Genomic DNA, 70,522 nt, shown 5'->3' with positions numbered 1-70,522 from the left:
TTTGTGGTATGCATCGGATCTCTGTCCAGAAGTCCACCAAGCTGGGGCAGGACCAAAAAATGTGGAGCAACGTGCCCTCTTCTTCTCCACACCTCCAGCATATGTTCAAGGAAGAGGGGAAACATTTATGCAGCTTTGATGGTGTCAAATACCACCTGGTGAGAAGTTTAAAATTTGTCTCCTGTATCTTCGTGCACAGCAAGGTTTTGAGAGCCAAAGTGATAATGCGTTGTCTCTGTGCTGGGGAAAACGAGCAATTAAGGTCCTTTTCCCAGTTGGACAGACAGGTTAAGTGTGGGTGATCTGTTTGAGAGAGAATGTGGACCAAAGGGCCTTCGCTCCTGCATAGAGTCTCAAACTCCGTCTGAGGGCGGGCGAAAGTTTGAGTATTGGGGATGGAATGGAGAAAATGATGTTGTTGCGCCGCTCTCCAAAAAGGCAGTTGGAAAAGCCCTGTCGCATCTGTTAGGGTTGAGAAAGAAGGCCATTTTCCATCAATGACGAATTTAGACGCATGGTCTAGGTTGGAATTTCTAAGTGGGTCCCCGGTTCAAAGTTTGGATGGCCACGTATAGGGAATAGGAGGGAAGTCAAAGACGTGAGTGTGTTTTGGGTAGCGATCAGGTGACTGACTTTCAATGAAGCCCCTATAGTGGGATGTGACGTCAATTCTGTGGGTAAATCCTTATAGCACCACATGTCGCTTCTTAGCGGAATTCGGGAGTGAGATTGTCCTAGTTGCACCCAGAGCTTAGAAAGTTTGTTTCCATTCCAGTCCAATACACGCCTCAGATGGGAGGCCAGGTAGTAGCGTCGCAAGTCAGGGAGAACCAACCCTCCCTGTTGTTTAGACAATGTCAGCTGTGACCACTTAAGTCTGGGATTTTTGTGGGCCCAGTTAAATTGAGTGAGCAGGGATTGAGCTTGCTTAAAAAACGGGACTGGAATCTGGATCGGGAGAGCTTGGAAAAGATAGGTAAATTTAGGCAGTATGTTCATTTTAATGAGATTGCATCTCCTGAACCAGTAATGGAGGCCAGAATGCCACCCGTGAAGCAAACTGCAGATCTTAGTGACAAGGGGTGGGGGGAAGTTCAACTTAAACGTACGCGCGATGTCCGGTGGAATGTAAGTACCTAAGTACTTAAGGGCTGTATGGGTCCATTTAAATCGAAAATTGGACTGCAAGTCTAGTAACGTTTGCGGGGGGACTTCGACCCCCATGGCCTCTGATTTCAAGACGTATCCCGTATATCTGGAATTCCCGAAGGAGATTTGGCAAGGAAACTCTGAGATTCGTCAACGAGAACAGCATGTCATCCACGTAGGCAGATATCTTGCACTCAATAGTACCCATTTGGAGTCCCGTTATGTCTGAGTTTTGTCGAATTGTGGAGAGAAAGGGTTCCAATGACAGTGCGAATAATAGGGGCGACAGGGGGCAACCCTGTCTGGTCCCATTCCCGATGTCAAGGGGAGATGAGAGCACCCCATTCGCTTTGAGTTGAGCTGAAGGGCGTGAGTATATCTTACTTATCCATGCCAGCATCCGTTCACTCAGACCTATATGGCGAAGGACCGAGAACATGAATGTCCATTTGACCCGATTAAAAGCCTTCTCGGCATCAGTACTCACAAAAAGACAAGGGGTCCCAGATGACTTTGCTTTATGGACCAGGGTAAGCACCTTAATGGTGTTGCCCCTATCTTCCCTGGTGGGAATAAAACCTAACTGGTCAATATGTATAAGGGACTGCAAGTGCTGTGCCAATCACGTGGCGAGAATTTTAGAGAATAGTTTTAGGACCGAACTTAGGAGGGAAATGGGTCTGTAGCTCCCTCATAGGCCCGGGTCTTTGCCCTCCTTAGGTATCAATGAGATGTGGGCTCTAAGGGTATCCTCAGGAAAATCCCCATTCGAGCTCAGAGTATTCAATAAAGTCACCAAGCGCGGGCTGAGAATAGGGAGGAAGGTCTTATAGTATTGTGCGGTATATCCGTCAGGGCCCGGAGCCTTACCCACCTTAGGAGGTCCCACGGCCATCTGGACTTCTTCCAGTGTGATCGGGTCCTCCAAGTACTCCCGTGATTCCGATGAGAGGGTTGGTAGACCAGAACCGGTTACATATCTGTCTATATTATCCTGTCCGGACCCCGAATCGGGCAGGTTGTAGAGATCAGAGTAACATTTTTCAAAGACTTTGGCTATTTGGGTTGGGGTAGAGGCCCTCTGGCCATTCTCATCTATCAACTGTGGTATGTAAGAGGCAGATTTCAACTCATTTACCGACCTGGCTAAGATTTTTCCGCATTTGTCCCCTGACTCCTACGTCAGTTTACGACAAAACTGGAGTGCCGCTTTCGCTTTATAATGGAGTAGGTCAGTAATCTGGGTACGGAGTGTCCCCAATTCAATCTCTAAAGCCCCGTACACACGAGAGGACTTATGTCCGACAGACTTCCAAAGGAGTTCCGCCGGAGTTCCGACGGAGTTCTGACAGACTTTTTGGCCGAACGGACTTGGCCACACACGATCACACTAAACTCCGACGGATTCGAACGTGATGACGTACGACCCGACTCGAATAAGGAAGTTCATAGCCAGTAGCCAATAGCTGCCCTAGCGTCGGTTTTAGTCCGTCGGAGTAGCATACACACGAGCGGAGTTTTCGAAGGGGACCGGGTCCGGCGGAGTTCCGTCGGGAAAATTTGAAGCATGCTTCATTTCTAAAGTCCGTCAGACTTTTGCGAAGCTAAAGTCCGTTGCAGCCCACACACGATCGGATAGTCTGACGGACTCGGTCTGACGGACTTTGGATGTTGAAAAGTCCGCTCGTGTGTACGGGGCATAAGGTCCGTGAGGGGGCATGTTTATGTTTCGCTTCCACAGAGGCAAGTTCACAAAACAGATTAGCAAGCTGTTCCTTCCGTGTTCGTTTGATGCGCCCCCGTGCCTGATAAGTACCCTGCGGAGTACTGACTTGTGAGCCTCCCAAATTATCCCCAAGTCGCAGTACTGCGTTTAGTTTTCTTGGAAATAAAGGTCCAATTCCCTGGTCACACAGACCTTAGTGAAGGATCTTGACCGTAGAAAGGGGAGGCTAGAATTTTTAAAATGTGTTTCTTGTATAAAGGCCACATCAGTACAGGAAGTCTTCAGTCCTCACAGGAGGATCCACCATTTTTCAGAGGAGTTCAGTCCCTTAACGTTTAGAGAGGTGACCTTGACTGAGTCTGCCATCGCTCCTAGGGGAGGGGAAGGGGGACGTCAGAGAAAAGCAAAGAAAGTTGAACCAAGGTAGGTATTGGGTAGGTAATGGATGGCGGGAACTAAGGGGGAGAAAGGAAGGAAAGGTAAGGGGAAAAAGAGGTCGGGCACCTCAACCCCAGGGGGAGAGGGAAATTAAGGGTTGTCCGCACTCAACAGTACAGGAATTGTATACTAAAACAGCACAATTATGCTATAGCATTTACCAGATGTACACTGGGTTTAAAGCGCCGTCCTACTTGAGTTGGTGGGTAGACAGGTCGGAGAGGGAGCCCCCGGATTCCAGTCCCCCCCAGTCCCGGCAGTGGTAAATGTCCCGTCTGATACCAGTATGCAAATAAAAGACAATCAGTAAAATCATAGAACCAAAAAACAATAGTATAATCAAAACAGAGGTAGAGCATATAACTGTCAGCGCTGAGGGGTCTCCTTAGCTCGCCCTAAATGTAGGCATGCATGTGGGAGCCCGTCACAACAGAAAAGGCATCACAGAATGGGATCCAACACCCCCGTCCCATACCCCAAAAGTACATGCAGCCCCCGAACAAATGCATTTCTCCCTTTGGCAGATTGTCCTCTCCTTACCCCCTCTCCTCCGTCCACACCCCGGGGGAAAAGGGGGAGGGAAGGGGGGAAAAGAGGGGGGGAGGGGGGATTGAAGGGGGGAGGGAAGGGAAGGAGGTAAGGGAGGGAAGGGGGGAGGGAAGGGGGCAGCAAGGGAGAGGGGAAAAACATGCGGAAAGGTCAAGTCCTTTAGCGCACCCACACCAGCAACCACCCGGACCCCATAAGTTTCAACTCCTCCCCTCCATGGTCACCACATCAAGATGAAAGATGAGCAGCCCTGGTCGGTGCATGGAGAATCCGGCAGGCAAGGGGCTGGGGCCACCATCCCTCCATCCAACGGGAGACTTCACTCGAGCAGCAGTCCTGGGGCCCGCCAATTAGCATCTCTCCTGCATCGCCATCGGGGGCTGTGTAGAGCAACCAGAGGGAGGCTGGGACCGCCCAAACAGTAAGGGGTAAATCCTCCAGGGGGGTCCAGAGTCAAACTGGAGGGAAGCAGTGTCTCGTACCAATAGGCGCAATAAATAAGTCATCCAGGGTGTCCCCGAAAGCTGCAGAAGGCAATGTCGGCAAAGAGTAGGTGGGGGCCAGAGCGGGGGACGAGGGGCACAACCAGGGGGAGGGGACACATATGCAGAAATGTCAAGCCCTTCCAGTACAGCGCACTAGGTATCACTCAGACCCCCCAAAGTGCAACTCCCCCCTCTAAGGTCAAGACTCCAGAAGGGAAGATGAGCCGCCCTGGTCTGTACATGAAAGAACCTGCTGCCAAGGGGTTGGGGCCATCATCCCTTCCTCCAATGGGAGATGCCACCAGCATGACAGCCCCGTGTCCTGTCAAGTGGTGCCCCTCCGACAATGTCGTCGGGGTATATGTGGAGCATCCAGGGGGAGGCAGGGACCACCCAAACAGTGAGGGGTAAAGCCTCCAATGGGGACCGGTGTCAGACAGGAGGATAGCAGTGTATTGTACAAGTTGGTTAATTAGACAAGTCATCCAGTGTGTTCCTGTGAGCAGCGGAAGGAAAGGTCGGTAAGGATTATGAATGGGTGGGGGCCAGGGAGTGCATAAAACTGCCACCAGATGACCGGGGCAGAGAGGGCAAAGGGATGAAAGTCAGATCTGGTAGGTGGGGGGGGTGAGGAGTGTCATTCATATTACTCACGTTGGCCATCCCTTGAAGCTGAGCGCTCTGCATACCCAGGATGTTCTTCTGTATAATCTAGTATATCTGTATACATTAGCCTGTCTTTTGTACACATTAGCCTCTCTGTATCAACTAGCCGGTCCTCTGTATACACTAGTCCGTCCCTAGCTTGTCTTTTATACACCTAGTCTCTCGGTATACCCCGCCTTTCTGTATACATCTTTATACACTAGCCTCTCTGTGTACCCTAGCCTCTCTGTATAATCTTGCCTCTCATTATACCCCAGCCTGTATTCTGTTTACCCAATTTTGTCTTTTATATAATGTCTACTTTATATATGTCTACTGTATAACTTAGCTTCTCATTATACCCCGGCCTCACTGTCAGCTTGTCTCTGTACACTAGCCTCTCTGTTTTCCCTAGTCTCTCTGTATAAAATAGCCTCTCTGTATACACTAGTCTGTCCGTATACTCTAGCAAGTCTGCATACACTAGCCTCTTTGTGTAAAACAGCCTCTCCCTCTGTATTACCTCGCCTCCATCTCTGCATATCCAGTACGTTCTTCTGTATAATCTAGCCTGTCTTTTGTACACATTAGCCTCTCTGTATAAACTAGCTGGTCTTCTGTATACACTATTCCGTCTGTATACACTAGCAAGCCTGTGTAACCCAGTCTCTCTCTCCCTAGAAAACACCAACCCTGGCCCTGACAGAGGAGGAGGGTTAAATAGTCCCTCAGACTCCTCCCACAAATATGGGCTGGCCTGCGGCCAGCCTTCCCACTTGTAATCGGAGTCTTCAAGTGGGAAATGCGATATTACTTAAGACCCAAGGCCTGGATGGTCAGTATGCTTGAAAAGAGGGCAAAAAGACACAAGTATAGGTGGAAAAGGAAAGGTAAATATCCCATCCATAAAATGACGTATGCCCAAACGCCAACTGTAAGTAACCGGTAAGTTACCGCTGTGAGAGTAGAATCCACCGACTCTTGACCTGAAGATGAGAAGGAACCCCCTAAGAGTCTGCAAGCTACGCAAACCCAAATTAATGTCCCGTGAAGGATAGGATGAGCCTGATGCCCAAGGTAACCCAGACATGAGAATGAACTTCTTGTGAATGAGAGGATACGTGGGGAAAAGGGAGCAAGGGCTGACCCGAAGAACCCCTGCAAGAAGATGGCTGAGCAGACTGAAAAAACCCAACACAAGACCGCCTGGGGTATACAGTGAGGCTATTATAATTGGAATGAGGCTGGGGTAATAAGATTGGCTTGGGTATATGGCGAGGTACACCCTAGAAAAGAAACAGAAATCAGAAAAGTCAAACAAGGTAATACAGATATGATAATGTTATTCCCCTGAGCCTAGTGTATACAGAAGAATGGCTAGTGTATACAGAGGGGCTAGTGTGTACAGATGACAAGCTATTGTTTACAGATAGGCTTGTGTATACAGAAGAGAGTCTGGGGAATTCAGTGAGGCTAGTGTATGCAGAGAGGCTGGGACACCGAGACTATTGTAAAAAGAAGGCAGGCTAGTGTATATAGGTTACGGGCACGTGTATACAGAAGACAGAGAGGCTAGTCTATATGGAGGGACTGGTGTACACAGAAAGATTAATGTATACAGAAAGGCTAGCGTGTACAGAAGACAGGACTTTATTTTTTGCTAATGCAACTACTTCTAAATCATGTAAAGAATTACAGTGCTTTTTTCATATTTTGGTGCTGTTAAAAGGTCAATGGTGTGTTGTCAGTGGTGATATCAATGTGACAGTTAATGTGGAGAACTACATATATACAAAATAGAGCAAAAAAGTGCTAAGTTTATTTTGTTAAGTCATTGACTGATAGACGTTAAGTAATTGGCCGTTATTGGTTTGGCAGTACATAGTTTATTTTGATGTAAGATAGTTTTATTCTCTACCTATAGCCGAGTTTTAGACGACTTTAATTATTAGCATTAGTCACATTAATCATATTTATTTTTGCAGAGTGTAAGTATTGTAGTGAGATGATATTGCTTTTGAAAGATTTGTATTATTATACATAGCATTGTTAGTAGACCAATAGGACAATTTACATGGCTTAATATTGCAGAGCGTAATTTAACAGGAAAGAAATCCAAAGCGTTAGTTGCAATAGCTTCATAAAACTGAGAAATCGTTGCATTACTCTAAATGTAAAAGTTGTTCCGGTAGCACTGAGAAGACTGATATTAGATGAGTGATCTACCCATTCCGTTTACTATTGCAGAGAGATACCGGTTAAATGTTAATATCTTAATATTTGTGGCTGCGTGTAAGGTAGAAATAAGATGGTTTTGTGTGAGTTGGTTTATCAGGATTTAGAGATCGTAGTCTGATTATTCTAATAATAAATATAGCAAAATAACTCAGATTAATATTGAGACAGTATATACGGGTCGAGTTTAGGTGGCAATACACGAAATAAGAGCAACGACGAGTGTAGGTTTTTATCAATCAGGTTCACTACGTGTCTTTAATCATGCAGTGAATATACCCCAAATATAGCAAAGGATGAGAAAGGAAAATAACTGGCAGAGGATGACATGGCAAAAAGACAAACTGCAATAGAAATGTGAATGTGAATTAGAGATGAAATTTCAATCCCCATAAGTAACCATTAATAAAGGTAACACGGCTACGTACAGCAAAGTTTGAGCTAAGCAGCTAAATATTCCGTTATATTGCAGAGCTTAAGTATTGCAGTTGAAAAGAGATCGGAAGCGTTTGTTGCAGTAGCTTCAAAATGACTGAGAAATTATTTCATTACTCTAAATGCAAAAGTTATCCCGGTAGCACTGAGAGGACTGATATTAGATGAGTTATCGTTGCAGTACAAATTCAGTTTCCTATAGCAGAGAGATACCAGCTAAATGTAAGAAGTGCAATTAAACTGTTCACATCGGTAGCATTGCATTACTCTTAATGTGTGAAGCGTGTAAAGAAGCAAAAGATGGTTTTGTATTATCCTAAAAGTAGCAGTATACGTAATAAAGGTGAGTAGGTTACCGGGATTTAGTCATAGCAAACCCTATAATCTAATTTAGCAAAATTAGAAAGGATAATATTGAGACAGTATATACAGGTCGAGTTTAAGTGGAAATACACAAAATATCTAGCTAACCTTTACATTGTTCAATAGAGCCTTGCAAAGTAATACCAAGGCAGAATATCGGACTAGCAATTAGATGAGATGATTGCTGTAATCATAAAATATCAGCAACTTGTCTTTAAGGATGAGAAAGTATAATAACTGGAAAAGTATGACATTTCAAAGAGACAATTTGCATTAGAGATGTGAGATAGACATGAAATATCAATCCCCATTGGTTACTTACATGTAACCATTAATACAGTTAACGCGGCTACATACAGCAAAGTGTGAGCTAAGCAGCTAAAGGGTATACATTATTTAAGAGTAAATTGACGTAGCTTGTAAATTCCAACGTGTAAATCGTTCCATTAATTTTGTTACGCACGAAGACGGCTTACACTGACTTTTTTCCGTTTCCACTGGTTATCCGCATAATGTATCAGTAACCCTGAACATTAATAGTGATAGACAGTTTACAATAGGATGTATGCTTGATGTGAATGTAAAATAGTTGCATTATGTGTTATTAATGTAATCAAACTTTATTGCTATCCTTTGCTACTGCAACCAATTCTCAATCAAGTAAACCGTCCCACTGCTTTTCTCGCATTTTGCTGCTGTTAAAAAATGTGTTACCAGTGTTATGTGTTACAAATGGTTATCAGTGTGACAATTAATGTGGAGAAGAAGTAATACATAAAATAAAGTCAGAAAGAGAATCCTATTGCATAGAGGTAGAGAGATGGTTGCATTATTCTTAATGTGCCGGCTGTAAAAGGTTTTAAAAAGATGGTTTTGTGTGAATTTTGCTTTATCGTAAAATTAGCTGTAGACATAATAACTATGGTTACGTTTACAATGATTTAGAGATAGTAATCTCTATAATATAATAATAATAAGTATATTGAGGCAGTATATATAGGTCGAGATAAAGTGAATACACAAAAGGGATCAAGGGATAGTTGCAAAGTAATATCCTCATTAGGGCAGAAAGTCGGAATAGCAATGAGATCAGATGATTGCAACATAACACGAAATATGAGCACGGCTAAAATACAGAAAAACAGTACATTATTTAAGAGTACAGTAGAATATAGTATAAATTATTTAAGATTAAATTGACTTAGCTTGAAAAAATCTAAGTTTAAATCGTTGAGTAAATCGTTGAGTAAATCGTAAATTTATCAGCTAAGTTAACTCTGAGATTATGACTAATTTGACAATTCCATTACGCGGTCCAATTCCACTGGTATAATCATAATGTAATATCAGTAATTGCTATCAGTAAATGTTAAAATTTTAGACGGTTTACATTAGGATGTGGAATTGATATGGATTTAAAAGCGGTACATTAATTTTCTGAAGCATATGGCAGAAAGACGACTTACACTGCTTTTCTCACATTTTGCTGCGGTAAAAAGAAATGTTTTGTCACTGTGTTTTAACTGTGACTTATTTGCTTATGTCATGACAGCTTGATACTGGTTGAGCAATAAAACAGTTTTATTAAGATGTAAGACTAGTTTTATTCTCTACATATATGCTTTTCAGAGAGTTGTATAATATAGGCGACCAATAAGACATTTAAATGGCTTAATATTGAAGGGAGGAAGTATCGCTGTTCAACGGTAAGAGATTGAAAAATTAGCTTGATAGTCTAATTTTAAATGTTATGCCGGTACCACTGAGAAAGCTTATATTCGACTAGTTGATCTTTGCCTTACACAATCCTATTATTATTATTAAGATTCTAATGCAGAGAGATACTCAGTTAATGTCAAAGATACTCGGTTAATGTCAGAAAAGCAATAAACCTGTTTACATCGTTAGCGAGCGATAGTTACATTACTAATAATATGTGCAGCATGTCTGGTAGCAAATGGATGGTTTTGTGAACATTTTGCATTACCGTACAATTAGCGGTAGACCTCATCGAAGTGAATAGATTTAACTGGTTTTGAGATAGTACTCTCTATTTCTCATAATAAATAAAGCAAAATAAGTCAGGATGGTGTGTCGTCAGTGGTGATATCAAAGTGACAGTTGATGTGGAGAATTACAAAAATGCAAAATAGAGCAAAAGAGTGCAAAGTTTATTTTGTTAAGTCATTGACTGATAAGTCATTTTTTAAGTTATTGGCCGTTATTGTTTTGGCAGTACATGGTTTATTTTGATGTATGATAGTTTTATTGCATGCTTGATGTGGGTGATTAAAATCGTGTAGTGAGTATAATCTATATTTAGCATACGAATGAAAAGGCATAACGTGGCTATGAGACAAACTCCATTAGAGATGCGAGCTAGATGAAATGATGAAATGTGTCTGTATATCCACGATTGTCTTCTGTTATCACTTAGCCTACCCTCTAAATTCACTAGCCTCTCTATATACACGAGCATGTTTTCTGTTTCTGTATACATTACTCTGTCTTCTTTATACCCTGGCCTGTCTTTTATATACACTCTGTTATACACTAGTTTCTCTGTATACACTAGCCGGTCTTCTGCATACAATAGCCTGTCTTCAGTATACACTAGCCTATTTTCTGAATACACTAGCCCGTCTTCTGTATGCCCTAGCCTGTCTTCTGTATACATTAGTCTCTCTGTATAAACTAGCATCTCTCTATACCCCAAACTGTCCTCTGTAAACACTTGTCTCTCTTTATAGCCTGTCTAGCCTTTCTTCTGTACACACTAGCTTCTCTATATACCCTAAACAGGCTTCTATATAAAATAGCTTCACTGTATGCACTAGCCTCTCTGTATAATCTTGCATCTCTGTAAACCCTGTGTAAACTAGCCAGTCTTATGTATACACTCGCCGAATGTATACACCAGACTCTCTGAATACACTAAACTCTCTGTATACCACATCCTGTCTTCTGTATACACTAGACTGTAAAAATTAGCTAGGATACACCAGCCTGTCTTCTGTATACACTGTCAGCTTTGATGTATACCCAAGCCTGTCTTCTGTATATGCACTGTCCTTTCTGTATACACTCGACTCTCTCTATACACTAATCTCTCTATATCCACTAACATCTTTGTATATACTAGCCTCTCTTTAAACTAGCCTCTCTGTGTACCCCAGCCTCACTGTTTACTCGAGCATCTCTGTATACTCAAGCCTATCTTCATGCACGAGTCTGTATTCTGTATTCACTAGCGTTTCTTCTGTATGCTGTAGTCTTCTTTATATACCAGCTTCTCTGTACACCCTTGCATCTCTGTAAACACTGTGTAAACTAGCCAGTCTTATTTATACACTCGCCGACTTTATACACTAGACTGTCTGAATACCTAGCCTATGTTCTGAATACACTAGCCCGTCTTCTGTCTTCTGTATGCCCTCTCTGTATAAACTAGCATTTCTCTATACCCCAAACTGTCCTCTGTAAACACTTGTCTCTCGTTATAGCCTGTCTAGCCTTTGTTCTGTACACACTAGCTTCTCTGTATACACTAAGCAGGCTTCTATATAAAATAGCTTCACTGTATGCACTAGCCTCTCTGTATAATCTAGCCTCTCTTTATACCCTAGATAGTGTTCTGCATACACTAGCCTCTCCGTAGAAGCCAGCCTTTAATCTGTATTCACTAGACTTTCTTCTGCATGCTGTAGTCTTCTATATATACTAGCTTCTCTGTACACCCTTGCATCTCTATACACCAGACTCTCTGAATACACTAAACCCTCTGTATACCACAGCCTGTGTTCTGTATACACTAGACTGTAAAAACTAGCTAGAATACACCAGCCTGTCTTCTGTACCCACTAGATTCTCTGTATACACCACCCAGTCTTCTGTATACACTGTCAGCTTGGATGTATACCCAAGCCTGTCTTCTGTATACACTAGTCTCTCTATATGCACTGTCCTATCTGTATACACTCGACTCTCTCTATACACTAACATCTTTGTATATACTAGCCTCTCTTTAAACTAGCCTCTCTGTGTACCCCAGCCTCACTGTTTACTCTAGCATCTCTGTATACTCAAGCCTATCTGCATACACGAGTCTGTATTCTGTATACACTAGCCTCTCTTTAAACTAGCCTCTCTGTATACCCCAGAATAACTGTATACTCTAGCCTCTCTGTATACACTAGCATTTCTGTATACATCACCCTATCTGTATTCACTAGCCTCTCTGTATACCCCAGCCTGCCTCTCTATATACACTAGCTTTCTTCTGAATATAATAGTCTCAGTCTCTCTCTATAACCAAGCCTGTTTTCTGTATACATTAGCATGTGTCCTGTATACACTAGCCTGTCTTCTTTATTCTCTAGCCTACCTTCTATATACACTGCCATTTATGAGGTAAACAAAGATTCTAGTGTACATAAACGACAGGCTAGAGTATAAAGAGAGGATAGGGTATACAGAAGAAAGCCTAGTGTATACAGAACACAGGCTAGTACCCTGAGCCTGGGTGAGAGAGGATGAGGAGCATTAGGAGGGCTTGGTCTTTCACATCCGACAAAGTGTTCGGCATGATGTGGCTCAACACGTCCAGCTGCCGAAAATAAAGACAAGCGTGGGAGGCACACAACACCCACTGTAACAGTGCTAGGTTCCTGCATTACAGAAACAGAACACCAGCAATAAGAGGTATCTTCAGGTGTATACTGTGCAGGAGGCACACAACACCCACTCTAACTTCTGCACTGCAGATGCCTGTATTGCAAAAATTGAACACCAGTAATAAAGGGTAGCTTCAGGTGTGTACTGTGCAGGAGGCACATAACACCCACTGTAACAGTGCTAGGTTCCCAAGCAGTAAAGACACTGTCCCTGCCTATCGTCCTCTATCCCTGACCGCCGCAACACACTATACAAGGCGGCCGCGCTGGCGGCCTTATATAGTGTGGGGTGTGTACTAAACCCCCCTTGAGATATAATTGGCCACAGGAATACTGCCTGTGGTCAATTGTGGCTCTCCTCTCAGAGGATGTCACATCTGTTCTCATTATATAGAACTTATTATGCTCCTCGTAAACTTTTTCAATTTGGCCGAACGGCCGCACGCAAGTTGCCCCCCGGTGCGGGAACATGGTGGGAGACATGATGCACATGTTTTGGAGATGCCCGAAGTTGATCTGCTACTGGACGGAGGTGACAGGAACCATTGATCGGGTGTTTGGAACCTCCACAAGGATGGAGGCGAAGTATTGTCTCCTGGGATTAGTTGATTGAGTTGGAAACCCGGGAAGCAGCCAGATGGCAGTTCTGAGATGCCTATTTCAGGCAAGGAAACTGATTGCCCAACCCTGCTTAGCCTCCAATGTTGGCAATGACTTGTTTTTTTTAGCTTGTTTCCCAAGATGACCATGTTGGCGTTTGTCAAGATGGTTGAGAGTGCCCAAAGAGATCGCCTATGGCCCCATCACCTTGAAAGTGCCCGATCTTGTCTGATCTCGGAGGTTAAGCATTGTCGGCCCTGATTAGTAACTGGATGGAAGACCGACTGGGAATACCAGGTGCCGTATGCTTATTTCTTGATCATACATCACGGGACACAGGATCAGTACATAATGGGTTATATAGGCACCTCTGGTGATTGGACACTGGTTAACCCCCAATTAAGGAGAATTCCTTCCCTATATAACCCCTCCCATATGGGAGGCACCTCATTTTTTCCTTCGCCAGTGGTGGTTGGTCACGTAAAACATGTGCTATGAAGAAAGTTCTGTGCAGGTCCCTGCGGGGGCCTAAGGGCTACAACAAACAGGATCCATATCTCAGGCCGATATTTTGACTCCCAAGATGATATGGTACCCGGGACTCGTCATCTGAAGAAACGAGGTTTTGCCTGTAAGTCCTCTCCTATTGGAAGACTGGGCTCTGGGAAAAACAGACTTACTGTACTATTTACATAGTGGCACGAAAGTTTCTGGCAGAGTCTTTTACAAGGTCCAGGTAGGAGGTTCTTCTGAGAAGGAACCCCAAAAAAACCTGAAGGTTGGCACAACTCTGCCCGCCGTGATGGGTGAAGGCTGGAATCTGTCTGTTTTCAGCAATTCCTGCGGCAAGGACAGGTAAGGGAAGTTAATCCTGTATAAATTATATTATGGATTTCTTCATTGAGTAGTTGTATGTCTTACCTGGTTTTCACAACTAGGGGGAGTAAGAGCAGCCTGATGCATACTTACATGCCTTTCAGATACACACGCTCAGTGAAGCCTGGTTCTCCCAGATGACTCATGTCTCCACTGCAATCTCTGCCACAATGAAGGTAATACAGGGGTCCCACGTAGTCTGGGGGTCCCAGACAGCTCCGATGGCAATTCCCTTCCCCCCTGGATACCGGCAGTCCTCGTGCATGCGCGCCAAGCACGCTCCCATGCTAATGGAGGAGGCGGGAGTGTGTTTGCAAGCCGCGTTGTTCGGTGTGCACGGCGCTGTACTGCGCAGGCGCCAGGCGGCAGTTTTACAGCCCAGAGCGTCAGGGGGCTGTAAGTGGAGACACGGGAGCTGTGGGCAGTAAGCATCCCACGGGATTGGATCCAGGCAAACCTAAGACACCTACTCAGCATCAGGTTGTGCAGTTTAAGCATATATATTTATTGTGAGACTTTAAGCACAACAGTGATTGCACTTTGTACTAGTACCTCTGCTTTGTAGCTTAGGACTATGTCTCCTCGTAAGAGGGTCTCAGGGGGAGATAACAAGGACACTGGTAAGTCACCGCCTACGTCTAGGGGTTTTAAAATGCCTGTAGGTTACCATCCCCCCCTGCAAGACTGAAGTCAGCCTCACAGGATGAGTCAGTGCCCCTGTCAGGATTTGCAGCCTCTCCTAATATTTCAGCCCCGGTATACATCATTGAGGACTCCCTTAGGGCTACATTGGAGGGTTTTGAAGGGAGAATCATTAATTTTATTTCAGCTTCCCTGAAAGATAGCAGGAAAAGGGGTAGATCCCCTCCCTCTGCTGAGATTCCTCTTTCAGATGACACTTCTGACAATGAGGAGAGATCCCTATCTTGGGACAGGGATCTTGAGCAGTCGGATGAATCAGAGGAAGAGGAGAGAGTCCCCTCCTCCCTGGCACTCAGAAAACAGGTGCAGTATTATACTGAATTGGTGCATACCACATTCAGAATGCCTGCTGCTGAGATCGCTACGTCCTCTGTTTCTTCCCTGGGAGTCAGGAAAATCCCACAACCTGCCTTTTCCTTTCCAATTAATCCCTTAATGGATAAATTGTTGTATGAGGATTGGGGACATCCTGATAAACTGTTTGCTCCTCCTAAAAGGTTTTCTATGCTTTAGCCTTTGGAGGAAAGTTTCACCAAGAAATGGGGGGTCCCATCTGTTGATGCGGCTGTTTCTTGCATGAATAGAAACTTGACCTGTCCTTTGGATAATGCTCAGGTATTTAAAGATCCAACTGATAAGAAGCTGGAAACATTATTAAAAGCCTCCTTTTCCATGACTGGCACTGTAGTGAAACTTACAGTCGCAGCTGTGGGGTTGTGTCAGTTCCTCAAGGAACAGGTTAAGCAGATGCTTGGCCTCCTTCCCAATGAGGAAGTGGAGAATTATGCAGAAATACCTCAAATTCTGTGTTTCATGATTGATGCGATTTTGGATTCTGTCCAACAAGCATTTCGTTTGTCTCTCCTGTTGGTACACATGCGAAGGGCCCTATGGCTAAAGAATTGGGCAGCTGAGCTCTCATGCAAGAAGCATTTGATTGGGTTCCCGTTTAAAGGGGAACGTTTATTTGGAGAAGAATTAGAAAAATTCGTCCAAAAAATTTCAGGGGGTAAATCTACTCTCCTTCCAGTCAAAAGGAGCAAACGTCCATCATTTAGGCGTGCTCTCTCTCCCGGAGCATCAAGCTCTAAGCAGTGGCGACGGCCTTCTCAACCCCCCTCTACAGGAAAGGCTCAAGGTCGGGCCCAGGGGCAGAAGAAATCCTGGGGGCAAAAGCCTGCCAAGCAGAGCCTGAAAGCTTCCTTGTGAAGGGGTGCCCCCGCTCGGCCAAGTGGGGGGAAGGCTCTTGCAGTTTGCAGAAGCCTGGCGGGAAGAGATCCGGGATGAGTGGGTGGTCTCTTCGGTATCTCTGGGCTACAAGCTGGAGTTTCAGGAGATTCCACCTTCTTGCTTTCTAAGGTCAAGGATCCCCAGGGACCCAGTAAAGCAAAGACCGCTATTTCTGGCCTTAGATCACTTACTATCCCAGGGGGTGATAGTAGAAGTGGACCCAAAAGAACAGGGTTCAGGGTTTTACTCGAATCTCTTCACCGTTCCAAAGCCAAATGGTAGTGTCAGACCTATCCTGGATCTGAAGGATCTGAACCGTTTTTTACGCATCCGGTCCATCTGAATACAGTCAATTCGCACTGTGGTCTCCTCCCTGCAAGGGGGAGAGTTTACGGCATCAATAGACATCAAGGATGCATATCTCCATCTGCCAATTTTTCCCGCACACCAAAAGAATCTAAGGTTTGCGGTAGAGCGGCGCCATTTTCAATTTGTGGCCTTGCCGTTCAGGCTAGCTACGGCCCCTCGAGTACAAATATTCTGGACCCTCTCTTGGCAAACCTAAGAGCTCAGGGTATAGCCGTCATGGCTTATCTAGACGATTTGCTTCTCATAGAGAAAACAGTAGCGCTCCTGAACCACAGTGTTACCAGAACGCTAGAACAGCTGGAACGCCTAGGTTGGATTATAAACCTAGAAAAGTCGTCCCTACAGCCTGCTACCAGGTTGGAATACCTGGGTATGGTTATCGACACTGCTCAGGGCAAGGTGTTTCTACCAAGGCCAAAAGCCTTGGCCATTGGGGATCTGGTGCGCCTAATTCTGGGCAGAAGATCTTCCCCCATTCGGTTGTGCATGAGACTCTTAGGGAAAATGGTCGCCTCCTTCGAGGCCGCTCCATTCGCCCAGTTCCACTCAAGGCCTCTGCAAAATTCATCCTTGCGGCTTGGAACAGGAAGCCCCAGTCCTTGGATCTTCCTATGCCTCTATCCCCAGGGAAACGCAAGAGTCTCGTCTAATGAGTCTAAGAGTCTCGTTACAAACCGAGAATTTGCTGAAAGGCAAAACTTTTCTTCCTCTTCCATGGAAGATTATTATGACAAATGGCAGCCTGACAGGCTGGGGAGCAGTGTTGGAAGAGATGTGCTCGCAGTGGAAATGGTCTGTGATCGAGAAGCTATTGCCCATAAATGTCTTGGAGATCCGGGCAGTTTATATGGCTCTCATAAACTGGTCTTTCAGACTACGGGGTCTCCCTGTTCGGGTTCAGTCCGACAATGCCACAGCAGTGGCCTATATCAATCACCAGGGTGGTACCAGGAGTCTGGTTGCGCAAAAAGAGGTGAATCGCATACTTGTCTCGGCAGAAAGGCATGGAACATGCCTTTTTGCAGTCTTCATTCCAGGAGTGGAAAATTGGCAGGCAGATTTTCTGCGCCGCCAGCAGTTGTGCCTAGGAGAATGGGCTCTGCACCCCGACGTGTTTTGGAACATATGTCGCAGGTGGGGTACTCCAGACGTAGATCTGTTTGCGTCCAGGTTCAACAGAAAACTGGACAATTTCGTGTCAAGGACAAGAGATACACTCGCTCAGGGGTCGGATGCTCTGACAGTTCCCTGGGATCAGTACAATTTGATTTATGCCTTCCCCCCTGTGCCCGCTTCTGTCGCGGTTCCTGGGAAGAGTCTAGAGGGAAACAAAGTCACTTCTTTTGGTAGCCCCGGCTTGGCCCAGGCGACCGTGGTACGCAGAGATCATGAAGTTGGCAGTAGGCAGGCCGTGGATCCTCCCTCTCTGGCCAGATCTGCTCTCACAGGGTCCAATTTACCATCCTGCTTTACACAGTCTGAATTTGACGGTTTGGCTGCAGAGACCCACATTCTGAGAGACCGTGGGCTTTCGGGGCCATTCCTTTCTACTCTGGTCAATGCCAGAAAGCCGGCCTCCAGGCTTATTTACTACAAAATCTGGAGGGCATATGTTTCCTGTTGTGAACTCAGGGAATGTCATCCTAGAAAGTATGTCATTAGCAGGATCTTGGCCTTCCTCCAGTCAGGCCTAGAAATGAATTTGGCCGTAAGCACTATCAAGGTGCATATTTCGGCCTTGTCAGTGTTTTTTCAGAAACCACTTGCATCACATTCCCTGGTGCGGGCTTTCATCCAGGGGGCTATGCGGATAAGGCCGCCAGTCAAACCTCCGGTATGCCCATGGGATCTGAATTTGGTTCTCTCAGCTTTGCAGGGGCAACCTTTTGAACCTTTGCATCAGGCTTTGTTAGTTCTTTTGACTAAAAAATTGGTTTTCTTGGTAGCCATATCCATGGCTAGAAGAGTGTCAGAAATAGCAGCTCTCTCCAGTAAAGAACCGTATCTAATTATTCATAAGGACCTGGTGGTAATGCGTCCCAACAGGTCCTTTCTGCCTAAGGTGGTTTCAGGATTCCATTTGAATCAAGATGTAAGCCTACCATCCTTTTTTCCGGACCCACAGTCCGCAGAAGAAGAATCTTTGCACACTTTGGATGTGGTAAGGGCAATCAGTATCTATCTTCAGGCAATTGCTCAGATAAGGAAAACTGGTTGCTTATTTATTTTGCCGAAAGGCCCTAGGAAGGGCCAGGCGGCATCAAAATCCACTCTCTCAAATCCCATTGTACGATGCAAAATGGAAACCGTGGTCTATCTTTAGACTCCTACATTAACTGTGCTGGTCTCTCCTCTCTCTTTACTTTGCTATCCTGTTATTTCCTCTTCTTTTCTTTATCTTTGGGTGCTCCCCCCCTCTTTTTTCTTTTTTTCCTCCTTTTGTCTCTTTCAGTTCTTCAGAAATATTCTGTTCTTTTTGAACCATGTGGTATCTTTTATCTCATATGTTAATACTCATGTTATCCATGCGGATTTCACAGTTCCTTTTTTGTTTGTATTGCCATATTCACTCAATTTTGATCATATGTTATGCTCACTATGTTATCTGCGTCTTTTGTTCTGTATGTTTAGACATGCTCTACCACTGTGTATTTCTGATTCTGTTTATTATTTCCTAATAAATACTTTTGAAAACAAAAAAAAAAATCCACTCTCTCAAGGTGGATTAGACAGATTATTTCTCAGGCCTATAGTGTTAAAGGGAAGATCCCTCCTTTTCAAGTGAGAGCGCAATCAACTAGGGCTGTAAGTGCTTCTTGGGCAGTGCATCACCAGGCCTCCCTGGCTCAGATCTGTAAGGCTGCAACTTGGTCATCAGTCCACACATTCACCAGATTCTATCAGGTGGATGTCAGAGGGCAAGAGGATATCGCCTTTGGGCGCAGTGTACTGCAGGCTGCAGTTTAGGTCCTCCGGTCCTTGGCGGTCTATATATTATGATCTGTGTCTCCCTCCCCTCAATCTGAGCATCTTTTCTTGAGAGTACATCACGGGACACAGGGCTCCCACCCCTCTTGGGTTTTACATGGTTTCCTATTGCTTTGCTACAAAACTGAGGTGCCCCCCATATGGGAGGGGTTATATAGGGGAGGAATTGTCCTTAATTTGGGGTTAACCAGTGTCCAATCACCAGAGGTGCCTATATAACCCACTATGTAATGAAGCTCCTGTGTCCCATGATGTACTCTCAAGAAAAGGATTTTACAGGTAAGCTGTATATAAAAATCCTATTTTTTATGTTGTTGGCGTTGACCTGTTTTCTTTCGCTTGTTTCCCAAGATGACCATCTTGGCGTTTGTCAAGAGGGTGAGAGTGCCCAAAGAAAGTGCCTACGGCCAAATCACCCTGAAAGTGCCCGATCTTGTCTGATCTCGGGGGCTAAGCATTGTCGGGCCTGATTAGTAACTGGAAGGGAGACTGACTGGGAATACCAGGTGCCGTAGGCTTCTTTTTATGTTGTTGGCGTTGACATGTTTTTTTTTCCGCTTGTTTCCCAAGGTGACCATCTTGGCATTTGTCAAGAGGGCTGAGAGAGCCCAAAGAAATCTCCTATGGCCACATCACCCTGAAAGTGCCCGATCTTATCTGATCTCAGAGGCTAAGCAGGGTCCGTCCTGGATAGTACCTAATTACAGGTGCCGTAGGAATCTTTTTATATTGTTGGCTTTGACCTGTTTTTTTTTCACTTCTTTCCCAAGGTGACTATTTTAGCATCTGTCAAGAGTTTTGAGTATGTCCCGAAGCGTTCGCCTAAGGCCCCATCACCCTGAAAGAGCCCGATCTCAGAGGCTGAGAAGGGTCAGGGTCAGATGGGAGACCGCCAGGGTCTATGTTGTTGGCGTTGACCTGTTTTTTTTCACTTTTTTCCCAAGATGACCATCTTGGCATTTGTTAAGAGGGTTGAGAGTGTCTGAATAGAACACCTATGGCCACATCACCCTGAAAGCGCACAATCTCATCTGATCTCAGAGGCCTAGCAGTGTACGGCCTGGTTAATACCTGTATGGGAGGCCATCTGTGAATACCAGGTGCCGTAGGCTTCTTTTTATGTTGTTGGTGTTGACCTGTTTATTTTTGCTTGTTTCCCAAGGTGACCATCTTGGCGTTTAACAAGAGGGTCGAGAGTGCCCAAAGAGATCACCTACGGCCCCATCACCCTGAAAGCACCCAATCTTGTCTGATCTCAGAGGCTAAGCAGTGTCAGGCCTGGTTAATACCAGGATGGGAGAACGTCTGGGAATAACAGGTGCCGTAGGCTTCTTTTTATGTTATTGGCCTTGACCTGGTGTTTTTTTTCACTTGTTTCCCAAGGTGACCATCTTGGCATTTGGCAAGAGGGTTGAGAGTGCCCGAAGAGATCACCTACGGCCCCATCACCCTGAAAGCGCCCAATCTTGTCTGATCTCGGAGGCTAAACAGTGTCGGGCCTGGTTAGTACCTGGATGGGAGACCGCCTGGGAATACCAGGTGCCAAAGGCTTCTTTTTATGTTGTTGGCTTTGACCTGTTTTTTTTCGCTTGTTTCTGAAGGCGACCATCTTGGCGTTTGTCAAGAGGGTTGGGCGTGTCTTGAAGAGAACGCTTACGGCCACATCACCCTGAAAGCACCCGATCTCATCTGATTTCAGAGGCTAAGCAGTGTCAGGCCTGGTTAGTACTTGGATGGGAGACTGCCTGGAAAGACCATAGAAGGATCTGGCCTGGTTAGTGTCTTGATTGGGAGATCACCTGGGAATACCGGATACCGTAGGCTTCTTTTTATGTTGTTGGCTTTGACCTGTTTTTTTTAGCTTGTTTCCCAAGGTGAGCATCTTGGCCTTTGTCAAGAGGCTTCAGAGTGCCCAAAGAGAGTGCCTACGACCAAATCACCCTGAGAGAGCCCAATCTCATCTGATCTCGTGGGCTAAGCAGCGATGGGCCTGGTTAGTACCTGGGTGGGAGACAGCCTGGGAATACCAGGTGCTGTAGGCTTCTCATTATGTTGTCGGCGTTGACCTGTTTTTTTTCCCTTTTTTCCCAAGGTGACCATCTTGGCATTTGTCAAGAGGGTTGAGAGTGCACAAAGAAATTGCCTACGGGCACAACACCCTGAAAGCGCCCAATCTCGTCTGGTCTCAGATGCTATGCAGGGTTGGGCCTGATTTGTACCTGGATGGGAGACCACCTGGGTTTTCCACATGCCGCAGGCTTCTTTTTATGTTGTTGGTGTTGACCTGTTTTTTTTCGCTTGTTTCCCAAAGTGATCACCTTGGCATTTGTCAAGAGGGTTGAGAGTGCCTAAATAGATCGCTTACAGCAGCATCACCCTGAAAGCACCCTATCTCTTCTGATCTCGGAGGCTAAGAAGGGTTGGGCCTAGTTAGTACTTGAATGGGAGACGGCCTTGGAATACCAGGTGCCGTATTCTTCTTTTCATGTTAGTGGCGTTAACCTGTTTTTTTCCGCTTGTTTCCCAGGGTGACTATCTTGGCATTTTTCAACAGGGATGACAGTGCCCAAAGAGATTGCCTATGGGCACATCACCCTGAAAGCACCCAATCTCCTCTGATCTCAGAGGCTAGAAAGGGTCACGCTTGGTAATACCTGGATGGGAGACCACCTGGGAATACTAGGTGCTGTAGGCTTCTTTTTATGTTGTTGGCGTTGACTTGATTTTTTGTTTGCTTCCCAAGGTGACCATCTTGGCGTTTGTCAAGAGGGTTGAACGTGCCTGAAAAAAATCTACTATGACTGCATCACCCTGAAAGAGCCCAATCTCATTTGATCTCAGAGGCTAAGCAGGGTTGGGACCTGGTTAGTACCTGGATGGGAGACCGCCTGGGATTTCTCAATGCCATAGGCTTTTTTTTTAAGTTGTTGGCATTGACTTCGTTTTTTTTTGCTTGTTTCCCAAGGTGACCATCTTGGCGTTTGTCAAGAGGGTTGAAAGTGCCTGAAGGGATTGCCTACGGGCACATCACCCTCAAAGCACCTGATCTCGTTTGATGTTGGAGGCAAAGAAGAGTCTGGCCTTGTTAGTACGTGGATGGGAGACTGCCTGGGAATACCAGGTGTCGTAGGCTTCTTTTTATGTTGTTGGCGTTGACCTGTTTTTTTTTAGCTTGTTTCCCAAGGTCACCATCTTGGTGTTTGTCAAGAGGGTTGAGGGTGCCTGAAGAGATTGCCTATGGCCACATCACTCTGAAAGCACCTGATCTTGGAGGCTAAGAAGAGTCAGGCCTGGTTAGTACCTGGATGGGAGACCACCTGGGAATACCAGTTATTGTAAGCTTCTTTTTATGTTGTTGGCGTTGATTCGTTTTTTTTTTTTCCGCTTGTCTCTCAAGGTGACCATCTTGGCATTTGTCAAGAGGGTTGAGAGTGCACAAAGAGATCGCTTACAGCAGCATCACCCTGAAAGAGCCCTATCTCTTCTCATCTCTGAGGCTAAGAAGGGTTGGGCCTAGTTAGAACCTGTATGGGAGATGGCGTTGGAATACCAGGTGCCGTATTCTTCTTTTTATGTTGTTGACATTGAACTGTCTTTTTTCGCAAGGTTGGGCCTTGCTAGTACCTGGATTGGAGACCACCTGGGAATACTAGGTGCTGTAGGCTTCTTTTTATGTTGTTGGCGTTGACTTGTTTTTGTTTTGTTTGTTTACCAAGGTGACCATCTTGGTGTTTGTCAAGAGGGTTGAGAGTGCCTGAAGAGCTTGCCTATGGCCACATAACCCTGAAAGCACCAGATCTCGTCTGATCTCAGAGACTAAACAGGGTCGGGCCTTGTTAATACCTGGATGGGAGACCACCTGGGAATACTAGGTGCTGTAGACTTCTTCTTATGTTGTTGGCGTTAACTTGTTTTTTTTTGTTTGTTTCCCAAAGTGACCATCTTGGCGTTAGTCAAGAGGGTTGAGAGTGGCTGAAGAAATCTCCTACGGCCACATCACCCTGAAAGAGCCCAATCTCATCTGATCTCAGAGGCTAAGCAGGGTTGGGACCAGTTTAATCCCTGGATGGGAGACCGCCTGGGATTTCCAGATGCTGTAGGCTTCTTGTTATGTTGTTGCCGTTGACCTATTTTTTTCCGCTTGTTCCCAAGGTGACCATCTTGGCATTTGTCAAGAGAGTTGAGAGTGCCTGAAGATATTGGCTATGGCCACATCACCCTGAATCTGTTCCATCTCATCTGATCTTGGAGGCTAAGCAGGGTCGGGCCTGGTTAATGCCTGGATAGGAGACCGCCTGGGAATACCAGGTGTCGTAGGCTTCTTTTTTTTTCTCCAAACAGGGGAAGACGCTCCCCCGAGTACATAATGCAACAGAGAAATACAGAGCAAAAAGCAGTTGAACAATACTTGATACAGGTATATTCGCAAATGTGAGTCTGCCTTCCATCAATCATAATGATTCAAGGCACGGATAAAGTACAAGAATTTTTGTGTTATGCATCGGATCTCTGTCCAGAAGTCCACCAAGCTGGGGCAGGACCAAAAAATGTGGAGCAACGTGCCCTCTTCTTCTCCACACCTCCAGCATATGTTCGAGGAAGAGGGGAAACATTTATGCAGCTTTGATGGTGTCAAATACCACCTGGTGAGAAGTTTAAAATTTGTCTCCTGTATCTTCGTAAACTTTTTCAATTTGGCCGAACGGCCGGACGCAAGTTGCCCCCGGCGCGGGAACATGGGGGGAGACATGATGCACATGTTTTGGAGATGCCCGAAGTTGATCTGCTACTGGACGGAGGTGACAGGAACCATTGATCGGGTGTTTGGAACCTCCACCAGGATGGAGGCGAAGGATTGTCTCCTGGGATTAGTTGAAGGAGTTGGAAACCCGGGAAGCAGCCAGATGGCAGTTCTGAGATGCCTATTTCAGGCAAGGAAACTGCCCAACCCTGCTTAGCCTCCAATGTTGGCAATGACTTGTTTTTTTTAGCTTGTTTCCCAAGATGACCATGTTGGCGTTTGTCAAGATGGTTGAAAGTGCCCAAAGAGATCGCCTATGGCCCCATCACCTTGAAAGTGCCCGATCTTGTCTGATCTCGGAGGTTAAGCATTGTCGGGCCTGATTAGTAACTGGATGGAAGACCGACTGGGAATACTAGGTGCCGTATGCTTATTTCTTGATCATACATCACGGGACACAGGATCATTACATAATGGGTTATATAGGCACCTCTGGTCATTGGACACTGGTTAACCCCCCATTAAGGAGAATTCCTTCCCTATATAACCCCTCCCATATGGGAGGCACCTAATTTTTTCCTTCGTCAGTGGTGGTTGGTCACGTAAAACATGTGCTATGAAGAAAGTTCTGTGTAGGTCCTTGCAGGGGCCTAAGGGCTACAACAAACCAGATCCATATCTCGGGCCGATATTTTGACTCCCAAGATGATGTGGTACCCGGGCCTCGTCATCTGAAGAAACAAGGTTTTGCCTGTAAGTCCTCTCCTATTGGAAGACTGGGCTCTGGGAAAACCAGACTTACTGTACTATTTACATAGTGGCATGAAAGTTTCTGGCAGAGTCTTTTACAAGGTCCAGGTAGGAGGTTCTTCTGAGAAGGAACCCCAAAAAAAACCTGAAGGTTGGCACAACTCTGCCCGCCGTGATGGGTGAAGGCTGGAATCTGTCTGTTTTCAGCAATTCCTGCGGCGAGGACAGGTAAGGGAAGTTAATCCTGTATAAATTATATTATGGATTTCTTCATTGAGTAGTTGTATGTCTTACCTGGTTTCCACAACTAGGGGGAGTAAGAGCAGCCTGATGCATACTTACATGCCTTTCAGATACACACGCTCAGTGAAGCCTGGTTCTCCCAGATGACTCACGTCTCCACTGCAATCTCTGCCACAATGAAGGTAATACAGGGGTCCCACGTAGTCTGGGGGTCCCAGACAGCTCCGATGGCAATTCCCTTCCCCCCTGGATACCGGCAGTCCTCGTGCATGCGCGCCAAGCACGCTCCCGTGCTAATGGAGGAGGCGGGAGTGTGTTTGCGAGCCGCGTCGTTCGGTGTGCACGGCGCTGTACTGCGCAGGCGCCAGACGGCAGTTTTACAGCCCAGAGCGTCAGGGGGCTGTAAGTGGAGACACAGGAGCTGTGGGCAGTAAGCATCCCAAGGGATTGGATCCAGGCATACCTAAGACACCTACTCAGCATCAGGTTGTGCAGTTTAAGCATATATATTTATTGTGAGACTTTAAGCACAACAGTGATTGCACTTTGTACTAGTACCTCTGCTTTGTAGCTTAGGACTATGTCTCCTCGTAAGAGGGTCTCAGGGGGAGATAACAAGGACACTGGTAAGTCACCGCCTAGGTCTAGGGGTTCTAAAAATGCCTGTAGGTTACCATCCCCCCCTGCAAGACTGGAGTCAGCCTCACAGGATGAGTCAGTGCCCCTGTCAGGATTTGCAGCCTCTCCTAAAATTTCAGCCCCGGTATACATCACTGAGGACTCCCTTAGGGCTACATTGGAGGGTTTTGAAGGGAGAATCATGAATTTTATTTCAGCTTCCCTGAAAGATAGCAGGAAAAGGGGTAGATCCCCTCCCTCTGCTGAGATTCCTCTTTCAGATGACACTTCTGACAATGAGGAGAGATCCCTATCTTGGGACAGGGATCTTGAGCAGTCGGATGAATCAGAGGAAGAGGAGAGAGTCCCCTCCTCCCAGGTGCTCAGAAAACAGGTGCAGTATTATACTGAATTGGTGCGTACCTCATTCAGAATGCCTGCTGCTGAGATCGCTACATCCTCTGTTTCTTCCCTGGGAGTCAGGAAAATCCCACAACCTGCCTTTTCCTTTCCAATTCATCCCTTAATGGATAAATTGTTGTATGAGTATTGGGGACATCCCGATAAACTGTTTGCTCCTCCTAAAAGGTTTTCTATGCTTTATCCTCTGGAGGAAAGTTCCACCAAGAAATGGGGGGTCCCATCTGTCGATGCGGCTGTTTCTTGCGTGAATAGAAACTTGACCTGTCCTTTGGATAATGCTCAGATATTTTAAGATCCAACTGATTAGAAGCTGGAAACATTATTAAAAGCCTCCTTTTCCATGACTGGCGCTGTAGTGCAACCTACAGTCGCAGCTGTGGGGTTGTGTCAGTTCCTCAATGAACAGGTTAAGCAGATGCTTGGCCTTCTTCCCAGTGAGGAAGTGGAGAATTATGCAGAAATACCTCAAATTCTGTGTTTCATGATTGATGCGATTTTGGCTTCTGTCCAACAAGCATCTCGTTTGTCTCTCCTGTTGGTACACATGCGAAGGGCCCTATGGCTAAAGAATTGGGCAGCTGAGCTATCATGCAAGAAGCATTTGATTGGGTTCCCGTTTAAAGGGGAACGTTTGTTTGGAGAAGAATTAGACAAATTCGTCCAAAAAATTTCAGGGAGTAAGTCTACTCTCCTTCCAGTCAAAAGGAGCAAACGTCCATCATTTAGGCGTTCTCTTTCTCCCAGAGCATCAAGCTCTAAGCAGTGGCGACGGCCTTCTCAACCCCCCTCTCCAAGAAAGGCTCAAGGCCGGGCCCAGGGGCAGAAGAAATCCTGGGGGCGAAAGCCTGCCAAGCAGAGCCCGAAAGCTTCCTTGTGAAGGAGCGCCCCCGCTCGGCCAAGTGGGGGGAAGGCTCCTGCAGTTTGCAGAAGCCTGGCAGGAAGAGATCCGGGACGAGTGGGTGGTCTCTTCGGTATCTCTGGGCTACAAGCTGGAGTTTCAGGAGATTCCACCTTCTCGCTTTCTAAGGTCAAGGATCCCCAGGGACCCAGTAAAGCAAAGACCGCTATTTCTGGCCTTAGATCACTTACTATCCCAGGGAGTGATAGTAGAAGTGGACCCAAAAGAACAGGTTTCAGGGTTTTACTCGAATCTCTTTACCGTTCCAAAGCCAAATAAAAGTGTCAGACCTATCCTGGATCTGAACCGATTTTTACGCATCCGGTCCTTCCGAATACAGTCAATTCGCACTGTGGTCTCCTCCCTGCAAGGGGGAGAGTTTATGGCATCAATAGACATCAAGGATGCATATCTCCATGTGCCAATTTTTCCCGCACACCAAAAGTATCTAAAGGTTCGAAGGTAGAGCAGCACCATTTTCAATTTGTGGCTTTGCCGTTTGGGCTAGCTACGGCCCCTCGAGTCTTCACAAAGATTCTGGACCCTCTCTTGGCAAACCTAAGAGCTCAGGGTATAGCCATCATGGCTTATCTAGACGATTTGCTTCTCATAGAGAAAACAGTAGCGCTCCTGAACCACAGTGTTACCAGAACGCTAGAATACCTGGAACGCCTAGGTTGGATTATAAACCTAGAAAAGTCGTCCCTACAGCCTGCTACCAGGTTGGAATACCTGGGTATGGTTATCGACACTGCTCAGGGCAAGGTGTTTCTACCAAGGCCAAAAGCCTTGGCCATTGGGGATCTGGTGCGCCTAATTCTGGGCAGAAGATCTTGCCCCATTAGGTTGTGCATGAGACTGTTAGGGGAAATGGTCGCCTCCTTCGAGGCCGTTCCATTCGCCCAGTTCCACTCAAGGCCTCTGCAAAGATGCATCCTTGCGGCTTGGAACAGGAATCCCCAATCCTTGGATCTTCCTATGCGTCTATCCCCAGGGACACGCAAGAGCCTCGTCTGGTGGTTACAAACCGAGAATTTGCTGAAAGGCAAAACTTTTCTTCCTCTTCCATGGAAGATTATTATGACAGATGCCAGCCTGACAGGCTGGGGAGCAGTGTTGGAGGAGACGTGCTCACAGGGGAAATGGTCTGCGATCGAGAAGCTATTGCCCATAAATGTCTTGGAGATCCGGGCAGTTTATATGGATCTCATAAACTGGTCTTTCAGACTACAGGGTCTCCCTGTTTGGGTTCAGTCCGATAATGCCACAGCAGTGGCATATATCAATCACCAGAGCGGTACCAGGAGTCTGGTTGCGCAAAAAGAGGTGAATCGCATACTTGTCTGGGCAGAAAGGCATGTTCCATGCCTTTCTGCAGTCTTCATTCCAGGAGTGGAAAATTGGCAGGCGGATTTTCTGCGCCACCAGCAGTTGTGCCCAGGAGAATGGGCTCTGCACCCCGACGTGTTTTGGAACATATGTCGCAGGTGGGGTACTCCAGACGTAGATCTGTTTGCGTCCAGGTTCAACAGAAAACTGGACAAATTTGTGTCAAAGACAAGAGATACACTCGCTCAGGGGTCAGATGCTCTGACAGTTCCCTGGGATCAGTACAATTTGATTTTTGCCTTCCCCCCGTGCCTGCTTCTGTCGCAGTTCCTGGGAAGAGTCAAGAGGGAAACAAAGTCAGTTCTTTTGGTAGCCCCGCCTTGGCCCAGGCGACCGTGGTACGCAGAGATCATGAAGTTGGCAGTAGGCAGGCCGTGGATCCTCCCTCTCCGGCCAGATCTGCTCTCACAGGGTCCAATTAGCCATGCTGCTTTACACAGTCTGAATTTGACGGTTTGGCTGCTGAGACCCACATTCTGAGAGACCGTGGGCTTTCGGGGCCAGTCCTTTCTACTCTGGTCAATGCCAGAAAGCCGGCCTCCAGGCTTATTTACTACAAAATCTGGAGGGCATATGTTTCCTGTTGTGAACTCAGGGAATGTCATCCTAGAAAGTATGTCATTAGCAGGATCTTGGCCTTCCTCCAGTCAGGCCTAGAAATGAATTTGGCCGTAAGCACTATCAAGGTGCATATTTCGGCCCTGTCAGTGTTTTTTCAGAAACCACTTGCATCACATTCCCTGGTGCGGGCTTTCATCCAGGGGGCTATGCGGATAAGGCCGCCAGTCAAACCTCCGGTATGCCCATGGGATCTGAATTTGGTTCTCTCAGCTTTGCAGGGGCAACCTTTTGAACCTTTGCATCAGGCTTCGTTAGTTCTTTTGACTAAAAAATTGGTTTTCTTGGTAGCCATATCCACGGCTAGAAGAGTGTCAGAACTAGCAGCTCTCTCCAGTAAAGAACCGTATCTAATTATTCATAAGGACCTGGTGGTAATGCGTCCCAACAGGTCCTTTCTGCCTAAGGTGGTTTCAGGATTCCATTTGAATCAAGATGTAAGCCTACCATCCTTTTTTCCGGACCCACAGTCTGCAGAAGAAAAATCTTTGCACACTTTGGATGTGGTAAGGGCAATCAGTATCTATCTTCAGGCAACTGCACAGATAAGGAAAACTGATTGCTTATTTATTTTGCCGGAAGGCCCTAGGAAGGGTCAGGTGGCATCAAAATCCACTCTCTCATGGTGGATTAGACAGATTATTTCTCAGGCCTATAGTGTTAAAGGGAAGATCCCTCCTTTTCAAGTGAAAGCGCACTCAACTAGGGCTGGAAGTGCTTCTTGGGCAGTGCATCACCAGGCCTCCCTGGCTCAGATCTGTAAGGCTGCAACTTGGTCATCAGTCCCCATATTCACCAGATTCTATCAGGTGGATGTCAGAGGGCAAGAGGATATCGCCTTTGGGCGCAGTGTACTGCAGGCTGCAGTTTAGGTCCTCCGGTCCTTGGCGGTCTATATATTATGATCTGTGTCTCCCTCCCCTCAATCTGAGCGTTGCTTTGGGACATCCCACTATGTAATGAAGCTCCTGTGTCCCCTGATGTATGATCAAGAAAATAGGATTTTTATACACAGCTTACCTGTAAAATCCTTTTCTTGAGAGTACATCACGGGACACAGGGCTCCCACCCCTCTTGGGTTTTACGTGGTTTCCTATTGCTTTGCTACAAAACTGAGGTGCCTCCCATATGGGAGGGGTTATATAGGGGAGGAATTCTCCTTAATTGGGGGTTAACCAGTGTCCAATCACCAGAGGTGCCTATATAACCCACTATGTAATGAAGCTCCTGTGTCCCGTGATGTACTCTCAAGAAAAGGATTTTACAGGTAAGCTGTATATAAAAATTCTATTTTTTATGTTGTTGGCGTTGACCTGTTTTTTTTCACTTGTTTCCCAAGATGACCATCTTGGCGTTTGTCAAGAGGGTGAGAGTGCCCAAAGAAAGTGCCTACGGCCAAATCACCCTGAAAGTGCCCAATCTTGTCTGATCTCGGAGGTTAAGCATTGTCGGGCCTGATTAGTAACTGGATGGGAGACCGACTGGGAATACCAGGTGCCGTAGGCTTCTTTTTATGCTGTTGGCGTTGACATTTTTTTTTTCCGCTTGTTTCCCAAGGTGACCATCTTGGCATTTGTCAAGAGGGCTGAGAGAGCCAGAAGAAATCTCCTACGGCCACATCACCCTGAAAGCGCCCGATCTCATCTGATCTCGGAGGCTAAGCAGGGTCCGGTCTGGATAATACCTAATTACAGGTGCCGTAGGAATCTTTTTATATTGTTGGCTTTGACCTGTTTTTTTTTCGCTTGTTTCCCAAGGTGACCATTTTAGCATCTGTCAAGAGTTTTGAGTATGTCCCGAAGCGTTCGCCTAAGGCCACATCACCCTGAAAGCGCCCGATCTCAGAGGCTAAGCAGGGTCAGGGTCAGGGTCAGATGGGAGACCGCCAGGGTCTATGTTGTTGGCGTTGACCTGTTTTTTTTTCACTTTTTTCCCAAGATGACCATCTTGGCATTTGTCAAGAGGGTTGAGAGTGTCTGAATAGAACACCTATGGCCACATCACCCTGAAAGCGCACAATCTCATCTGATCTCAGAGGCCTAGCAGTGTACGGCCTGGTTAATACCTGTATGGGAGACCATCTGTGAATACCAGGTGCCGTAGGCTTCTTTTTATGTTGTTGGTGTTGACCTGTTTATTTTCGCTTGTTTCCCAAGGTGACCATCTTGGCTTTTAAAAAGAGGGTCTTGAGTGCCTAAAGAGATCACCTACGGCCCCATCACCCTGAAAACACCCGATCTTGTCTGATCTCGGAGGCTAAGCAGTGTTGGGCCTGGTTAATACCAGGATAGGAGAACGTCTGGGAATAACAGGTGCCGTAGGCTTCTTTTTATGTTATTGGCCTTGACCTGTTTTTTTTTTTTCACTTGTTTCCAAAGGTGACCATCTTGGCATTTGTCAAGAGGGTTGAGAGTGCCCGAAGAGATCACCTAAGGCCCCATCACCCTGAAAGCGTCCAATCTCGTCAGATCTCGGAGGCTAAACAGTGTCAGGCCTGGTTAGTACCTGGATGGGAGACCGCCTGGGAATACCAGGTGCCATAGGCTTCTTTTTATGTTGTTGGCTTTGACCTGTTTTTTTCGCTTGTTTCTGAAGGCGACCATCTTGGCGTTTGTCAAGAGGGTTGGGCGTGTCTTGAAGAGAATGCTTACGGCCACATCACCCTGAAAGCACCCAATCTCATCTGATTTCAGAGGCTAAGCAGTGTCAGGCCTGGTTAGTACCTGGATGGGAGACTGCCTGGGAAGACCAGGTGCCATAGAAGGATCTGGCCTGGTTAGTGTCTTGATTGGGAGATCGCCTGGGAATACGGGATGCCGTAGACTTCTTTTTATGTTGTTGGCTTTGACCTGTTTTTTTTAGCTTTTTTCCCAAGGTGAGCATCTTGGCCTTTGTCAAGAGGCTTCAGAGTGCCCAAAGAGAGTGTCTACGGCCAAATCACCCTGAGAGAGCCCAATCTCATCTGATCTTGGAGGCTAAGCAGCGATGGGCCTGGTTAGTACCTGGACGGGAGACAGCCTGGGAATACCAGGTGCCGTAGGCTTCTCATTATGGTGTCGGCGTTGACCTGTGTTTTTTCCCTTTTTTCCCAAGGTGACCATCTTGCCATTTGTCAAGAGGGTTGAGAGTGCACAAAGAAATTGCCTACGGCCACAACACCCTTAAAGCACCCAATCTCGTCTGGTCTCAGAGGCTAAGCAGGGTTGGGCCTGGTTTGTACCTGGATGGGAGACCGCCTGGGTTTTCCAGATGCCGCAGGCTTCTTTTTATGTTGTTGGTGTTGACCTGTTTTTTTTCGCTTGTTTCCCAAAGTGATCATCTTGGCATTTGTCAAGAGGGTAGAGAGTGCTTAAAGAGATCGCTTACAGCAGCATCACCCTGAAAGCACCCTATCTCTTCTGATCTCGGAGGCTAAGAAGGGTTGGGCCTAGTTAGTACTTGAATGGGAGACGGCCTTGGAATACCAGGTGCCGTATTCTTCTTTTCATGTTGTTGGCGTTGACCTGTTTTTTTTCGCTTGTTTCCCAGGGTGACTATCTTGGCATTTTTCAAGAGGGATGAGAGTGCCCAAAGAGATTGCCTATGGGCACATCACCCTGAAAGCACCCAATCTCCTCTGATCTCAGAGGCTAGAAAGGGTCGTGCCTTGTTAATACCTGGATGGGAGACCGCCTGGGAATACTAGGTGCTGTAGGCTTCTTTTTATGTTGTTGGCGTTGACTTGATTTTTTGTTTGCTTCCCAAGGTGACCATCTTGGCGTTTGTCAAGAGGGTTGAGCGTGCCTGAAAAAAAATCTACTATGGCTGCATCACCCTGAAAGAGCCCAATCTCATTTGATCTCAGAGGCTAAGCAGGGTTGGGACCTGGTTAGTACCTGGATGGGAGACCGCCTGGGATTTCTCAATGCCATAGGCTTTTTTTTTAAGTTGTTGCTTGATTCCCAAGGTGACCATCTTGGCGTTTGTCAAGAGGGTTGAAAGTGCCTGAAGGGATTGCCTACGGGCACATCACCCTGAAAGCACCCGATCTCATTTGATGTTGGAGGCTAAGAAGAGTCAGGCCTTGTTAGTACGCGGATGGGAGACCGCCTGGGAATACCAGGTGTCGTAGGCTTCTTTTTATGTTGTTGAAGTTGACCTGTTTTTTTTAGCTTGTTTCCCAAGGTCACCATCTTGGTGTTTGTCAAGAGGGTTGAGAGTGCCTGAAGAGATTGCCTATGGCCACATCACTCTGAAAGCACCCAATCTTGTCTGATCTTGGAGGCTAAGAATAGTCAGGCCTGGTTAGTACCTGGATGGGAGACCACCTGGTAATACCAGTTATTGTAGGCTTCTTTTTATGTTGTTGGCGTTGATTCGTTTGTTTTTTTTTCCGCTTGTTTCCCAAGGTGACCATCTTGGCATTTGTCAAGAGGGTTGAGAGTGCCCAAAGAGATCGCTTACAGCAGCATAACCCTGAAAAAGCCCTAGCTCTTCTTATCTCTGAGGCTAAGAAGGGTTGGGCCTAGTTAGTACCTGGATGGGAGATGGCGTTGGAATACCAGGTGCCGAAATTCTTCTTTTTATGTTGTTGACATTGACCTGTCTTTTTTCGCTTGTATCGCAAGGTGACTATCTTGGCATTTGTCAAGAGGGTTGAGAGTGCCCAAAGAGATTGCATATGGGCACATAACCCTGAAAGCGCCCGATCTCCTCTGATCTCAGAGGCTAAACAGGGTTGGGCCTTGCTAGTACCTGGATTGGAGACAACCTGGGAATACTAGGTGCTGTAGGCTTCTTTTTATGTTGTTGGCGTTGACTTGTTTTTGTTTTGTTTGTTTACCAAGGTGACCATCTTGGTGTTTGTCAAGAGGGTTGAGAGTGCCTGAAGAGCTTGCCTATGGCCACATAACCCTGAAAGCACCAGATCTCGTCTGATCTCAGAGACTAAACAGGGTCGGGCCTTGTTAATACCTGGATGAGAGACCACCTGGGAATACTAGGTGCTGTAGACTTCTTTTTATGTTGTTGGTGTTGACTTGTTTTTTTTTTGTTTCTTTCCCAAGGTGACCATCTTGGCGTTTGTCAAGAGAGTTGAGAGTGCCTGAAGTTATTGGCTACGGCCACATCCCCCTGAATCTGTTCCATCTCGTCTGATCTTGGAGGCTAAGCAGGGTCGGGCCTGGTTAATGCCTGGATGGGAGACCGCCTGGGAATACCAGGTGTCGTAGGCTTCTTTTTTTTTTTCAAATATAATTTTTTCTCCAAACAGGGGAAGACGGTCCCCCGAGTACATAATGCAACAGAGAAATACAGAGCAAAAAGCAGCTGAACAATACTTGATACAGGTATATTCGCAACTGTGAGTCTGCCTTCCATCAATCATAATGATTCAAGGCACGGATAAAGTACTGTACCAAGATCCAGGGTCACACAAACCCCAGGTCCCTCCGGCATAATCCATCCAGAGGGGGGGGGGTGGGGCCGTCATTCCCAATTTTCCACTTTTTCCAAAAGAGAGAGTGGGTGGAGGGGGTGAGAGATAGGGGAGGAAGGCAGAAAAGAGAAGGGGTGAAAGATCAGGAAAGGAGAAGAGGGGACGAGACACAATGGCAGCCACTGTCCAAGGGGCCAGTCAAGGAAAGCTCAGAGCATTAAGGTGATAGCAGGCGACATCCTTCCAGTGAGAATATAAAGGTATTCCAGATGTCCCAGGTTTGTTTAAAAAATTCTTGTTTACCTTGTGATGTGAGGATCAAGTCCTCCATTTTTTTTAATGTCCTCTATTTTCCTAAGCCAGTGAGTAATGAAAGGGGGGGAACATTTTTTCCAATAGAGAGGGATGCAGGATTTCGCCGCATTTATCACATGCCGTAAAATTTTTTTTTTTGTACTTCTTAATGGGAATCTGTGAATGGTGCAAGAGAAAGAATGCAGCCTCTTCCGGGATGGAGAAGTCTGTGAATTTTTGTGTTATGCATCGGATCTCTGTCCAGAAGTCCACCAAGCTGGGGCAGGACCAAAAAATGTGGATCAACGTGCCCTCTTCTTCTCCACACCTCCAGCATATGTTCGAGGAAGAGGGGAATTATTTATGCAGCTTTGATGGTGTCAAATACCACCTGGTGAGAAGTTTAAAATTTGTCTCCTGTATCTTCGTGCACAGCGAGGTTTTGAGAGCCAAAGTGATAATGCGTTGTCTCTGTGCTGGGGAAAACGAGCAATTAAGGTCCTTTTCCCAGTTGGACAGACAGGTTAAGTGTGGGTGATCTGTTTGAGAGAGAATGTGGACCAAAGGGCCTTCGCTCCTGCATAGAGTCTCAAACTCCGTCTGAGGGCGTGCGAAAGTTTGAGTATTGGGGATGGAATGGAAAAAATGATGTTGTTGCGCCGCTCTCCAAAAAGGCATTTGGAAAAGCTCTGTCAGATCTGTTAGGGTTGAGAAAGAAGGTCATTTTCCATCAATGACGAATTTAGACGCATGGTCTAGGTTGGAATTTCTAAGTGGGTCCCCGGTTCCAAGTTCGGATGGCCACGTATAGGGAATAGGGGGGAAGTCAAAGACGTGAGTGTGTTTTGGGTAGCGATCAGGTGACTGACTTTCAATGAAGCCCCTATAGTGGGATGTGACGTCAATTCTGTGGGTAAATCCTTATAGCACCACATGGTGCTTCTTAGCGGAATTTGGGAGTGAGATTGTCCTAGTAGCACCCAGAGCTTAGAAAGTTTGTTTCCATTCCAGTCCAATACACGCCCCAGATGGGAGGCCAGGTAGTAGCATCGCAAGTCAGGGAGAACCAACCCTCCCTGTTGTTTAGACAATGTCAGCTGTGACCACTTAAGTCTGGGATTTTTGTGGGCCCAGTTAAATTGAGTGAGCAGGGATTGAGCTTGCTTAAAAAACGGGACTGGAATCTGGATCGGGAGAGCTTGGAAAAGATAGGTAAATTTAGGGAGTATGTTCATTTTAATGAGATTGCATCTCCTGAACCAGGAATGGAGGCCAGAATGCCACCCGTGAAGCAAACTGCGGATCTTAGTGACAAGGGGTGGGGGGAAGTTCAACATAAACGTACGCGCGTTGTCCTGTGGAATGTAAGTACCTAAGTACTTAAGGGCTGTATGGGTCTATTTAAATCGAAAATTGGACTACAAGTCTAGTAACGTTTGCAGGCGGACTTCGACCCCCATGGCCTCTGATTTCAAGAAGTATCCCGTATATCTGGAATTCCCTAAGGAGATTTGGCAAAAGGAAACTCTGGGATTCGTCAACGAGAACAGCATGTCATCTACGTAGGCAGATGTCAATATACCGATTTGGAGTCGCGTTATGTCTGAGTTTTGTCGAATTGTGGAGAGAAAGGGTTCCAATGACAGTGCGAATAACTGGGGCGACAGGGGGCAACCCTGTCTGGTCCCATTCCCGATGTCAAGGGGAGATGAGAGCACCCCATTCGCTTTGAGTTGAGCTGAAGGGCGTGAGTATATCTTACTTATCCATGCCAACATCCGTTCACTCAGACCTATATGGCGAAGGACCGAGAACATGAATGTCCATTTGACCCGATCAAAAGCTTTCTCGGCATCAGTACTCACGAAAAGACAAGGGGTCCCAGATGACTTTGCTTTATGGACCAGGGTAAGCACCTTAATGGTGTTGTCCCTATCTTCCCTGGTGGGAATAAAACCTAACTGGTCAATATGTATAAGGGACCGCAAGTGCTGTGCCAATCACGTGGCGAGGATTTTAGAGAATCGTTTTAGGACCGAATTTAGGAGGGAAATTGGTCTGTAGCTCCCACATAGGCCCGGGTCTTTGCCCTCCTTAGGTATCAACGAGATGTGGGCTCTAAGGGTATGCTCAGGAAAATCCCCATTCAAGCTCAGAGTATTCAATAAATTCACCAAGCGCGGGCCGAGAATAGGGAGGAAGGTCTTATAGTATTGTGCGGTATATCCGTCAGGGCCCGGAGCCTTACCCACCTTCGGAGGTCCCACGGCCATCTGGACTTCTTCCAGTGTGATCGGGTTGGTAGACCAGAACCGGTTACATATCTGTCGATATTGTCCTGTCCGGACCCTGAATCGGGCAGGTTGTAGAGATCAGAGTAGCATTTTTCAAAGACTTTGGCTATTTGGGTTGGGGTAGAGCCCCTCTGGCCATTCTCATCTATCAACTGTTGTATGTAAGAGGCAGATTTCAACTCCTTTACTGACCTGGCAAAGATTTTTCCGCATTTGTCCCCTGATTCCTACATCAGTTTACGACAAAACTGGAGTACTGCTTTCGCTTTATAATGGAGTAGGTCAGTAATCTGGGTACGGAGTGTCCCCAATTCAATCTCTAAGGTCCGTGAGGGGGCATGTTTATGTTTCGCTTCCACAGAGGCAAGTTCACAAAACAGATTAGCAATTTGTTCCTTCCGTGTTCGTTTGATGCGTGCCCCGTGCCTGATAAGTACCCTGCGGAGTACTGACTTGTGAGCCTCCCAAATTATCCCCGGGTCGCAGTCCTGCGTTTAGTTTTCTTGGAAATAAAGGTCCAATTCCCTGGTCACATCTGCTAAAACTTCCGGTATCTGGAGGAGGCTCTCATTAAGGTGCCAGAATAGAGTCCTAGGTGAGGGGTTCCTAGAGAGGGTGTAGGTAAGGGCTACAGGAGCGTGGTCAGACCAAGTAATATGGCCGATGGAGGAAGAGCTCACCAAGTGCAGTTGGTCATGTGGAATCAAGAAGAAGTCTATCCTCAAGTATGATTTGTGAGGGGAAGAGCAAAAAGAGTAGTCCCTTTCCCCGGAGTGTTGCAGACACCAGATATCAACTAATTGGTCATTCAGTAAGCACTTAGTAATCCGCTTTCTAGAGTAAATGAGGAGCGAGGAGCAAGAGGCAGAAGTGTCAACCGATGGCGAAAGGGGACATTAAAGTCCCCACCTAATATCAACTGGCCCTCCCGAAAGTCACATCATCTGTGCAGGGTAGTTCTGAGGAATGTGTCTTGGTGATCATTGGGAGCGTACACAGTGGCAAATGTAAAAAGGAGCTCTCCAATGTGGCCCCTAAGAAAAAGATATCGGCCCCCAGGGTCCACCAGAGAATCCTGGAGAACCGAGGGGAGCCTGCTAGAGATCAGAATGGAGATTCCCTTGGTCTTAGAGGAGGGGTTAGTAGAGTGGTAGACCTTAGCGAAGGATCTTGACCGTAGAAAGGGGAGGCTAGTATTTTTAAAATGTGTTTCTTGTATAAAGGCCACATCAGTACAGGAAGTCTTCAGTTCTCACAGGAGGATCCACCGTTTTTCAGAGGAGTTCAGTCCCTTAACGTTTAGAGAGGTGACCTTGACTGAGTCTGCCATCGCTCCTCGGGGAGGGGAAGGGGGACGTCCGAGAAAAGCAAAGAAAGTTGAACCAAGGTAGGTATTGGGTAGGTAATGGATGGCGGGAACTAAGGGGGAAAAAAGAAGGGCAAATGGAAGGAAAGGTAAGGGGAAAAAGAGGCCGGGCACCTCAACCCCAGGGGGAGAGGGAAATTAAGGGTTGTCCGCACTCAACAGTACAGGAATTGTATACTAAAACAGCACAATTATGCTATAGCGTTTACCAGATGTACACTGGGTTTAAAGCGCCGTCCTACTTGGGTTGGTGGGTAGACAGGTCGGAGAGGGAGCCCCCGGATCCCAGTCCCCCCAGTCCCGGCAGTGGTAAATGTCATGTCTGATACCGGTATGCAAATAAAAGACAATCAGTAACATCATAGAACCAAAAAACAATAGTATAATTAAAACAGAGGTAGAGCATAGAACTGTCAGCACTGAGGGGTCTCCTCAGCTCGCTCTAAATGTAGGCATGCACGAGGGAGCCCGTCACAACAGAAAAGGCATCACAGAATGGGATCCACCACCCCCCGTCCCATACCCCAAAAGTACATGCAGCCCCCGAACAAATGTATTTCTCTCTTTGGCAGATTGTCCTCTCCTTACCCCCTCTCCTCCATCCACGCCCCGGGGGAAAAGGGGGAGGGAAGGGGGGAAAAGAGGGGGGTAAGGGGGGAAAGGGGGAGTGAAAGGGGGGAGGGAAGGGGGGAGGGAAGGGAAGGAGGTAAGGGAGGGAAGGGGGAGGGAAGGAGGGGCAGCAAAGGAGAGGGGACAAACATGCGGAAAGGTCAAGTCCTTTAGCGTGCTCACACCAGCAACCACCCGGACCCCATAAGTTTCAACTCCTCCCCTCCATGGTCACCACATGAAGATCAAAGAGGAGCAGCCCTGGTCAGTGCATGGAGAATCTGGCAGGCAAGGGGCTGGGGCCACCATCCCTCCATCCAACGGGAGACTTCACCCGAGCAGCAGTTCTGGGGCCCGCCAATTAGTGTCTCTCCTGCATCACCATCGGGGGCTGTGTAGAGCATCCAGAGGGAGGCTGGGACCGCCAAAACAGTAAGGGGTAAATCCTCCAGGGGGGTCCAGAGTCAAACTGGAGGGAAGCAGTGTCTTGCACCAATAGGCTCAATAAATAAGTCATCCAGGGTGTCCCCGAAAGCTGCAGAAGGCAATGTCGGCAAAGAGTAGGTGGGGGCCAGAGGGGGGGACGAGGGGCGCAACCAGGGAGAGGGGACACATATGCGGGAATGTCAAGCCCTTCCAGTACAGCGCACTAGGTATCACTCAGACCCCCCAAAGTGCAACTCCCCCCTCTAAGGTCAAGACTCCAGAAGGGAAGATGAGCCGCCCTGGTCTGTACATGAAAGAACCTGCTGCCAAGGGGTTGGGGCCATCATCCCTTCCTCCAATGGGAGATGCCACCTGTCAAGTGGTGCCCCTCCGACAATGTCTTTGGGGTATATGTGGAGCATCCAGGGGGAGGCAGGGACCACCCAAACAGTGAGGGGTAACGCCTCCAATGGGGACCGGTGTCAGACAGGAGGATAGCGGTGTCTTGTACAAGTTGGTTAATTAGACAAGTATTCCAGTGTGTTCCTGTGAGCAGCGGAAGGAAAGGTCGGTAAGGATTATGAATGGGTGGGGGCCAGGGAGTGCATAAAACTGCCACCAGATGACCGGGGCAGAGAGGGCAAGGGGATGAAAGTCAGATCTGGTAGGTGGGGGGGGGGGTGAGGAGTCTCACTCATATTACTCACGTTGGCCATCCCTTGAAGCTGAGCTCTCTGCATACCCAGGATGTTCTTCTGTATAATCTAGCCTCTCTGTATCAACTAGCCGGTCTTCTGTATACACTAGTCCGTCCCTAGCTTGTCTTTTATACACATAGTCTCTCGGTATACCCCGCCTTTCTGTATACATCTTTATACCCTAGCCTCTATGTATAATCTTGCCTCTCATTATACCCCAGCCTGTATTCTGTTTACCCAATTTTGTCTTTTATATAAACTAGCCTGTCTACTGTATAACTTAGCTTCTCATTATACCCCGGCCTCACTGTCAGCTTGTCTCTGTACACTAGCCTCTCTGTTTTCCCTAGTCTCTCTGTTTAAAATAGCCTCTCTGTATACACTAGTCTGTCCGTATACTTTAGCAAGTCTGCACACACTAGCCTCTTTGTGTAAAACAGCCTCTCTCTCTGTATAACCTTGCCTCCATCTCTGCATATCCAGTACGTTCTTCTGTATAATCTAGCCTGTCTTTTGTACACATTAGCCTCTCTGTATAAACTTGCTGGTCTTCTGTATACACTATTCCGTCTGTATACACTAGCAAGTCTGTGTAACCCGGTCTCTCTCTCCCTAGAAAACACCAACCCTGGCCCTGACAGAGGAGGAGGGTTTAATAGTCCCTCAGACTCCTCCCACAAATACGGGCTGGCCTGCAGCCAGCCTTCCCACTTGTAATCGGAGTCTTCAAGTGGGAAATGCGATATTACTTAACCACTTCCCACCCGGCCAATGCACATATACGGCCGGGTGGGAGCCGTCTACTTCTGATAGGACGTTCAGGAATGTCAATCAGGGCTCTGTGATTGGCCCTCCTGATCACATGACGGCCGTGTCCAATCACGGCCATCATGTGATGTAAACAAACAGCCGGTTGCTAGGCAATCGGCTCCTCCTCTCCTCACACAGAAGTCATCGCTGAGGAGAGGAGAGTAGATTGCTGATCTAGCAACAGCCGGCTGATGATCAGTGAGTATGAGCTGTTTTTTACAGCTTTTTACTCACTGATCTTCAGTCTAGTGTAAACACACAACACATTACACAGTGTAAACACAGTCCCCACATATGTCCCCATAACACACATGTCCCCAAAACATACATGTCCCCAAAAAATAAAAACACATGTCCCTAATAATAAAAACATGTCCCCCACATATGTCCCACTAAAATCACTTGTCCCAATGATTATGTGCACACATATGTACGTGATCACCTGCACACATATGTACATGATCATTTGCGTACATATGTCCGTGATCACACAAACCAATTATTATACACTTAACGGATTTTTTTTTACCAAAAACATGTAGCAGAATACATTTTGGCTTAAATTTATGACAAAATTTGATTTTATTGGATTTCTTTTAAAATAGAAAAAAGAAAATATTGTTTTTTTTCCAAATTTCCGTTTTTTTGCGCTTATATCGCAAAAAATAAAAAACGGAGTCGTGAATAAATACCACCAAAATAAATCTCTATTTGTGCGAACAAAATGATAAAAATTTCATTTGGGTACAGTGTAGCATGACCGCGCAATTGTCACTGAAAGCGCTAGAGCGATGAAAGCTGAAAATTGGGCTGGGAAGGAAGGGGGCGAAAGTGCCCTGTATTGTAGTGGTTAAGAACCAAGGCCTGAGGTGTGCCATGGCCTGGATGGTCAGTATGCTTGAAAAGAGGGCAAAAAGACAAAAGTATAGGTGGAAAAGGAAAGGTAAAGATCCCATCCATAAAATGACATATGCCCAAACGCCAACTGTAAGTTACCGCTGTGAGAGTAGAACCCACCGACTCTTGACCTGAAGATGAGAAGGAACCCCCTAAGAGCCTGCAAGCTACGCAAACCCAAATGAATGTCCCGTGAAGGATAGGATGAGCCTGATGCCCAAGGTAACCCAGACATGAGAATGAACTTCTTGTGAATGAGAGGATACGTGGGGAAAAGGGAGCAAGGGCTGACCCGAAGAACCCTACAAGAAGATGGCTGAGCAGACTGAAAAAACCCAACACAAGACTGCCTGGGGTATACAGTGAGGCTATTATAATTGGAATGAGGCTGGGGTAATAAGATTGGCTTGGGTATACGGCGAGGTAGACCCTAGAAAAGAAACAGAAATCAGAAAAGTCAAACAAGGTAATACAGATAGGCAAATGTTATTCCCCTGAGCCTGGTGTATACAGAAGAATGGCTAGTGTATACAGAGAGGCTAGTGTGTACAGATGACAAGCTATTGTTTACAGATAGGCTTGTGTATACAGAAGAGAGTCTGGGGAATTCAGTGAAGCTAGTGTATGCAGAGAGGCTGGGACACCGAGACTATTGTAAAAAGAAGGCAGGCTAGTGTATATAGGTTACGGGCACATGTATACAGAAGACAGAGAGGCTAGTCTATATAGAGGGACTGGTGTACACAGAAAGATTAATGTATACAGAAAGGCTAGCGTGTACAGGAGACATTACTTTATTTTTTGCTAATGCAACTACATCTAAATCATGTAAAGAGTTACAGTGCTTTTTTCATATTTGGTGCTGTTAAAAGGTCAGTAGTGTGTTGTCAGTGGTGATATAAATGTGACAGTTAATGTAGAGAACTACATATATAAAAAATAGAGCAAAAGAGTGCTAAGTTTATTTTGTTAAGTCATTGACTGATAGACGTTAAGTAATTGGCCGTTATTGGTTTGGCAGTACATGGTTTATTTTGATGTAAGATAGTTTTATTCTCTACCTATAGCCGAGTTTTAGACGACTTTATTATTAGCATTAGACGCATTAATCATATTTATTATGCAGAGTGTAAGTATTGTAGTGAGACGATATTGCTTTTGAAAGATTTGTATTATTATACATAGCATTGTTAGTAGACCAATAGGACAATTTACATGGCTTAATATTGCAGAGCGTAATTTAACAGGAAAGAAATCCAAAGCGTTAGTTGCAGTAGCTTCATAAAACGGAGAAATCGTTGCATTACTCTAAATGTAAAAGTTGTTCCGGTAGCACTGAGAAGACTGATATTAGATGAGTGATCTACCCATTCCGTTTACTATTGCAGAGAGATACCGGTTAAATGTTAATATCTTAATATTTATTGCTGCGTGTAAGGTAGAAATAAGATGGTTTTGTGTGAGTTGGTTTACCAGGATATAGAGATCGTAATCTGGTTATTCTAATAATAAATATAACAAAATAACACAGATTAATATTGAGACAGTATATACAAGTCGAGTTTAAGTGGAAATACAGGAAATGACAGCAACGACGTGTGTAGGTTTTTATCAATCGGGTTCATTACGTGTCTTTAATAATGTAGTAAATATACCCCAAATATAGCATAAGGATAAGAAAGGAAAATAACTGGCAGAGGATGACATGGCAAAAAGACAAACTGCATTAGAAATGTGAATGTGAATTAGAGATGAAATGTCAATCCCCATTGGTAACCATTAATAAAGTTAACACGGCTACGTACAGCAAAGTTTGAGCTAAGCAGCTAAATATTCCTTTATATTGCAGAGCTTAAGTATTGCAGTTGAAAAGAGATCGGAAGCGTTTTTTGCAGTAGCTTCAAAATGACTGAGAAATCATTTCATTACTCTAAATGAAAAAGTTATCCCGGTAGCACTGAGTGGACTGATATTAGATGAGTTATCGTTGTAATACAAATTCAGTTTCCTATAGCAGAGAGATACCAGCTAAATGTAAGAAGAGCAATAGAACTGTTCACATCGGTAGCATTGCATTACTCTTAATATGTGAAGCGTGTAAAGAAGCAAAAGATGGTTTTGTATTATCCTAAAAGTAGCAGTATACGTAATAAAGGTGGATTTAGACATAGCAAACCCTATAATCTAATTTAGCAAAATTAGAAAGGATAATATTGAGACAGTATAAACAGGTCGAGTTTAAGTGGAAATACACAAAATATCTAGCTTACCTTTTCATTGTTCAATAGAGCCTAGCAACGTAATACCAAGTTAGAATATCGGACTAGCAATTAGATGAGATGATTGCTGTAATCATAAAATATCAGCAACTTGTCTTTAAGGATGAGAAAGTATAATAACCGGAAAAGTATGAAATTTTAAAGAGACAAATTGCATTAGAGATGTGAGATAGACATGAAATGTCAATCCCCATTGGTTACTTACATGAAACCATTAATACAGTTAACGCGGCTACATACAGCAAAATGTGAGCTAAGCAGCTAAAGGGTATACATTATTTAAGAGTAAATTAACGTAGCTTGTAAATTCCAACGTGTAAATCGTTCCATTAATTTTGTTACGCACGAAGACGGCTTACACTGACTTTTCTCCGTTTCCACTGGTTATCCGCATAATGTATCAGTAACCCTGAAAATTAATAGTGATAGACAGTTTACAATAGGATGTATGCTTGATGTGAATGTAAAATAGTTGCATTATGTGTTATATTAATGTAATCAAACTTTATTGCTATCCTTTGCTACTGCAACCACTTTCTCGCATTTTGCTGCTTTTAAAAAATGTGTTGCCAGTGTTATGTGTTACAAATGGTTATCAGTGTGACAGTTGAAGTAATATACAAAATAGAGTCAGAAAGAGAATCCTATTGCATAGAGGTAGAGAGATGGTTGCATTATTCTTAATGTGCCGGCTTTAAAAGGTTTTAAAAAGATGGTTTTGTGTGAATTTTGCTTTAACGTAAAATTAGCTGTAGACATTATATCTATGGTTACGTTTACAATGATTTAGAGATAGTAATCTCTATAATATAATAATAATAAGTATATTGAGGCAGTAAATATAAATACAGATAAAGTGAATACACAAAAGGGATCAAGAGATTGTTGCAAAGTAATATCCTCATTAAGGCCGATTGTCGGAATAGCAACATAACACGAAATATGAGCACGGCTAAAATACAGAAAAACAGTACATTATTTAGGAGTACAGTAGAATATAGTATAAATTATTTAAGATTAAATTGACTTAGCCTGAAAAAATCTAAGTTTAAATCGTTGAGTAAATCGTTGAGTAAATCGTAAATTTATCAGCTAAGTTAACTCTGAGATTATGATTAATTTGACAATTCCATTACGCGGTCCATTTCCACTGGTATAATCATAATGTAATATCAGTAATTGCTATCAGTAAATGTTAAAATTTTAGACAGTTTACATTAAGATGTGGAATTGATATGGATTTAAAAGCGGTACATTAATTTTCTGAAGCATATGGCAGAAAGACGGCTTACACTGCTTTTCTCACATTTTGCTGCGGTAAAAAGAAATGTTTTGTCACTGTGTTTTAACTGTGCAATGATCCTAGTGCAGAGAGATACTCAGTTAATGTCAGAGATACTCGGTTAATGTCAGAAAAGCAATAAAACTTTTTACATCGTTAGCGAGCGATAGTTACATTACTCATAATATGTGCAGCATGTCTGGTAGCAAATGGATGGTTTTGTGAACATTTTGCATTACCGTACAATTAGCGGTAGACCTCATCGAAGTGAATAGATTTAACTGGTTTTGAGATAGTACTCTCTATTTCTAATAATAAATAAAGCAAAATAAGTCAGGATGGTGTGTCGTCAGTGGTGATATCAAAGTGACAGTTGATGTGGAGAATTACAAATATGCAAAATAGAGCAAAGTTTATTTTGTTAAGTCATTGACTGATAAGTAATTTTTTAAGTTATTGGCCGTTATTGTTTTGGCAGTACATGGTTTATTTTGATGTATGATAGTTTTATTGCATGCTTGATGTGGGTGATTAAAATCGTGTAGTCTATATTTAGCATAAGAATGAAAAGGCATAACATGGCAATGAGACAAACTCCATTAGAGATGCGAACTAGATGAAATGATGAAATGTGTCTGTATATCCAAGATTGTCTATTGTTATCACTTAGCCTACCCTCTAAATTCACTAGCCTCTCTATATACACGAGCATGTTTTCTGTTTCTGTATACATTACTCTGTCTTCTTTACACCCTGGCCTGTCTTCTATATACACTCTGTTATACACTAGTTTCTCTGTATACACTAGCCGGTCTTCTGCATACAAAAGCCTGTCTTCGGTATACACTAGCCTATTTTCTGAATACACTAGCCCGTCTTCTGTATGCCCTAGCCTGTCTTCTGTATACATTAGTCTCTCTGTATAAACTAGCATCTCTCTATACCCCAAACTGTCCTCTGTAAACACTTGTCTCTCTTTATAGCCTGTCTAGCCTTTCATCTGTACACACTAGCTTCTCTGTATACACTAAACAGGCTTCTATATAAAATAGCTTCACTGTATGCACTAGCCTCTCTGTATAATCTAGCCTTTATTCTGTATTCACTAGCCTTTCTTCTGTATGCTGTAGTCTTCTATATATACTAGCTTCTCTGTACACCCTTGCATCTCTATAAACACTGTGTAAACTAGCCAGTCTTATGTATACACTCGCCGACTGTATACACCAGACTCTCTGAATACACTAAACCCTCTGTATACCACATCCTGTCTTCTGTATACACTAGACTGTAAAAATTAGCTAGAATACACCAGCCTGTCTTCTGTACCCACTAGACTCTCTGTATAAACTACCCAGTCTTTTGTATACACTATCAGCTTTGATGTATACCCAAGCCTATCTTCTGTATATGCACTGTCCTTTCTGTATACACTCGACTCTCTCTATACACTAATCTCTCTATATACACTAACATCTTTGTATATACTAGCCTCTCTTTAAACTAGCCTCTCTGTGTACCCCAGCCTCACTGTTTACTCTAGCATCTCTGTATACTCAAGCCTATCTGCATGCACGAGTCTGTATTCTGTATTCACTAGCCTTTCTTCTGTATGCTGTAGTCTTCTTTATATACCAGCTTCTCTGTACACCCTTGCATCTCTTTAAACACTGTGTAAACTAGCCAGTCTTATTTATACACTCGCCGACTGTATACACTAGACTCTCTGAATACCTAGCCTATGTTCTGAATACACTAGCCCGTCTTCTGTCTTCTGTATGCCCTCTCTGTATAAACTAGCATCTCTCTATACCCCAAACTGTCCTCTGTAAACACTTGTCTCTCTTTATAGCCTTTCTAGCCTTTCTTCTGTACACACTAGCTTCTCTGTATACACTAAACAGGCTTCTATATAAAATAGCTTCACTGTATGCACTAGCCTCTCTGTATAATCTAGCCTCTCTTTATACCCTAGATAGTGTTCTGCATACACTAGCCTCTCCGTAGAAGCCAGCCTTTATTCTGTATTCACTAGCCTTTCTTCTGTATGCTGTAGTCTTCTATATATACTAGCTTCTCTGTACACCCTTGCATCTCTGTAAACCCTGTGTAAACTAGCCAGTCTTATGTATACACTCGCCGACTGTATACACCAGACTCTCTGAATACACTAAACCCTCTGTATACTACATCCTGTCTTCTGTATACACTAGACTGTAAAAATTAGCTAGAATACACCAGCCTGTCTTCTGTACCCACTAGACTCTCTGTATAAACTACCCAGTCTTCTGTATACACTATCAGCTTTGATGTATACCCAAGCCTATCTTCTGTATATGCACTGTCCTTTCTGTATACACTCGACTCTCTCTTTACACTAATCTCTCTATATACACTAACATCTTTGTATATACTAGCCTCTCTTTAAACTAGCCTCTCTGTGTACCCCAGCCTCACTGTTTACTCTAGCATCTCTGTATACTCAAGCCTATCTGCATGCACGAGTCTGTATTCTGTATTCACTAGCCTTTCTTTTGTATGCTGTAGTCTTCTTTATATACCAGCTTCTCTGTACACCCTTGCATCTCTTTAAACACTGTGTAAACTAGCCAGTCTTATTTATACACTCGCCGACTGTATACACTAGGCTCTCTGAATACCTAGCCTATGTTCTGAATACACCAGCCCGTCTTCTGTCTTCTGTATGCCCTCTCTGTATAAACTAGCATCTCTCTATACCCCAAACTGTCCTCTGTAAACACTTGTCTCTCTTTATAGCCTGTCTAGCCTTTCTTCGGTACACACTAGCTTCTCTGTATACACTAAACAGGCTTCTATATAAAATAGCTTCACTGTATGCACTAGCCTCTCTGTATAATCTAGCCTCTCTTTATACCCTAGATAGTGTTCTGCATACACTAGCCTCTCCGTAGAAGCCAGCTTTTATTCTGTATTCACTAGCCTTTCTTCTGTATGCTGTAGTCTTCTATGTACATAGCTTCTCTGTACACCCTTGCATCTCTGTAAACCCTGTGTAAACTAGCCAGTCTTATATATACACTCGCCGACTGTATACACCAGACTCTCTGAATACACTAAACCCTCTGTATTCTACATCCTGTCTTCTGTATACACTAGACTGTAAAAATTAGCTAGAATACACCAGCCTGTCTTCTGTACCCACTAGACTCTCTGTATAAACTACCCAGTCTTCTGTATACACTATCAGCTTTGATGTATACCCAAGCCTATCTTCTGTATATGCACTGTCCTTTCTGTATACACTCGACTCTCTCTTTACACTAATCTCTCTATATACACTAACATCTTTGTATATACTAGCCTCTCTTTAAACTAGCCTCTCTGTGTACCCCAGCCTCACTGTTTACTCTAGCATCTCTGTATACTCAAGCCTATCTTCATGCACGAGTCTGTATTCTGTATTCACTAGCGTTTCTTCTGTATGCTGTAGTCTTCTTTATATACCAGCTTCTCTGTACACCCTTGCATCTCTGTAAACACTGTGTAAACTAGCCAGTCTTATTTATACACTCGCCGACTGTATACACTAGACTGTCTGAATACCTAGCCTATGTTCTGAATACACTAGCCCGTCTTCTGTCTTCTGTATGCCCTCTCTGTATAAACTAGCATCTCTCTATACCCCAAACTGTCCTCTGTAAACAATTGTCTCTCGTTATAGCCTGTCTAGCCTTTGTTCTGTACACACTAGCTTCTCTGTATACACTAAGCAGGCTTCTATATAAAATAGCTTCACTGTATGCACTAGCCTCTCTGTATAATCTAGCCTCTCTTTATACCCTAGATAGTGTTCTGCATACACCTCTCCATAGAAGCCAGCCTTTATTCTGTATTCACTAGCCTTTCTTCTGTATGCTGTAGTCTTCTATATATACTAGCTTCTCTGTACACCCTGGCATCTCTATACGCCAGACTCTCTGAATACACTAAACCCTCTGTATACCACAGCCTGTGTTCTGTATACACTAGACTGTAAAAACTAGCTAGAATACACCAGCCTGTCTTCTGTACCCACTAGATTCTCTGTATACACTACCCAGTCTTCTGTATACACTATCAGCTTTGATGTATACCCAAGCCTGTCTTCTGTATACACTAGTCTCTCTATATGCACTGTCCTATCTGTATACACTCGACTCTCTCTATACACTAACATCTTTGTATATACTAGCCTCTCTTTAAACAAGCCTCTCTGTGTACCCCAGCCTCACTGTTTACTCTAGTATCTCTGTATACTCAAGCCTATCTGCATACACGAGTCTGTATTCTGTATACACTAGCCTCTCTTTAAACTAGCCTCTCTGTATACCCCAGAATAACTGTATACTCTAGCCTCTCTGTATACACTAGCATTTCTGTATACATCACCCTATCTGTATTCACTAGCCTCTCTGTATACCGCAGCCTGCCTCTCTATATACACTCGCTTTCTTCTGAATATAATAGTCTCAGTCTCTCTCTATAACCAAGCCTGTTTTCTGTATACATTAGCATGTGTCCTGTATACACTAGCCTGTCTTCTTTATTCTCTAGCTTACCTTCTATATACACTGCCATTTATGAGGTAAACAAAGATTCTAGTGTACATAAACGACAGGCTAGAGTATAAAGAGAGGATAGGTTATACAGAAGAAAGCCTAGTTTATACAGAACACAGGCTAGTACCCTGAGCCTGGGTGAGAGAGGATGAGGAGCATTAGGAGGGCTTGGTCTTTCACATCCGACAAAGTGTTCGGCATGATGTGGCTCAACACGTCCAGCTGCCGAAAATAAGGACAAGCGTGGGAGGCACACAACACCCACTGTAACAGAGCTAGGTTCCTGCATTACAGAAACAGAACACCAGCAATAAGGGGTATCTTCAGCTGTATACTGTGCAGGAGGCACACAACACCCACTCTAACTTCTGCACTGCAGATGCCTGTATTGCAAAAATTGAACACCAGTAATAAAGGGTAGCTTCAGGTGTGTACTGTGCAGGAGGCACATAACACCCACTGTAACAGTGCTAGGTTCCCAAGCAGTAAAGACACTGTCCCTGCCTATCGTCCTCTATCCCTGACCGCCGAAACACACTATACAAGGCGGCCTCGCTGGCGGCCTTATATAGTGTGGGGTGTGTACTAAACCCCCTTGAGATATAATTGGCCACAGGAATACTGCCTGTGGTCAATTGTGGCTCTCCTCTCAGAGGATGTCACATCTGTTCTTATTATATAGAACTTATTATGCTCCTCGTAAACTTTTTCAATTTGGCCGAACGGCCGCACGCAAGTTGCCCCCGGTGCGGGAACATGATGGGAGACATGATGCACATGTTTTGGAGATGCCCGAAGTTGATCTGCTACTGGACGGAGGTGACAGGAACCATTGATCGGGTGTTTGGAACCTCCACCAGGATGGAGGCGAAGTATTGTCTCCTGGGATTAGTTGATTGAGTTGGAAAGGGGCCAGATGGCAGTTCTGAGATGCCTATTTCAGGCAAGGAAACTGATTGCCCAACCCTGCTTAGCCTCCAATGTTGGCAATGACTTGTTTTTTTTAGCTTGTTTCCCAAGATCACCATGTTGGCGTTTGTCAAGATGGTTGAGAGTGCCCAAAGAGATCGCCTATGGCCCCATCACCTTGAAAGTGCCCGATCGTGTCTGATCTCGGAGGTTAAGCATTGTCGGGCCTGATTAGTAACTGGATGGAAGACCGACTGGGAATACCAGGTGCCGTATGCTTATTTCTTGATCATACATCACGGGACACAGGATCAGTACATAATGGGTTATATAGGCACCTCTGGTGATTGGACACTGGTTAACCCCCAATTAAGGAGAATTCCTTCCCTATATAACCCCTCCCATATGGGAGGCACCTCATTTTTTCCTTCTCCAGTGGTGGTTGGTCACGTAAAACATGTGCTATGAAGAAAGTTCTGTGCAGGTCCCTGCGGGGGCCTAAGGGCTACAACAAACCGGATCCATATCTCGGGCCGATATTTTGACTCCCAAGATGATATGGTACCCGGGACTCGTCATCTGAAGAAACGAGGTTTTGCCTGTAAGTCCTCTCCTATTGGAAGACTGGGCTCTGGGAAAACCAGACTTACTGTACTATTTACATAGTGGCACGAAAGTTTCTGGCAGAGTCTTTTACAAGGTCCAGGTAGGAGGTTCTTCTGAGAAGGAACCCCAAAAAAACCTGAAGGTTGGCACAACTCTGCCCGCCGTGATGGGTGAAGGCTGGAATCTGTCTGTTTTCAGCAATTCCTGCGGCAAGGACAGGTAAGGGAAGTTAATCCTGTATAAATTATATTATGGATTTCTTCATTGAGTAGTTGTATGTCCTACCTGGTTTTCACAACTAGGGGGAGTAAGAGCAGCCTGATGCATACTTACATGCCTTTCAGATACACACGCTCAGTGAAGCCTGGTTCTCCCAGATGACTCATGTCTCCACTGCAATCTCTGCCACAATGAAGGTAATACAGGGGTCCCACGTAGTCTGGGGGTCCCAGACAGCTCCGATGGCAATTCCCTTCCCCCTGGATACCGGCAGTCCTCGTGCATGCGCGCCAAGCACGCTCCCGTGCTAATGGAGGAGGCGGGAGTGTGTTTGCGAGCCGCGTCGTTCGGTGTGCACGGCGCTGTACTGCGCAGGCGCCAGGCGGCAGTTTTACAGCCCAGAGCGTCAGGGGGCTGTAAGTGGAGACACAGGAGCTGTGGGCAGTAAGCATCCCAAGGGATTCGATCCAGGCAAACCTAAGACACCTACTCAGCATCAGGTTGTGCAGTTTAAGCATATAAATTTATTGTGAGACTTTAAGCACAACAGTGATTGCACTTTGTACTAGTACCTCTGCTTTGTAGCTTAGGACTAAGTCTCCTCGTAAGAGGGTCTCAGGGGGAGATAACAAGGACACTGGTAAGTCACCGCCTAGGTCTAGGGGTTCTAAAAATGCCTGTAGGTTACCATCCCCCCCCTGCAAGACTGAATTCAGCCTCACAGTGCCCCTGTCAGGATTTGCAGCCTCTCCTAATATTTCAGCCCCGGTATACATCACTGAGGACTCCCTTAGGGCTACATTGGAGGGTTTTGAAGGGAGAATCATGAATTTTATTTCAGCTTCCCTGAAAGATAGCAGGAAAAGGGGTAGATCCCCTCCCTCTGCTGAGATTCCTCTTTCAGATGACACTTCTGACAATGAGGAGAGATCCCTATCTTGGGACAGGGATCTTGAGCAGTTGGATGAATCAGAGGAAGAGGAGAGAGTCCCCTCCTCCCTGGCACTTAGAAAACAGGTGCAGTATTATACTGAATTGGTGCGTACCACATTCAGAATGCCTGCTGCTGAGATCGCTACATCCTCTGTTTCTTCCCTGGGAGTCAGGAAAATGCCACAACCTGCCTTTTCCTTTCCAATTAATCCCTTAATGGATAAATTGTTGTATGAGGATTGGGGACATCCCGATAAACTGTTTGCTCCTCCTAAAAGGTTTTCTATGCTTTATCCTCTGGAGGAAAGTTTCACCAAGAAATGGGGGGTCCCATCTGTCGATGCGGCTGTTTCTTGCGTGAATAGAAACCTGACCTGTCCTTTGGATAATGCTCAGGTATTTAAAGATTCAACTGATAAGAAGCTGGAAACATTATTAAAAGCCTCCTTTTCCATGACTGGCACTGTAGTGAAACTTACAGTCGCAGCTGTGGGGTTGTGTCAGTTCCTCAAGGAACAGGTTAAGCAGATGCTTGGCCTCCTTTCCAATGAGGAAGTGGAGAATTATGCAGAAATACCTCAAATTCTGTGTTTCATGATTGATGCGATTTTGGATTCTGTCCAACAAGCATCTCGTTTGTCTCTCCTGTTGGTACACATGCGAAGGGCCCTATGGCTAAAGAATTGGGCAGCTGAGCTATCATGCAAGAAGCATTTGATTGGGTTCCGTTTAAAGGGGAACGTTTGTTTGGAGAAGAATTAGACAAATTCGTCCAAAAAATTTCAGGGGGTAAATCTACTCCCCTTCCAGTCAAAAGGAGCAAACGTCCATCATTTAGGCATTCTCTCTCTCCCGGAGCATCAAGTTCAAAGCAGTGGCGACGGCCTTCTCAACCCCCCTCTACAGGAAAGGCTCAAGGTCGGGCCCAGGGGCAGAAGAAATCCTGGGGGCGAAAGCCTGCCAAGCAGAGCCCGAAAGCTTCCTTGTGAAGGGGCGCCCCCGCTCGGCCAAGTGGGGGGAAGGCTCTTGCAGTTTGCAGAAGCCTGGCGTGAAGAGATCCGGGATGAGTGGGTGGTCTCTTCGGTATCTCTGGGCTACAAGCTGGAGTTTCAGGAGATTCCACCTTCTTGCTTTCTAAGGTCAAGGATCCCCAGGGACCCAGTAAAGCAAAGACCGCTATTCCTGGCCTTAGATCACTTACTATCCCAGGGGGTGATAGTAGAAGTGGACCCAAAAGAACACGGTTCAGGGTTTTACTCGAATCTCTTCACCGTTCCAAAGCCAAATGGAAGTGTCAGACCTATCCTGGATCTGAAGGATCTGAACCGTTTTTTACGCATCCGGTCCTTCTGAATACAGTCAATTCGCACTGTGGTCTCCTCCCTGCAAGGGGGAGAGTTTATGGCATCAATAGACATCAAGGATGCATATCTCCATGTGCCAATTTTACCCGCACACCAAAAGAATCTAAGGTTTGCGGTAGAGCGGCGCCATTTTCAATTTGTGGCCTTGCCGTTTAGGCTAGCTACGGCCCCTCGAGTCTTCACAAAGATTCTGGACCCTCTCTTGGCAAACCTAAGAGCTCAGGGTATAGCCGTCATGGCTTATCTAGACGATTTGCTTCTCATAGAGAAAACAGTAGCGCTCCTGAACCACAGTGTTACCAGAACGCTAGAACAGCTGGAACGCCTAGGTTGGATTATAAACCTAGAAAAGTCATCCCTACAGCCTGCTACCAGGTTGGAATACCTGGGTATGGTTATCGACACTGCTCAGGGCAAGGTGTTTCTACCAAGGCCAAAAGCCTTGGCCATTGGGGATCTGGTGCGCCTAATTCTGGGCAGAAGATCTTCCCCCATTCGGTTGTGCATGAAACTCTTAGGGAAAATGGTCGCCTCCTTCGAGGCCGCTCCATTCGCCCAGTTCCACTCAAGGCCTCTGCAAAGATTCATCCTTGCGGCTTGGAACAGGAAGCCCCAGTCCTTGGATCTTCCTATGCGTCTATCCCCAGGGACACGCAAGAGTCTCGTCTAACGAGTCTAAGAGTCTCGTTACAAACCGAGAATTTGCTGAAAGGCAAAACTTTTCTTCCTCTTCCATGGAAGATTATTATGACAAATGGCAGCCTGACAGGCTGTGGCACAGCAGTGGCCTATATCAATCACCAGGGTGGTACCAGGAGTCTGGTTGCGCAAAAAGAGGTGAATCGCATACTTGTCTGGGCAGAAAGGCATGGAGCATGCCTTTCTGCAGTCTTCATTCCAGGAGTGGAAAATTGGCAGGCAGATTTTCTGCGCCGCCAGCAGTTGTGCCTAGGAGAATGGGCTCTGCACCCCGACGTGTTTTGGAACATATGTCGCAGGTGGGGTACTCCAGACATAGATCTGTTTGCGTCCAGGTTCAACAGAAAACTGGACAAATTCATGTCAAGGACAAGAGATACACTCGCTCAGGGGTCGAATGCTCTGACAGTTCCCTGGGATCAGTACAATTTGATTCATGCCTTCCCCCCGTGCCCGCTTCTGTCGCGGTTCCTTGGAAGAGTCTAGAGGGAAACAAAGTCACTTCTTTTGGTAGCCCCGGCTTGGCCCAGGCGACCGTGGTACGCAGAGATCATGAAGTTGGCAGTAGGCAGGCCGTAGATCCTCCCTCTCCGGCCAGATCTGCTCTCACAGGGTCCAATTTACCATCCTGCTTTACACAGTCTGAATTTGACGGTTTTGCTGCAGAGACCCACATTCTGAGAGACCGTGGGCTTTCGGGGCCAGTCCTTTCTACTCTGGTCAATGCCAGAAAGCCGGCCTCCAGGCTTATTTACTACAAAATCTGGAGGGCATATGTTTCCTGTTGTGAACTCAGGGAATGTCATCCTAGAAAGTATGTCATTAGCAGGATCCTGGCTTTCCTCCAGTCAGGCCTAGAAATGAATTTGGCCGTAAGCACTATCAAGGTGCATATTTCGGCCTTGTCAGTGTTTTTTCAGAAACCACTTGCATCACATTCCCTGCTGCGGGCTTTCATCCAGGGGGCTATGCGGATAAGGCCGTCAGTCAAACCTCCGGTATGCCCATGGGATCTGAATTTGGTTCTCTCAGCTTTGCAGGGGCAACCTTTTGAACCTTTGCATCAGGCTTCGTTAGTTCTTTTGACTAAAAAATTGGTTTTCTTGGTAGCCATATCCATGGCTAGAAGAGTGTCAGAAATAGCAGCTCTCTCCAGTAAAGAACCGTATCTAATTATTCATAAGGACCTGGTGGTAATGCGTCCCAACAGGTCCTTTCTGCCTAAGGTGGTTTCAGGATTCCATTTGAATCAAGATGTAAGCCTACCATCCTTTTTTCCGGACCCACAGTCCGCAGAAGAAGAATCTTTGCACACTTTGGATGTGGTAAGGGCAATCAGTATCTATCTTCAGGCAACTGCTCAGATAAGGAAAACTGGTTGCTTATTTATTTTGCCGAAAGGCCCTAGGAAGGGCCAGGCGGCATCAAAATCCACTCTCTCAAGGTGGATTAGACAGATTATTTCTCAGGCCTATAGTGTTAAAGGGAAGATCCCTCCTTTTCAAGTGAGAGCGCACTCAACTAGGGCTGTAAGTGCTTCTTGGGCAGTGCATCACCAGGCCTCCCTGGCTCAGATCTGTAAGGCTGCAACTTGGTCATCAGTCCACACATTCACCAGATTCTATCAGGTGGATGTCAGAGGGCAAGAGGATATCGCCTTTGGGCGCAGTGTACTGCAGGCTGCAGTTTAGGTCCTCCGGTCCTTGGCGGTCTATATATTATGATCTGTGTCTCCCTCCCCTCAATCTGAGCATTGCTTTGGGTCATCCCACTATGTAATGAAGCTCCTGTGTCCCGTGATGTATGATCAAGAAAATAGGATTTTTATATACAGCTTACCTGTAAAATCCTTTTCTTGAGAGTACATCACGGGACACAGGGCTCCCACCCCTCTTGGGTTTTACGTGGTTTCCTATTGCTTTGCTACAAAACTGAGGTGCCCCCCATATGGGAGGGGTTATATAGGGGAGGAATTGTCCTTAATTTGGGGTTAACCAGTGTCCAATCACCAGAGGTGCCTATATAACCCACTATGTAATGAAGCTCCTGTGTCCCGTGATGTACTCTCAAGAAAAGGATTTTACAGGTAAGCTGTATATAAAAATCCTATTTTTTATGTTGTTGGCGTTGACCTGTTTTTTTTCGCTTGTTTCCCAAGATGACCATCTTGGCGTTTGTCAAGAGGGTGAGAGTGCCCAAAGAAAGTGCCTACGGCCAAATCACCCTGAAAGTGCCCGATGTTGTCTGATCTCGGAGGCTAAGCATTGTCGGGCCTGATTAGTAACTGGATGGGAGACCGACTGGGAATACCAGGTGCCGTAGGCTTCCTTTTATGCTGTTGGCGTTGACATGTTTTTTTTTTCCGCTTGTTTCCCAAGGTGACCATCTTGGTATTTGTCAAGAGGGCTGAGAGAGCCCAAAGAAATCTCCTACGGCCACATCACCCTGAAAGCGCCCGATCTCATCTGATCTCAGAGGCTAAGCAGGGTCCGGTCTGGATAGTACCTAATTACAGGTGCCGTAGGAATGTTTTTATATTGTTGGCTTTGACCTGTTTTTTTTCCGCTTGTTTCCCAAGGTGACCATTTTAGCATCTGTCAAGAGTTTTGAGTATGTCCCGAAGCGTTCGCCTAAGGCCACATCACCCTGAAAGTGCCCGATCTCAGAGGCTAAGCAGGGTCAGATGGGAGACCGCCAGGGTCTATGCTGTTGGCGTTGACCTGTTTTTTTTTCACTTTTTTCCCAAGATGACCATCTTGGCATTTGTCAAGAGGGTTGAGAGTGTCTGAATAGAACACCTATGGCCACATCACCCTGAAAGCGCACAATCTCATCTGATCTCAGAGGCCTAGCAGTGTACGGCCTGGTTAATACCAGGATAGGAGAACGTCTGGGAATAACAGGTGCCGTAGGCTTCTTTTTATGTTATTGGCCTTGACCTGTTTTTTTTTTTCACTTGTTTCCCAAGGTGACCATCTTGGCATTTGTCAAGAGGGTTGAGAGTGCCCGAAGAGATCACCTATGGCCCCATCACCCTGAAAGCGCCCAATCTCGTCTGATCTCGGAGACTAAACAGTGTCAGGCCTGGTTAGTACCTGGATGGGAGACTGCCTGGGAATACCAGGTGCCATAGGCTTCTTTTTATGTTGTTGGCTTTGACCTGTTTTTTTCGCTTGTTTCTGAAGGCGACCATCTTGGCGTTTGTCAAGAGTGTTGGGCGTGTCTTGAAGAGAATGCTTACGGCCATATCACCCTGAAAGCACCCGATCTCATCTGATTTCAGAGACTAAGCAGTGTCAGGCCTGGTAAGTACCTGGATGGGAGACTGCCTGGGAAGACCAGGTGCCATAGAAGGATCTGGCCTGGTTAGTGTCTTGATTGGGAGATCGCCTGGGAATACCGGATGCCGTAGGCTTCGTTTTATGTTGTTGGCTTTGACCTGTTTTTTTTAGCTTGTTTCCCAAGGTGAGCATCTTGGCCTTTGTCAAGAGGCTTCAGAGTGCCCAAAGAGAGTGCCTACAGCCAAATCACCCTGAGAGAGCCCAATCTCATCTGATCTCGGAGGCTAAGCAGCGATGGGCCTGGTTAGTACCTGGACGGGAGACAGCCTGGGAATACAAGGTGCCGTAGGCTTCTCATTATGTTGTCGGCGTTGACCTGTTTTTTTTCCCTTTTTTCCCAAGGTGACCATCTTGGCATTTGTCAAGAGGGTTGAGAGTGCACAAAGAAATTGCCTACGGGCACAACACCCTGAAAGCACCCAATCTCGTCTGGTCTCAGAGGCTAAGCAGGGTTGGGCCTGGTTTGTACCTGGATGGGAGACCGCCTGGGTTTTCCAGATGCCGCAGGCTTCTTTTTATGTTGTTGGTGTTGACCTGTTTTTTTTCGCTTGTTTCCCAAAGTGATTATCTTGGCATTTGTCAAGAGGGTAGAGAGTGCTTAAAGAGATCGCTTAGAGCAGCATCACCCTGAAAGAGCATCACCCTGAAAGCACCCTATCTCTTCTGATCTCGGAGGCTAAGAAGGGTTGGGCCTAGTTAGTACTTGAATGGGAGATGGCCTTGGAATACCAGGTGCCATATTCTTCTTTTCATGTTGTTGGCGTTGACCTGTTTTTTTTTTGCTTGTTTCCCAGGGTGACTATCTTGGCATTTTTCAAGAGGGATGAGAGTGCTCAAAGAGATTGCCTATGGGCACATCACCCTGAAAGCACCCAATCTCCTCTGATCTCAGAGGCTAGAAAGGGTCGTGCCTTGTTAATACCTGGATGGGAGACCGCCTGGGAATACTAGGTGCTGTAGGCTTCTTTTTATGTTGTTGGCGTTGACTTGATTTTTTGTTTGCTTCCCAAGGTGACCATCTTGGCGTTTGTCAAGAGGGTTGAGCGTGCCTGAAAAAAATCTACTATAGCTGCATCACAATGAAAGAGCCCAATCTCATTTGATCTCAGAGGCTAAGCAGGGTTGGGACCTGGTTAGTACCTGGATGGGAGACCGCCTGGGATTTCTCAATGCCATAGGCTTTTTTTTTAAGTTGTTGCTTGATTCCCAAGGTGACCATCTTGGCGTTTGTCAAAAGTGTTGAAAGTGCCTGAAGGGATTGCCTACGGGCACATCACCCTGAAAGCACCCGATCTCATTTGATGTTGGAGGCTAAGAAGAGTCGGGCCTTGTTAGTACGTGGATGGGAGACCGCCTGGGAATACCAGGTGTCGAAGGCTTCTTTTTATGTTGTTAGCGTTGACCTGTTTTTTTTTTAGCTTGTTTCCCAAGGTCACCATCTTGGTGTTTGTCAAGAGGGTTGAGAGTGCTTGAAGAGATTGCCTATGGCCACATCACTCTGAAAGCACCCAATCTTGTCTGATCTTGGAGGCTAAGAAGAGTCAGGCCTGGTTAGTACCTGGATGGGAGACCACCTGGGAATACCAGTTATTGTAGGCTTCTTTTATGTTGTTGGCATTGATTTGTTTGTTTTTTTCCGCTTGTTTCCCAAGGTGACCATCTTGGCATTTGTCAAGAGGGTTGAGAGTGCCCAAAGAGATCGCTTACAGCAGCATCACCCTGAAAAAGCCCTATCTCTTCTCATCTCTGAGGCTAAGAAGCGTTGGGCCTAGTTAGTACCTGGATGGGAGATGGCGTTGGAATACCAGGTGCCGTATTCTTCTTTTTATGTTGTTGACATTGACCTGTCTTTTTTCGCTTGTATCTCAAGGTGACTATCTTGACATTTGTCAAGAGGGTTGAGAGTGCCCAAAGAGATTGCATATGGGCACATAACCCTGAAAGCGCCCGATCTCCTCTGATCTCAGAGGCTAAACAGGGTTGGGCCTTGCTAGTACCTGGATTGGAGACAACCTGGGAATACTAGGTGCTGTAGGCTTCTTTTTATGTTGTTGGCATTGACTTGTTTTTGGTTTGTTTGTTTACCAAGGTGACCATCTTGGTGTTTGTCAAGAGGGTTGAGAGTGCCTGAAGAGCTTGCCTATGGCCACATAACCCTGAAAGCACCAGATCTCGTCTGATCTCAGAGACTAAACAGGGTCGGGCCTTGTTAATACCTGGATGAGAGACCACCTGGGAATACTAGGTGCTGTAGACTAATCCATCCAGAGGGGGGGTGGGGCCGTCATTCCCAATTTTCCACTTTTTCCAAAAGAGAGAGTGGGTGGAGGGGGTGAGAGATAGGGGAGGAAGGCAGAAAAGAGAAGGGGTGAAAGATCAGGAAAGGAGAAGAGGGGACGAGACACAATGGCAGCCACTGTCCAAGGGGCCAGTCAAGGAAAGCTCAGAGCACTAAGGTGATAGCAGGCGACATCCTTCCAGCGAGAATATAAAGGTATTCCAGATGTCCCAGGTTTGTTTAAAAAATTCTTGTTTACCTTGTGATGTGAGGATCAAGTCCTCCATTTTTTTTAATGTCCTCTATTTTCCTAAGCCAGTGAGTAATGAAAGGGGGGGAACATTTTTTCCAATTGAGAGGGATGCAGGATTTCGCCGCATTTATCACATGTCGTAAAATTGATTTTTTTTGTACTTCTTAATGGGAATCTGTGAATGGTGCAAGAGAAAGAATGCAGCCTCTTCCGGGATGGAGAAGTCTGTGAATTTTTGTGTTATGCATCGGATCTCTGTCCAGAAGTCCACCAAGCTGGGGCAGGACCAAAAAATGTGGAGCAACGTGCCCTCTTCTTCTCCAAACCTCCAGCATATGTTCGAGGAAGAGGGGAAACATTTATGCAGCTTTGATGGTGTCAAATACCACCTGGTGAGAAGTTTAAAATTTGTACACTGTGTGGTCATTGTTGTGGATGTCTTGTGACATTATGTTTTCATATAAAAACTTTTTCTGATAAAAAAAAAAAAGATATGGGGGGTCCCATCTGTCGATGCGGCTGTTTCTTGCGTGAATAGAAACCTGACCTGTCCTTTGGATAATGCTCAGGTATTTAAAGATCCAACTGATAAGAAGCTGGAAACATTATTAAAAGCCTCCTTTCCGGGGGGCGTGGCCTGAGCTGCAATGGAGTTGGACGTCTGCAGTAGGAGCTCCGCTCATCCACACTCCTGCAACCTCCATCCTGCAACATCCTGCCTTGGTACTGTGCCTGGACGTCCCTGCCTTCTCCCCCGCAATACTCCTGGAGCCATCCGCTCGTTCGGGCGCTGCGCGGAGCCGTTCTGGTAGGATTTCCCCGTTCGGGGACGGCCTGTAGGAAGGTCCGTGGCTTCGACCTAGGCGCCGGAGCGGCGGCCATCTTGCTACACCCGGCGGCGGCTCTCCGGCCTCCCCAGCCCCCTAGGCTACTCCAGAGCTGCCCCGCAGCACTCCCGGCTGCCGGATCGCCCTCGGCCGCGGGTGTGGGACCTATTTTTCGGACGGAGACCGGTGGGACAGTCCGCAGCTTCGGCCTGGTCCCTCTGCCGGCGGCCATCTTGCTACACCCGAGGCGGCCTCTACATTTATGACTGCCTGCAAACTTGCATCTCTCTGCTGTGGCCACCGATTGCTTTCTACCACCTGTGAAGTGCCCCTTTATCTTCCTACGACTGGTGGGACAGCCTGTGGGACCGGCCTGGGCCTAGGAGCAGTGGCCATCTTGCTATACCCGCTGAGGTACTGTGCCCAGTGATCTGTAACCCCCTGACCGTCCTGTCCCCGGTTTATTCCCGCTGCAGCCGCTGATCCTTTTGAACACAGTCCATAACCTTAATTGCGGCACTGTACAGCTGTTGTGAGCGGGGAATTTAAGAGGTTGGCCTAATACACAGCGGCCATATTGGAACACCTCGGACCACTTCTGGACCATGTCCCCTCCTAAAAAGTCAGCCGAGGCCGCTGACAAGCTTGCCAGGTACCGCCGCCATGAGGAGGAGCACCGGGCCAGGGATGGCGCCAGAGCTCCCTCTGACGCAGACCACTCTGCGTCAGCCACTAACCAAGTCTTCGATGCCATCGCCCTGTGCCAGAGCACGCTCACCTCCAAAATTGAGGAGGTTAAAATTGATGTGTCCCTCATCCGGCAAGACCTCTCCACCCTCCGGGACCGCGTGGCGGAGACAGAGACCCGCATCAGTAGAGCTGAGGACATCATACATCCCCTGCAACACACCACTGACGAGGTACGCCGCCAGTTGCAACAGCTTAGCGCAAAACAGGACGACATGGAGAACCGCCTTCGGAGGTGCAATCTCCGCTTTATTGGCCTCCCTGAGTCGGCTGAGGGCAGCGACCCGGCGGGTTTCCTTGAAAATCTCCTGACCTCCACCTTTGGCAGAGAGGCATTTTCAGTGATGTTCGCGGTGGAGAGGGCCCATCGCATTCCTGCTCGTCCTCCTCCCCAGGGAGCCCCACCGCGCACCTTGATAGCGAAATTTCTTAATTTCCGGGACCGCGACAAAATCCTCCGCCTGACCAGAGAAAGGGGTAATATCCCTCATACCAATACGCATGTGGCAGTATTTCCAGACTTCTCCAGTGAGGTACAGCGGCAGCGCTCCAGGTTTCAGGATGTTAAACTACGCCTTCGTGTTCTACACCTCAAATACGCAATGTTGTATCCTGCGAAGCTTCGCGTGGAACACGAGGGCCGAACCCTCTTTTTTGAAGATCCTGCACTGGCGTCCACCTGGATTGACCAGAGGGAACACCGAGACTGAACATGCTACCCTACCTGGGCGCCCATGACTTTTTGATTAAGCCGTTGATGGGCCCATTACAACTGACGGCCCTTTGCGGAACCTGGGGGCTAACCCGGAAATTCCTTTAACGCTAGTTCCGGCTCTTACAGCATGCTTATCGACTCCGGGCAACCTTGCCGGCATGCGCTCCCTGCCTCCTTTATACCTGCAGAGCGCCTGGGGAAGACCGTAGGCTACGCGACGTCCACACCTTTTCTACTATACTTTAAGCAATCATCCCTATGGCGGGCGGAGCTACCCCCTGCTCAGCCATGATGGTGTTACACCTTTTTGGCTCCTACTCCCCAAGCACCCTTCAGAGAAGACGTCAGACTACGTGCCTCTAAACATTGAACCCCTGTATACCCTGATCAAGAACAAGACACAAACCTGGGCCAGACTACCTCTAGGTGTTATGGGACACATCAGTCTGGTCAAAATGATACTTCTACCTAAGATACTTTATTTGGTGTGGCATGCACCCCTATACATACCACAAAAGTTTTTCAAAACAATCGAATGAATTCTTAATTCATTTGTATGGGGTCACAGCAGACACAAATTGTCTTGGAAAATTCTGAAGAATCCAACGATATTGGGAGGGGCTGCTCTTCCAGATTTCCAGGATTACTATCTTGCCTCCCAATTGTCCCACTTTTATCATTTTGACAAGAGCGAGCTACCAAGATACCAGACACTACTTTGCCAACGTCCGGGCGACCCGGCCCATACCCCACTTCAGTCAGTCCTTCGGGCCCCATTGTCAGGACATTCCCCCCATCACAAAGTAGACATGCTCACACATCACTGGAGGATCTGGCGGACGGCCCTGAAAAAAATCGGGACCCCGCAGGTCCATTCCTATACACCTCTCTGGTTCAACACTCATTTGCCCGAACTGTTGTCCGTTCCAGACCCCGCGGTCTGGATACGTTATGGGATCCTATACGTGCACCAAACTATGACTAACGCTGGGCTCAAATCATTTCAAACATTAAAGGAAGAATTCTCACTCCCTAACCATGTCCTTTTCAGGTACTTACAGCTCCGACATGCTTTATAGACTCAATTCGCCGGCTCCAACCCAACCCTGACAGTCCCTCCTATAGTTGATATAATTAAAGGTGATGAGCCAACCAGGTTGATTTCCGCCCTCTACTCCACCATCCGTCTCCCAGGCACCGTGACATTGGCATATGCTGCTAAGACCCGATGGGAGGTGGATTTTGGAATAATTGAGGATGAGGAGTGGGATGAAGTCTTGGGGGATGTGAAGAGAGTTTCCCCCAAGCTGTCGGACCGCCTTACGCAGTTGTACATCATTCATAGGACATACTTGACTCCCCAGAGGATAGCACGGTTTAAACCAATGTATAATCCGGGATGCCGCTTATGCGACCACACCCCAGGCGCCTTCTATCACCTCATATGGTCCTGTCCGGTTATCCAAACATACTGGATACAGGTGATTCGCTTTCTCCATGATCGGATGGGCTCTCCTGCTAGCCTTGACCCGAAGATGTGCCTGCTTGGTCTGTTGCCGGAGTTAGACGCTGACAAACCTCTTCGCACCTTTTTACATGAAACGCTGTTCCTGGCGAGAAAAGGGATTGCTCGTGGCTGGATGCAGGCCCTCCCCCCCACGGTCCAGTGCTGGAAGAAGGAGATCAACGATACCCTTCCATATAAGAAATTGATTTATGCACATAGAGGATGTCCACTTAAATATGAGCAGATCTGGGGTAGATGGTTGGAAGATGGGGAGACATGTACCTGATTTGCTGCTATATTGCTCCCTTACTCCCCTCCCCCCTCTGCCTCTCCCTTTCTGTGTATCTTCCACCCATTGGGCCTCCTCTTATTATTTTCCTCTCCTCCTCCTTCCCCCCCCCTTTTCAGTTACTTTTGTATTAATTTTCTCTTTTTTTTTTTCTCTGCTTGCTCCCCCTACCCCGGCTGATACACAATGGCTCTATAATGACTTTGCCAATGATGAGTGTTTATTTTTCTACAGCACAGATAATCTACTGTACTCATATAGGCAATACTGCCTTGGCCATGTTGGCCTATGTTACCCTCTGTACCGATGGCATGTTTGCTATGTCTGCTTTTTACCCTGTTTTCTGCTCCTTTCAATAAAGTTTGTTTTTCAATAAAAAAAAAAAAAGCCTCCTTTTCCATGACTGGCGCTGTAGTGCAACCTACAGTCGCAGCTGTGGGGTTGTGTCAGTTCCTCAACGAACAGGTTAAGCAGATGCTTGGCCTCCTTCCCAGTGAGGAAGTGGAGAATTATGCAGAAATACCTCAAATTCTGTGTTTCATGATTGATGCGATTTTGGATTCTGTCCAACAAGCATCTCGTTTGTCTCTCCTGTTGGTACACATGCGAAGGGCCCTATGGCTAAAGAATTGGGCAGCTGAGCTATCATGCAAGAAGCATTTGATTGGGTTCCCGTTTAAAGGGGAATGTTTGTTTGGAGAAGAATTAGACAAATTCGTCCAAAAAATTTCAGGGGGTAAATCTACTCTCCTTCCAGTCAAAAGGAGCAAACGTCCATCATTTAGGCGTTCTCTTTCTCCCAGAGCATCAAGCTCTAAGCAGTGGCGACGGCCTTCTCAACCCCCCTCTCCAAGAAAGGCTCAAGGCCGGGCCCAGGGGCAGAAGAAATCCTGGGGGCGAAAGCCTGCCAAGCAGAGCCCGAAAGCTTCCTTGTGAAGGGGCGCCCCCGCTCGGCCAAGTGGGGGGAAGGCTCCTGCAGTTTGCAGAAGCCTGGCAGGAAGAGATCCGGGACGAGTGGGTGGTCTCTTCGGTATCTCTGGGCTACAAGCTGGAGTTTCAGGAGATTCCACCTTCTCGCTTTCTAAGGTCAAGGATCCCCAGGGACCCAGTAAAGCAAAGACCGCTATTTCTGGCCTTAGATCACTACTATCCCAGAGGGTGATAGTAGAAGTGGACCCAAAAGAACAGGGTTCAGGGTTTTACTCGAATCTCTTCACCGTTCCAAAGCCAAATGGAAGTGTCAGATCTATCCTGGATCTGAAGGATCTGAACCAGTTTTTACGCATCCGGTCCTTCCGAATACAGTCAATTTGCACTGTGGTCTCCTCCCTGCAAGGGGGAGAGTTTATGGCATCAATAGACATCAAGGATGCATATCTCCATGTGCCAATTTTTCCCGCACACCAAAAGTATCTAAGGTTCGCGGTAGAGCGGCGCCATTTTCAATTTGTGGCCTTGCCGTTCGGGCTAGCTACGGCCCCTCGAGTCTTCACAAAGATTCTGGACCCTCTCTTGGCAAACCTAAGAGCTCAGGGTATATCCGTCATGGCTTATCTAGACTATTTGCTTCTCATAGAGAAAACAGTAGCGCTCCTGAACCACCGTGTTACCAGAACGCTAGAACACCTGGAACGCCTAGGTTGGATTATAAACCTAGAAAAGTCGTCCCTACAGCCTGCTACCAGGTTGGAATACCTGGGTATGGTTATCGACACTGCTCAGGGCAAGGTGTTTCTACCAAGGCCAAAAGCCTTGGCCATTGGGGATCTGGTGCGCCTAATTTTGGGCAGAAGATCTTCCCCCATTCGGTTGTGCATGAGACTGTTATGCCCCGTACACACGACCGGACTTTTCAACATCCAAAGTCTGACGGAATGATTCCGGCAGACTATTCCATCGTGTGTGGGCTGCAACGGACTTTTGATTCGCAAAAGTCTGACAGACTTTAGAAATGGAACATGCTTCAAATTCTTCCGACAGAACTCTGCCGGACCCAGTTCCTACCGAGAAATTCGCTAGTGTGTATGCTATTTCGACGGACTAAAACCGACGCTAGTGCAGCTATTGGCTAATGGCTATGAACTTCCTTATTTGAGTCGAGTCGTACGTCATCACGTTCGAATCCATCGGAGTTTGGTGTGATTGTGTGTGGCCAAGTCCGCTCATTCGGAAAGTCAGTCAGAACTCTGCCGGAACTCCGTCAGAACTCCTTCGAAAGTCTGTCGGACATAAGTCTGGTCGTGTGTACGCGGCTTTAGGGAAAATGGTTGCCTCCTTCGAAACCGTTCCATTCGCCCAACTGCAAAGATGCATCCTTGCCGCTTGGAACAGGAAGCCCCAGTCCTTGGATCTTCCTATGCGTCTATCCCCAGGGACACGCAAGAGCCTCGTCTGGTGGTTACAAACCGAGAATTTGCTGAAAGGCAAAACTTTTCTTCCTCTTCCATGGAAGATTATTATGACAAATGGCAGCCTGACAGGCTGGGGAGCAGTGTTGGAGGAGATATGCTCGCAGTGGAAATGGTCTGCGATCGAGAAGCTATTGCCCATAAATGTCTTGGAGATCCGGGCAGTTTATATGGCTCTCATAAACTGGTCTTTCAGACTACGGGGTCTCCCTGTTCGGGTTCAGTCCGACAATGCCACAGCAGTGGCCAATATCAATCACCAGGGCAGTACCAGGAGTCTGGTTGCGCAAAAAGAGGTGAATCGCATACTTGTCTGGGCAGAAAGGCATGTTTCATGCCTTTCTGCAGTCTTCATTCCAGGAGTGGAAAATTGGCAAGCAGATTTTCTGTGCTGCCAGCAGTTGTGCCCAGGAGAATGGGCTCTGCACCCCGACGTGTTTTGGAACATATGTCGCAGGTGGGGTACTCCAGACGTAGATCTGTTTGCGTCCAGGTTCAACAGAAAACTGGACAAATTTGTGTCAAGGACAAGAGATACACTCGCTCAGGGGTCGGATACTCTGACAGTTCCCTGGGATCAGTACAATTTGAGTCATGCCTTCCTCCCGTGCACGCTTCTGTCGCGGTTCCTGGGAAGAGTCTAGAGGGAAACAAAGTCGCTTCTTTTGGTAGCCCTGGCTTGGCCCAGGCGACCGTGGTATGCAGAGATCATGAAGTTGGCAGTAGGCAGGCCGTGGATCCTCCCTCTCCGGCCAGATCTGCTCTCACAGGGTCCAATTTACCATCCTGCTTTACACAGTCTGAATTTGACGGTTTGGCTGCTGAGACCCACATTCTGAGAGACCGTGGGCTTTCGGGGCCAGTCCTTTCTACTCTGGTCAATGCCAGAAAGCCAGCCTCCAGGCTTATTTACTACAAAATCTGGAGGGCATATGTTTCCTGTTGTGAACTCAGGGAATGTCATCCTAGAAAGTATGTCATTAGCAGGATCTTGGCCTTCCTCCAGTCAGGCCTATAAATTAATTTGGCCGTAAGCACTATCAAGGTGCATATTTCGGCCTTGTCAGTGTTTTTTCAGAAACCACTTGCATCGCATTCCCTGGTGCGGGCTTTCATCCAGGGGGCTATGCGGATAAGGCCGCCAGTCAAACCTCCGGTATGTCCATGGGATCTGAATTTGGTTCTCTTAGCTTTGCAGGGGCAACCTTTTGAACCTTTGCATCAGGCTTCGTTAGTTCTTTTGACTAAAAAATTGGTTTTCTTGGTAGCCATATCCACGGCTAGAAGAGTGTCAGAACTAGCAGCTCTCTCCAGTAAAGAACCGTATCTAATTATTCATAAGGACCTGGTGGTAATGCGTCCCAACAGTTCCTTTCTGCCTAAGGTGGTTTCAGGATTCCATTTGAATCAAGATGTAAGCCTACCATCCTTTTTTCCGGACCCACAGTCCGCAGAAGAAGAATCTTTGCACACTTTGGATGTGGTAAGGGCAATCGGTATCTATCTTCAGGCAACTGCTCAGATAAGGAAAACTGATTGCTTATTTATTTTGCCGGAAGGCCCTAGGAAGGGTCAGGTGGCATCAAAATTCACTCTCTCAAGGTGGATTAGACAGATTATTTCTCAGGCCTATAGTGTTAAAGGGAAGATCCCTCCTTTTCAAGTGAAAGCGCACTCAACTAGGGCTGTAAGTGCTTCTTGGGCAGTGCATCACCAGGCCTCCCTGGCTCAGATCTGTAAGGCTGCAACTTGGTCATCAGTCCACACATTCACCAGATTATATCAGGTGGATGTCAGAGGGCAAGAGGATATCGCCTTTGGGCGCAGTGTACTGCAGGCTGCAGTTTAGGTCCTCCGGTCCTTGGCGGTCTATATATTATGATCTGTGTCTCCCTCCCCTCAATCTGAGCATTGCTTTGGGTCATCCCACTATGTAATGAAGCTCCTGTGTCCCGTGATGTATGATCAAGAAAATAGGATTTTTATATACAGCTTACCTGTAAAATCCTTTTCTTGAGAGTACATCACGGGACACAGGGCTCCCACCCCTCTTGGGTTTTACGTGGTTTCCTATTGCTTTGCTACAAAACTGAGGTGCCTCCCATATGGGAGGGGTTATATAGGGGAGGAATTCTCCTTAATTGGGGGTTAACCAGTGTCCAATCACCAGATGTGCCTATATAACCCACTATGTAATGAAGCTCCTGTGTCCCGTGATGTACTCTCAAGAAAAGGATTTTACAGGTAAGCTGTATATAAAAATCCTATTTTTTATGTTGTTGGCTTTGACCTTTTTTTTTTCGCTTGTTTCTCAAGGCGACCATCTTGGCGTTTGTCAAGAGGGTTGGGCGTGTCTTGAAGAGAACGCTTACAGCCACATCACCCTGAAAGCACCCGATCTCGTCTGATTTCAGAGGCTAAGCAGTGTCAGGCCTGGTTAGTACCTGGATGGGAGACTGCCTGGGAAGACCAGGTGCCATAGAAGGATCTGGCCTGGTTAGTGTCTTGATTGAGAGATCGCCTTGGAATACCGGATGCCGTAGGCTTCTTTTTATGTTGTTGGCTTTGACCTGTTTTTTTTTAGCTTGTTTCCCAAGGTGAGCATCTTGGCCTTTGTCAAGAGGCTTCAGAGTGCCCAAAGAGAGTGCCTACAGCCAAATCACCCTGAGAGAGCCCAATCTCATCTGATCTCGGAGGCTAAGCAGCGATGGGCCTGGTTAGTACCTGCATGGGAGACAGCCTGGGAATACCAGGTGCCGTAGGCTTCTCATTATGTTGTCGGCGTTGACCTGTTTGTTTTCCCTTTTATCCCAAGGTGACCATCTTGCCATTTGTCAAGAGGGTTGAGAGTGCACAAAGAAATTGCCTATGGGCACAACACCCTGAAAGCACCCAATCTCGTCTGGTCTCAGAGGCTAAGCAGGGTTGGGCCTGATTTGTACCTGGATGGGAGACCACCTGGGTTTTCCAGATGCCGCAGGCTTCTTTTTATGTTGTTGGTGTTGACCTGTTTTTTTTTCGCTTGTTTCCCAAAGTGATCATCTTGGCATTTGTCAAGAGGGTTGAGAGTGCCTAAAGAGATCGCTTACAGCAGCATCACCCTGAAAGCACCCTATCTCTTCTGATCTTGGAGGCTAAGAAGGGTTGGGCCTAGTTAGTACTTGAATGGGAGACGGCCTTGGAATACCAGGTGCCATATTCTTCATTTCATGTTGTTGGCGTTGACCTGTTTTTTTTCGCTTGTTTCCCAGGGTGACTATCTTGGCATTTTTCAAGAGGGATGAGAGTGCCCAAAGAGATTGCCTATGGGCACATCACCCTGAAAGCACCCAA

The 70,522-nt window shown here is 46.3% G+C and overlaps 23 pseudogenes; all 23 read left to right on the top strand.

Annotated features, from left to right (window-relative positions):
* Positions 1-19,862: 19,862 nt before the first annotated feature.
* On the top strand, positions 19,863-19,981 carry LOC143999086 (5S ribosomal RNA; annotated as a pseudogene).
* Positions 19,982-20,895: 914 nt separating this feature from the next.
* On the top strand, positions 20,896-21,014 carry LOC143998723 (5S ribosomal RNA; annotated as a pseudogene).
* Positions 21,015-21,386: 372 nt separating this feature from the next.
* LOC143999487 (5S ribosomal RNA) lies at positions 21,387-21,505 on the top strand (annotated as a pseudogene).
* Positions 21,506-23,228: 1,723 nt separating this feature from the next.
* On the top strand, positions 23,229-23,347 carry LOC143998622 (5S ribosomal RNA; annotated as a pseudogene).
* Positions 23,348-24,516: 1,169 nt separating this feature from the next.
* On the top strand, positions 24,517-24,635 carry LOC143999398 (5S ribosomal RNA; annotated as a pseudogene).
* A 5,895-nt stretch (positions 24,636-30,530) lies between these two features.
* On the top strand, positions 30,531-30,649 carry LOC143998509 (5S ribosomal RNA; annotated as a pseudogene).
* Positions 30,650-31,348: 699 nt separating this feature from the next.
* Positions 31,349-31,467, top strand: LOC143998695 (5S ribosomal RNA; annotated as a pseudogene).
* A 103-nt stretch (positions 31,468-31,570) lies between these two features.
* On the top strand, positions 31,571-31,689 carry LOC143998795 (5S ribosomal RNA; annotated as a pseudogene).
* A 99-nt stretch (positions 31,690-31,788) lies between these two features.
* LOC143999538 (5S ribosomal RNA) lies at positions 31,789-31,907 on the top strand (annotated as a pseudogene).
* Positions 31,908-32,067: 160 nt separating this feature from the next.
* On the top strand, positions 32,068-32,186 carry LOC144000072 (5S ribosomal RNA; annotated as a pseudogene).
* Positions 32,187-33,138: 952 nt separating this feature from the next.
* LOC143999514 (5S ribosomal RNA) lies at positions 33,139-33,257 on the top strand (annotated as a pseudogene).
* A 542-nt stretch (positions 33,258-33,799) lies between these two features.
* LOC143998966 (5S ribosomal RNA) lies at positions 33,800-33,918 on the top strand (annotated as a pseudogene).
* Positions 33,919-34,018: 100 nt separating this feature from the next.
* On the top strand, positions 34,019-34,137 carry LOC143999316 (5S ribosomal RNA; annotated as a pseudogene).
* Positions 34,138-34,237: 100 nt separating this feature from the next.
* Positions 34,238-34,356, top strand: LOC143999415 (5S ribosomal RNA; annotated as a pseudogene).
* A 16,807-nt stretch (positions 34,357-51,163) lies between these two features.
* LOC143999255 (5S ribosomal RNA) lies at positions 51,164-51,282 on the top strand (annotated as a pseudogene).
* Positions 51,283-57,030: 5,748 nt separating this feature from the next.
* On the top strand, positions 57,031-57,149 carry LOC143998741 (5S ribosomal RNA; annotated as a pseudogene).
* Positions 57,150-57,841: 692 nt separating this feature from the next.
* On the top strand, positions 57,842-57,960 carry LOC143998917 (5S ribosomal RNA; annotated as a pseudogene).
* A 99-nt stretch (positions 57,961-58,059) lies between these two features.
* LOC143999248 (5S ribosomal RNA) lies at positions 58,060-58,178 on the top strand (annotated as a pseudogene).
* A 1,247-nt stretch (positions 58,179-59,425) lies between these two features.
* LOC143999455 (5S ribosomal RNA) lies at positions 59,426-59,544 on the top strand (annotated as a pseudogene).
* A 101-nt stretch (positions 59,545-59,645) lies between these two features.
* Positions 59,646-59,764, top strand: LOC143998491 (5S ribosomal RNA; annotated as a pseudogene).
* A 320-nt stretch (positions 59,765-60,084) lies between these two features.
* Positions 60,085-60,203, top strand: LOC143998965 (5S ribosomal RNA; annotated as a pseudogene).
* A 100-nt stretch (positions 60,204-60,303) lies between these two features.
* LOC143999315 (5S ribosomal RNA) lies at positions 60,304-60,422 on the top strand (annotated as a pseudogene).
* Positions 60,423-69,835: 9,413 nt separating this feature from the next.
* LOC143998734 (5S ribosomal RNA) lies at positions 69,836-69,954 on the top strand (annotated as a pseudogene).
* The last annotated feature ends 568 nt before the right edge of the window (positions 69,955-70,522 follow it).

This window comes from Lithobates pipiens, unplaced genomic scaffold, assembly GCF_037356315.1.
Source record: "Lithobates pipiens isolate NorthernLeopardFrog02 unplaced genomic scaffold, aLitPip1_a1.2 Scaffold_19, whole genome shotgun sequence".
NCBI lineage: Eukaryota > Metazoa > Chordata > Amphibia > Anura > Ranidae > Lithobates > Lithobates pipiens.
This window is presented reverse-complemented; position numbering and strand designations above follow the sequence as displayed.